The sequence below is a fragment of the Megalops cyprinoides genome, chromosome 4 (genome assembly GCF_013368585.1).
Source record: "Megalops cyprinoides isolate fMegCyp1 chromosome 4, fMegCyp1.pri, whole genome shotgun sequence".
In the NCBI taxonomy this organism is placed as follows: domain Eukaryota; kingdom Metazoa; phylum Chordata; class Actinopteri; order Elopiformes; family Megalopidae; genus Megalops; species Megalops cyprinoides.
Window position 1 is genome coordinate 37,243,224 of NC_050586.1, and position 64,203 is coordinate 37,307,426.

The following is a 64,203-nucleotide window of genomic DNA, read 5'->3' on the forward strand; positions in this document are numbered from 1 at the left end:
GCGGTACATACCTTGTTCAGCTGAATGTCAAAATGTTTCCATAGTTGAAGTTCCATTAGCAAGAATTACTGGATGCACCTTGCTTCTTACAGACATATAGCCTACATTTGTAATATATATGATTTATAATTTATTATGTGTATAAAATAGGCTATAACATGTTGTGATGACATAGCTTTAAACAGTGTCAAAGTTCGTTCGATAAACGAGGAAAAATAAAACACAAACCCTAAGATGTTGCGTTTTCTTTTTTTTCTCGCTCTGTAGAAATTCCAGCGTTTCGTAGGCTCTGACATCAACTCACAAAAAAAGACAGAAGCAATCCTCCTCCGTCAAGATGAACCCGCGCTCTTTTTCTTAAACGTGGGGTAAATTACTCCAGCGCCTCCGTATAGACTCTAACCCCGTATGGTGCTGCGACCGGTCCGAGTCTTGTCACCAGATTGCCGCAGCATAAAAGAATAGCTGAACCAAGTAACCTGGGTGAGGAGAGAGAAAGGGCCGAAACCGCTAAAGTTCTCGCTCGGACGCATCCTTTGTTGCGCTCCAAAGACACTATTCACCGCCGAACAGAAAGCGCTTTCACAAAACTTAACACTGGCATCTGCCGTAAGCGGGGTTTTTTTTCCCAAATCCTATTTGCCGTGTATAATTTTTGACTCCTTGTGTGTGTGTCCGTGGCATGTGTCAATGTATAACTTAGTAATTAGGGCATTGGAAGAGTATTGTTTGCCGCCTGCCGTATTAGTAGTTTAATCCCTTTATATCTGTTTTGTCTGAGCAAAATAAATAACATTAATTGAGTCCAAGTTGGTGAAAAAAATCAATAGAATTAAAGCTGCAAGTCAGTAACTGCGCTTAAAAACCCCATGCACCATGAGGGGTTATTCATTTCTATTACAAGAGTAAAGAAAAAAATTAACGTCAGTGTCAAACCAGTGCGGACTTTCCACTGAATTGTGCACTTAATTTCTTCAGATATCGTTTACAAAATGACCCTCTTGGCTTGACAGCAAGATCTAAACAGTAGTAAATTAGTACAAATTTATACTGATTTTACTCTAATAATCGTAATAAAGGCTTATAGATTTGGCACTAATTACATAAATGCCTAATGATCTTGAAAATTACTCTGGTTAGAAATATATTACTAGTCTAAACTTTGTTGTTGGATGGTTCCGAGAAATCGACATTAGAGATGGCTGACTTCGCTTCTGGAGTGCTAGAACAGAGTGACTGAAGTAAGCTAACCGTGGCTACACTATGGAAAAATATAAATGGTATAAAAGTTATGAGCCGTGATATTTGTAATCCATGAAGAAGTCGTATTGCTTAGCTTCTTAGTTAACTCAAGGGGATATCAAACACTCACACAATAATTATGCACCTACACACTCTTAATGTTTGTGCGAGGTCAAATTTTAGCACTGAAATTGTGTTTACCACCTTCCGTTTTATTTAAAATACATAATTTCATCTAGTAGTTTTTAATGTGGCATGTCTATGTTGAGGTTATGTAAACACAACAATAAATCAGATCCTCGTCACACGGAGGGTGTCCTAAAAGAACAATAACACTTTAAATCATGTATAATTTCGAGCAAATATTCCGGGCATACAGGGTATATTACGTTTGGTTTGCAATCATTATGAAATTAGATCAGGTCATTTTAAAAGGTATAATCTGAGGTAGAAACTAATAAATCAGATTGCAAAATGATGAGAAATAGACTTGTAAATGTAACGGGATTGTGGATGTGAGCGGCAGGCGATGGAAACTCGGGCAAGGCTGACATTTCCCAGCTTCAATTCTGATTGGCTCTTATTTGAAGAAGCTCATGGGTTCATTCAACTATTAAGCGCCTCCCCATCCCTCTAAAGGACATTATAATGCAAGGGACCTCCTTTTTAAACACAAACCGAATTTTCTTTCATTTAGGCTATATATACTTTTAAATAGTTTTAAGTCGTAGATTTTTTTGGAAAGCATTTCGCCCTGGAGCGGTGCGCAATGCTCTCGCACGCCGACCTCCTGGATGCTCGCCTCGGTGAGTTATCGCCACCAAACTCCGGTCTTCAACTCTACTGTAAGCGTGTGGAACTTCTCTCATCTAACAAAATCAAGCAATGAAATTGACAATTTGACTCGTATTTTAGCTTAATCTCATTTAAGTAAACTAATTCAGTCGAACGGCAATTATTTTATATTACACCGTAATTTGATTTCGCCGTTCTCAAATATTGATGTGATCAAACAAAATTAAGTATGTGTAAAGAAGAAATGGATTGCGCATGTAACGCTGTTGTAAAAAGTGAATAAATAAAATAGCGGTGTTTAGACGTGCATCAATTTATACCTGTCTTCGGAAATATTTTCTTTTTCCTACCTGTACGACTATTGATATTTTAAAGCGCAAACAGTACAATATGTAAGATAAAAAAAAGATGTAAACAGATAATTTACGAATGTTTTGCTGATGTTTTAACTGTTTCTTTCTTACAGACAATGCAAAACAAGAAATAAGAGAAAGATTCACGTTGGCGCATCTTATATTTGACTCATGTAACATGTCATTGCTTCCCAGGGATGAAGGATGCAGCGGCGGAGCTTCTAGGACACCGGGAGGCGTTGAAGTGCAGACTAGGAGCCGGGGTGTCTGACCCCGGGCACCCGGGCGATCTACCGCCGGGTTCCGACGCTGTTGAAGGAGCGACGCTTCTCTCTGGAGACGACATAAACAATGCTGGATCCAATGCTCCCGGTATGCAGGTCAACACGAAAGACCAGGAGAAACAGCAGCAACAGCAAAATCCCAACCAGTCAGGCGGGCAACAAAGCCAGCAGAAACAGAAGAGGCACCGGACCCGTTTTACCCCAGCCCAGCTTAACGAACTTGAGAGAAGCTTCGCAAAAACCCATTACCCAGATATCTTCATGAGAGAAGAACTGGCGCTAAGGATCGGTCTGACAGAATCACGTGTACAGGTAAGACAGTTTGCAATGACATTCGGTTCTACGTGTCTATTATCTTACCGTCTAAAACGACGCAGGCGTCAGTTATCTAGATTTGTCAGGACCTGAAGGGTACGAAAGATACGGCTTTTAAATTGTAGTGATAGAAATGTTGAGAGACCCCTTTCTGTGCCGCGGCACAATGCGCCAAAACTGTAACAACAAAGACACAACGGAATAAAAGGCGTTTACTAGTGATTCAGGCTTTGATTATCAATGGGCGCATGCATTATTACGTCTTTTCATACGCAAAGACGAAACGCTGATAGGCAGGTGTCATGGAGCAAGGTAACGTAAATGCAATGTAAAGGGTACCTTGTGCACATTGTGCACAAGGTGCAAAATACATATTTGTTTTCCAAATAGTTTATGTAACGAGGTCCAACACAATTTAATCAAACTGTACAGCTGCACCAATAAAACCTGTCACATTCATATAGTGATTGTTGCCGAAGAATGTATTTTTCCAGTTAAATTAAAATGCGCGGTCAGAACGCGTCTTTTGAAGACCCCGCCCCTCCGCTCACAAACGGAAAACATAATTGTATCATGCAGTCGAAATATGTTTGTTTGTATGTATGAATTAGTACACCTTGTCGTTGTCAAATTATCAGCGAAAGAAAACGCGCTAGCCGCTCTTCTCTCATAACCTGTGGTTTGTTGGCTGCATGTTAAATTGCTGCGCTGCCATTATATCTTCGTGCAAGGTACTTAACTTGAATTGCTGCACTAAGTATCTAGTTGTATAAATGAATAATAGACAAAGCTGAAAGGTCCGATGAAGGCATTTCCTGAGAGAATAATGGAGTGATAGTCGGGCGGCGCTGGGCATAGCCGCGACCTCTAGCCTTGGTGCTGAAATTTCCAAAACTCCTCTATGAATCCTTTAGAAAAGGTTTAATGACAAAATAACATTTTAAATAAACATTTCACTTCAAGCTTTTCCAACACAAAAACCAGTTTTCCAACAAAGCAATAGGAACACAGCGATATACGCCATAGAAAACGTCGTTGGCTATTGATACATTATTGACAATGGTATTATTACCCTCCTGTTTTTATTTCACTGCAGGGTTTTAAATATGGTGTGTGATTCTGTATTGTTTTCTTTTTTTCTTTAAATTATCACCTCATGAACCATGGCATCAAATACCATATTTTGTCAGAGTTGAGTGAAAGATTTACATGCAACTTAACGGTGCCTCGCAGTGTGATCATTTTGCTTCTTGGCTTATGTGTTCAGATCGAGGGTTCATTTTGAATTATAAATTATAAATTTGAGTGGACGTCGAATTTTGGCAATACCCCCCACATGCAATGCAGGGCCACTGGCAATTTTCCCCACTGTTAGAGGAAAAGGTTTCAGTGGATTTGTTCCAGTTTGTTTGTAAGTGGTTCATGCAAATTCTCGATAAAAATGAAAAATATCCGCTTTGAGCACTGTAGATCATATTTAATATTTATTTAGTTATTATTATAGTTATTAAACAGTTACTGGTTATGAGTTTATTTTCCCGTCTTGACATCGTAATGAATCGTTTTTTCGCTTTACTGTTGCATTAAGGCGAAAAAAATGTAAGATAGACACACACACACACACACACACACACATATATATATATTCCAATCATGTCTACTTTATGCCTATATCTATACTGATCATAAAACCATGGTCATTGCAATCAACCAATTCCAGCATTCTTTATTCTTTATAACAAGCGACGGTTTATTAACCAGTAATGTGAAAATAATGCAAATGAATTGATAATATGCAATATAATAAGCATAATCATTAGTCTATATCATGGAATGATTAACCTTTAATATTTTATTCATACAATAAAAACAAGCCACTCAATATCGGCAGAATGATCCCTGAAAAGAATATTTTATGCCGTCTTATAAAACTGGGTGTTCCTGGTGTAGCTTACTCGATTGCCGGCTCACTGTTCTCCTTTGAGAAGGTCTATCAACTACTACGTCTTAATAGAGGCCAGGCTGAGAATATATCGTACTTTTTTAATGGAATGAGAAATTGCATTTTCTTTCTCTCCATGTGTAATGAATTTGGCCGGGATTTCACGGCTGGCTGCACGGAATGAACCTTGGATTTGAGTTTTAATGCGGTGCTACAGACTTCCTACCAAATCCGCACATTAATCATTGGCCAAGCTGCAATGAGGTCTTTATAAAGCTCGTGTATCCGAGCACAGATGTAACACTCCGTATCATATACAGCAGGCTGTGCCAGGCGGTATCTGTGTGTTTGTATTTTCACAGTCATATTTGCGGAATTTGTGACTTTTTGATTTTGTTTCGTCAGGTCTACTACAGTGGCACATTTATCATAGAGCACGTTTGTCTGAGATACATAATTACTTATTTATATAAAAATTTAAAGCTTTCTTCCAACTACCACCACCAATAATAATAATAATAATAACAGTATTACGGACCTATCTCACAAACGTTGCCAACATTGATAAATATCAAGATGTAGACATATCTGAAGGCACTGAAAACGAAGGGTTTTTTTTGTAAGTGATGTTGCCTTTATGATGCGTATAATGCATTCAGCTTGAACAATCGCGTGTTGATAAAATTAAAGAATGTGTGCAAGTTGTGTTTTAATTACATGCATGTGAAATTCTCAACAGTAATGTTTTACACGATCGCGTTTTGCCCCACGTAGTGCCCGCTACAATCGCATATCTAACAGAACCTAGCGGTATAGGAATTTGATTGAGGCTATGTTCTCTAAAATATATTACAAATAAATAAATGATTTGATTCTTTCAAACTACTGACTGTTCAGATACTTCAGTTTGGTGTGTTTTGTGCAGTACTGTATACGCACCTAAGCCTACAATACATCTATTTGAACATGATATGTAGTTTTGCTTTTCTTATACGTCATTGAACTCCGTAGTCAAATTCCTCAATTATTTCCCCCCCACCAGGTTTGGTTTCAGAATAGGCGTGCCAAATGGAAGAAGCGCAAGAAGACCACCAACGTTTTCCGAGCCCCGGGCACCCTGTTGCCGACGCACGGCCTGCCACAGTTCCCCTCTGCCGCGGCCGCAGCGGCGGCTATGGGCGACAGTCTCTGCTCTTTCCATGCCAACGATACCCGCTGGGCCGCAGCCGGGATGCCTGGCGTTTCTCAGCTGCAACTCCCACCCGCCTTGGGCCGGCAGCAGGCCATGGCCCAGTCCTTGTCCCAGTGCAGCCTTGGAGCAGGGCCCCCTCCCAACTCGATGAGTTTGTCCAACAGCCTGTCCTCTAACGGCTCAGGGCTCCAGTCACACCTCTACCAGCCCACATTTCCTGGTATGGTGCCGGCGTCCCTCTCCGGTCCTACAAATGTGACCGGCTCTCCCCAGCTTTGTAGCTCTCCGGACAGTGACGTCTGGAGAGGGACGAGCATCGCCTCCCTGCGCCGCAAAGCGCTGGAGCACACAGTCTCCATGAGTTTCACCTAATGAGAACGATTGAAGTGCTCATTTTTTCCTTTTGTTTCTGAAAAAAAAAAAATCCCCGTCATCTCAATATCACCGGGAAGCCAACTCAGGATGTGATTTTTTGAGTACAAGGGAAAAAAGAACGGAGACTAGTTCTGAACAACAATCACCTTGGCACATCTGCGTGAGAAATGGGGTAACGAGAGCTGATCATATCAAATGTTAATTGCTAATTTCGAACGTCTCTGTGATTTTTTTTTTTAATTCTTTGCTTTAACTTATTTAAATATAAGACCATTTGTCAACTTGTTTAATCTGTCTTTATATAATTGTTTATTAATTGTTAATTTATTAATTAATTCATTTAAAGTAAATCAACCGTTTTATTTTCATTAGCTGTGATTGTACTGCACTAACTAGTAAATACGATTTTTGATTTATTTATGTATTTATTTATTTATTTTAGATATTTTCATTGTGTTGGGTTTAAGAGTTTTTTGGGAAAATTCTTATTATTTTCAACTGAAACTCAATTAGCTGTGAGTGCTGTTTTAAGATGTCACCGCATCCGGAAACGGGCTAAACGCACGAGTAGCAGTGCACGTGAATGGTTCAATCCCCGGATGTTAGGATAATTGGAGAAAGAATAAGCCATTTTTAAAAAATGGTAAAATTTGGAAGGAAGAAGAGGGTAAATATTCATAAGAGAATTCCTAAAGAATCAAAAGAATCATAGTTGTCTGCATGTGCTGGCCAAGTAATACAATGGAGAGGTATCGGTTTTAAGACAAGAAAATATTACCTGTTATATAGGATGTTTTGTGTAGATAAAACATTCTTGTTACCTTCTGGTCGATTTGTGATCTGTTCTAACTTATTGTCTGTGATTATTATTGAAACTGGGTTACTTAATGTTTGATCTTATACCAGCCACATAATTTTATTTCCTGGGCAGGTTTATATCGGTTTAATGTAAATGGATGAATAAAATCATTTTCAATATGTCATATTACCAATGGCGCTTTGTCTTTGCTGTTTGGGCTTCACTGCGAGCTCTCCCCCAACTACAAAATGACGGAAATTGTACACATGCCATCGCACGAGAGGTGCGTGAGAGAGAATTTCAATGAACGATTTCATAATAATTCTTCTGGTTTGGCGAAATAAATCAGAATGTGAATATTTGTATTCGAACAAATCGCGTAACATTGATTTGATACATTTGACTATATTCGCGTATTCATGCACGCCATGATTTCACAGAAGAGTTGGCGCGTTTAGTAGCTTCGGGATTAAAAGTGGTGTAGTTGGTGTGGGTGAAAGGGACAGAACCACGAGGCAATTCGGTCATGAATCTAGATTCTAAAATGACAAAACCACAAACAAAAGCCCAACAATGATGATTACATTGACTGGATTGGCAACTGTGGTGACCGAAGGTAAGGATTTATTTACCGAATGGAAAAAATGTTTATACATTTCTGTTTGACCCGCGGACCCTCCAAACCAGGGCATTTTATTTTAAGGTATTTCAATTAATTAGGCCGTGTTGTGATGAAAGGTTGTCGATTATTGATAGAATAAGCATGTATTATTACTTTTGTCAAATGCGATAGTTGTGCCATCATATACTATGACACTATTACACTAACAATTCTGCTTCGTTGGAATATATCGGTAGTTTTAATTATTTTGATGAAAAAGATCAAAATAGTTTAGCCCAGCTGGGAACATGTTGGTATAAAAATGATACATTAAGTGTAATTACTATTACTGCTATTCTGCATATTATCTGAAATAATAGTAATTAAGGTGTAATAGCAATGGGTGTGCCTATAAAGACAGACTGATCCGTTTGTTATTAAGCAGCTTCAGGAGCTCATAACGAGTTGATCATTTGAATCAGCTGTGTCGGAGCAGGGAGAGATCTAAAACATGCAGGACAAGGCGTCCTCCAGGAGAGGGTTGGGAAACGCTGGTCTAGCACAACGCCTCGCCGAGCCTTAGGCCACCATTTTCCATGAACACTATGATGCTCTGCAACAGTCAATGGAACATGCATGGCACCTGAAGCCCACTGTAATGTAGTATTTGCGTTAATATAGCCAGTATTTATTTTGATTCATAAAAGATTCCTTACAGAAGTCTTTATTGTGGAGATCAGGAGATGTAAACATTAAGGCGAATTGCGCGTAGCTCGCGTAGACTCCCAGGCAAATCTTTGCGACCACAAGCAACTTTCCAGCTTCCGTTGGAAAGCCGTAGTTCTCCGTGGCTTTTAAGGAGATGGGTAGAGAACACGTGACTCCCGACCAAACAAGATAACAGGTCAGCCTAAGCAGAAGGATAGCAGAATGAACGAAGGCTTCGAATTTAAAGCGGAGGGAGGGAGGGAGAAGAAAGCGTTGAATTTCTGTTTTAAACGTTCACCATATTACTTTCAATCAAACAAATAAAATATTGTTCTAACACCACTAACGGTTGACTCCATGACTAAGCACAATACAACCCATGTAACACTGGTCCGCTAATATCAATTAGTACATGAGTACCATAATATCATGATAAAACAGACTGTGGTAAAAATTGGTATATATATTGGTATATGCAAAAATATTGGTAACTGCAATATTATTGTGATCATTATCTTCATTAGGCGATTCGTTTATAGTATCAAGTTTTTATACGAACCAACATGCAAGTTAGTATGTTGACAAATGAATTAGTGATGTTCTATAGAAATTAATTTAATATTTAGGCACTAAAACATTACATATACTATATTTTAAATCTTTAAATTCAAAAATGCTAAAGTATTTTATGTCATGCAACAAAATAACATCTTTGAGATACACTGTAATTATTACAAATGTAAGGTGATGGCTATAACATGCATGAAATGATCCAGAAAATATTGGAATGGGGGGTTAACGCAAACAAAATGATAATAAATGATAGAAATAACAAGAAAATAGTAGAAACAGGGATAAAATAATTTGAGTATTATATTGAGACAAAGATGTGAAGAAGCCTAAATCCAGTTCTAATTGTGTGCTCTGGTATAATTATATACATTGAAACACGTAGAACACCGCTATTTAAAAACATAAACGAGGATGAGGTGGCACAAATGTAGAATAATGCTAATTACATTTCTGTGTATATTTTTGAAAGAAAGATATAATTAGTTTAGATTAGTTCAGTAATTAGATGGGTTAATGCTGTGCAAGTAAGGTCAATTAACCCATGTAACATGAGTTATTTTGGATAGTTTCACTTTGAAAATATAGGGTTAAGGAGGCAAAAGCCTTTCAATGAAAAAAGAGCACCCCAGTAAGCAAGCCAGAGGTAAAATATTCCAAGGTAAACTCCTTGCTTTCCCTGGGAGGAAGACATCTCAAACGGTACCAAGCTCATTTGGAATGGACACCTATCCAAGGCCAAATGCTGGTCCAGGTTCAGATTAAATCACTAGTAGCCCAAGGGAGACAGGCAATTTTGACCATTCCAAAATTGTGGACGGATATTGTGGGTTGTTCGTCAATTCCGTAGGTACAGGAATAATTCCATCTACTAATAAGCAATTCTGTTAGCAAGGAAGCTATAAGATTAGTTATTAGTCTTGATTTGGAAATTGTGATGTCTATTGACTGAAGTAAAGAGTTTCACAGATCTCGGTCTCAACAAATATTCACTGAGGTCTCTTGCCTGCTTTTTATTCCTTGTTCACAGAAGAATGTTGAAATTGAATTAGAAGCAGGGGATGACTGCTGATTTTAAATCTTAACGAAGACAATTGTATGTCTAGCAATATTGTAAGCAAATGACAATTTTTTGCCATAACTTGATAAAATGCACACATTCCTATTTTCTGTGGTAAAAATGTATTGTCTTTGAAAAACCAGATTAAGTCAATAGATTCCCCATTTAAATTCAGTATTATTTACCAGAACATACAATTAAGCTTATGCTCAGACATTTAGGATTTTTCTCAATGATGTAATGCTCTTTTTTGAAGACTTGTCAAACATAGTCTAAATTGATACATGGAAGTGGTCCCATCCCGTTTACCTGTAGGTCTCTTTACTATTGTAGGAGGTCCCTTACATTTAAATGCGAGGTAGAGGGGGCTTCAGTCTGTCCATCTTGAGTCCTGTAAAGTCATCTCTGCTGAATTTTGGAGAATCAATTGTTGCTTAAGTTGCATTCAAGATTTTGTGGTCTCATGCTAATAGGCTAGCACAGTAAGTGTGCATGGCATGGTGTTGTTCCATATCAGAAGAGAAATGGATGTTCTTCTCAAGACTTTGTCTTTGAGTCATGTTAAGAGGATAACTGGCCTATCTTACGTACACTTGATGAATTACAGGAATCTCCTCTGAGGGGAGTTGTGATTTTGAACCCCCTCTGAGCAACATAACAACAATGGGGCCAAACCATGCACAAACGTCAGTCCATTAAGCCATTAGTTTGAAGCTGATGGCTGCAGGTCTAGCAGTTGTGACAGCAGTTTTATAAAAGGTGGATCTGGTTTGGAATATAAACTTTAAGTGAATTATGGGATCAGTGGTAATTCAAAGACAAACACAATGCTTCAAGAAGATATCATCTAATAGTGTTCTGTAAAACACACCACCAAAAACATGTTCAACAATATGTTGATGATTTTTCCAATTGTAATGTACTATTCTGTTGACAAGAAAGGCAACTTATCTTTCACCATGCTTATCAGAAAAATATTTTCAATTAATATTAATATAATTATTAAATTATATTAATTAATTGAAAATAATTAATATAATTTATAATAATATGATAATTAATATAATTTAATAATTAAATGCACAAACCTATCGAAAATATAAAGAAAAAGTACTATTAAGAAAAAATTAAGAAAGATTAAGAAAAATCTTTTTGAGAAATACAGCATATGTGGTTGGGCACAATTGAATTTAATTACGCATGTAAGGTTGCATGTAAGCTGTAGGCTATGTGTTTGTTTTCGAAATGCCTGTGGTTTGGTTATCGTATGCGACTGTTTTGCAAAAAAGAAGAGGTAATATCACAATGAGTAAACGATTTAATAATGCAATTATACTGCCATGCAGTTGGTTCATGAACGTGCCAGTCAGAAGTAAGAAACGAGTGGGCTGGGGCCAGTATCACCTGGATTCTCGAAAACGTTTCGTTTACACGTTCTTGACAAGGCAGTCAGATGGTTACTTACGGATGACAGCGCAGCGTGGTCTGAGCGCATCTTCCACTCAAGACCATAATATGCAGTGTGCAAATGGCTATAGAATACAAAGGGGTGCATCGCTTTTAAAATAAAAACAAAGAACATGTCCTTTTATTTTTGTGAATATTTAGGCCTACCCTTGTTTTGATATATTGGGTGGCGGTAGAAACCCGTAAAACCTATACAACCCACAAAAACCTATAAGAAAAGCACCAAAGATGCAACATGAAGATAAAGATTTTCTGATTCAAGTAACAGATGTGAAATTATATTACGCAAATATAACAATTAGTTTCACTTTCCCCGGGTTAATTAGTTTGTGGAAATGTGAAACCTATTCTTCATTAGGTAATTTTTCACACACTGATGAGAGAGCCGCGGAAAATTGTGACCCACTGTTCATAAGATCGCGTCTCCCAGAATTCTGCGCATGGTGAATGTCGCGCTGGGAGCGGAGAACAAACTCTTGTTTACCTCAGATTCATCTGGCGCCAGTAGATTAATTCAGTCAATAATCAGTCAAGTGCAAAGTGTCCGCGCGCGTGCGCGTGCGCGTGCGTGTGTGTGTCCGTGTGTTTACATGTGCTCCCGCGCGTACGCGTGTGGGTTATTTTATTTATGAAGTAATTCATGCGTGGGCGTCCATAAACGTAAACATCCATTTTTTTTTCATCGAGGAAATGGCACAAAGTCCCACAGGAAGTGTCATGGCAAACAGGGTCTGGGGATTCACAGATCGAGGTATAAGGAGACATTGCCTTTACCAATGAACACTCAAAAAGGCATTGCATGAAAGAAATACCACCTGCACTGACAACTTGAGCTGGGTTTTTCTACAGCACAGGTTGAAAAGGACGGAACCAATTAGCAATTAATTATAGGCATGTTTTTCCACGGGCATCTTTTGTCTCTTCAAATTGTCATGGGGGTTGCCATTGGAGAAGCCAGACAACCAGTGGGCACCTGCGTCGGCTGTATTGTTCCGCACGGGGTTTGTTTGTTTTTGCGGAAGCTATGCTTTCGAGCACGAATTGGACAATGGAAGAACACGCGCTGCCCCAGAAACAGCAATCGGCAGCCCGATAATGTCATTCTCTCACTCAATTAAATCCAAGTTAGGGATGAAGAATGCTCTAATTAAATGCTTGGATTTAGACAGCCCGCAGAATACTGAAAATGAATTCAGCCCATTATGCGTTGTATTTGTCGCTAACACCATGTCATATCAGGACAAAAGATGGACGTTTATTAATCTCATCAGAGGCAATCAAATACTCATTCACCTCGGAAGAGCCGATTATAAGGACAATGCAATGATTTGCTGAGGCAGCAGCGGTGCGTGGTTATCTTTGGTAATTTAGTAATTTGACTAAATGGCAGGTACATATACTGCTATTCAACAAAGTACTTTGTCATTAACTCAGCAAAATAATATTTTTGTTATGTTTTGCTCAATTTCAATGGTCCCAGATATCACCACGCAACACTTAAATTCATGACTCCGAATGAAAGACAAAGCAGATTGCAAACAGATTCGTCAGAGGGGTTAAGGGGTGCTCAAATTCATGATTTGTTTTAATGAAACACAGTACTTGCACTGAATTCATAGTTAACATTGTTTTATATATATCAGCATTATGTCAATAGTTGGGGCACAGAGAACAAGCTTGATACATACAAATCATTTTAGATGCTGTAAGTGTGCAAGCTTGCAACGGAATTGATAATGAATATCTGTCGATCTGGTCTCTGGAATCTCAGTATCAGATCTAGAATACAGTTATTGTAGAATACAGTTATATAGCCCTAGTGTGTGCATCCTTCCATATATTCAGGTTTGTTGCTCCAGGTTTCCATTCATCTGAGAGAGAATCATGCCATATATAACCACACTAATTCTCTAATTAATCTACTCTGGTATTCACCTCCTGGCTCGTTTGGGAGACACAAAGAGTGATAAAATAAACCCGCAGAGTCTTCTGTGCCTGACAGATGTTTCTGTCCGCCCTTGTGCAGGTGATGTCCACCCCCGCACAGCTGTCAACAGATGTTTCTCTTTCTAATGGAGTTCAGCCTCCCAGGTAATTGATTACACACCTTCCTGGTCGCTTCCTTTCCAGGAGGCTCCTATTGGTGGGATGTGAAAATGCATTCGTAACACTGAGTCAATCGGAGGAGCCTGGGCTCACTGTTTGCTGTTTCAACCAAGGCATCAGCACGATGGGGTCCGGAGGATTTCTGCAAGAACAGCATACCTTTGAAAATATTGATTCAAGATATAAGGTCCTGTTAATAACAATAAATGTCATCAAAGCTTCTCTGGTGTAATTTTTCAGCCACCAACTTTGTAACAGTTTGTGTAGCCTTCAAACCATATTTAGGACAATTGACTACACCTGCATCAGTCATAATAATGTGAGGATACCAAGTTAGCAGTAAATGTTCATTCACAAGACGTTTGTGGCTATAAAGTATAGTGGAGATTCTAACAGGCTGTAAGATGTATGTATGACACATACCAGAAACAAGACAAAAATATTACTATTGTATCACTATTATCTTATATAACAGATTGATATGAACATCTGTGATTCACAAGAGTATAATAATTATTTGCATAATATACAGAGATGTATGTGCGTGTAAAAAAACGTACACAATCATGCCCACAGTTTGGTACACATTAGCAGAATAATTCATTTTTGCATAGGAATAAGTGAATGCAATGGCAACAATGTCAGGATGTTTCTCCAATGACTTAGCAGCAATGCAATGTGAAATGAATGATCCAAGCTGTCTCCTGAAGTACCCCTCCTTTCCCTTCATGCTTCTCCTAAGAATAAAAAAGGTTGTCCCCGCTGTATTGACACATGCGGGTGCCAAAGCCGCCTTCCTGAAGTTGAAGGGCCCCTGGTCCCTGTGTTGTCGTGTGAACACGAGGCCTGTCTGCCTGTCTGATTAATGGGCGTCACCATTGCTGGAATCTCTATTGGCAGACACATCAATCACTTGTCTTCGCTGTGACAAAAATGTGCACAGGGTAAATGGTTGTGACCAACACAGCTGTCCAACTAACACTACAAAAACACACACACATTCTTAAATATTATTACAGTTTGTTAATCCAAGAAAATGACCTCACTGTGGATCACTCAAACATTTATTGACAGGTATAATCTAATATAAGGCAATGCAGTTTGTAAGAAGGCACTGTGCAAATGTATTCTCTACTGTTTAGAAACACGCATGATTTATGCGGAAACATGCTGGGGATATTTTACAGTTTACCCAGGCAGTTACAGGCATGTAAAACAGAGTTTGCCAACCAGCAAATTATGCAGCTACATTCATCACACTACGATGGCATGGAGTCGCTGTGGTTTGGCACAGCACTAACTCTCATTGTGAAACTGTTGTAAGAAATTCTAGCTCGGTCGTAGTTAGTGTGTAAGGCTGTAAAATTATTTTATGTGCATCAGACACCCTCATCCAAGGTGAGTGACACAGATTACATATGACATAATAGCCATGTGCATAGCTTGATTGTTACCAAATAATTTTAGATGATGTATCTTGCTAAAGGGTATAACAGTACCCATTCCGGATTCATTTGTTCACGATTGCAAAGCAAGATGTGTTTATGCTAGCTACCCATGTGTTGGCATACACACAGAATAGCTCAATGCTAATATGAACATTGGTAAACTAGCATGGGCTAAGCAAGCTCTGGGTGAAGGATATGAGTGAACAATTTACAGCAGCTAGCACCTCCACAAGCTTTATCAACTCCTTGATGCAATAGATTTCAGTCATGACTACATCCCTGAAACCGCACATAACTGCCCTTTACTCAATGTGGTTCTGTAGAAAGGGGTAAAAGTGGCAGTGGGGACTGGGGAGGGTCTTGACCACCTGCCAGTAACAGCAACAGGTCCCTGGCTTTGAGTGGACACTCCCAGGAAGCTTCCAAGCCAACTTTCAGTCACCTCCACAGAAATCTTAGCCACAGTTACATTCATTCATTGCTTTGTTCCTTGTAAACTGCACTTACTCCACACACACACAAACACAAACACAAACACAAACACAAACACACACACACACACACACACACACACACACACTTGACAGTTCTCAAGTACATTTCCAGATTGCACATTATTAAATTTGAGCTTTTTTTTACAGCAGATATTAGTTGGTGATTCCAATGAGCTCCACCATCCTTCAGGGGTTAAACGTGACATTCCACTCTTTTATTCATTTCATTAAGGTAGAATCATCAGTGGAGCATTCATTGACACTGACTTCAATCTGCTCAGATGAAACTGACTGACATCTGTGTGTGCTCGTCATCAGTCATAATTTAAACCATTTACTGATTGCATTAAATGCAAATGAAGACATTCAGTTTTCATGATTATTTTACATAAAGCACAGTGAACTGAATTACAGTGGGTCAAGAGAAACTCTGCACAAGATACATAGGCAAAATGTCAATATCACCATGAAGGCTCAATTTTGCCACTACTCTGAGGTAATGTTATCACCTATTTTGTCAATACTATTGCCATTGTGCACCTTATTGCTTCGATGCACAGTGCACAAATCCTGAAAGTTTCTAACTGCAGAGATACAAGTTTGATTGGCTGCCTGAGATGTGCAAAGTTTATGTGCTACCTACAATGTCAAGGTTTAATCTATGTGGGCAGAAATATGTGCTTTAGAAAACTGCACTTTAAATCTACAATACACATGTTAAAGGGATAATGGATAATTAATTGATTTTTTGCAGTGTTCTGAAATTGGAGTAATAGATTTAAGCTTTTTTCACTCACATATATATATATTTTTTTACATTATCACAAAAAAAGTCTAGCTGAAATGCATTTTCCAAACTCAGGGCCATTAGTAGGAAGATGATATGCTCTCTTTAGCTACCTTTACAAACTACTGTTCAGCAAGTTTTGAGACCATCTGTAAATGTTGTCACTGTTGTGCTTTTAGCTGCCTTTGCTGGGCTGCCATCCCACCTACCACTATAAGGAGCAGGCAGAGTGCAGCACCCTAGTGCGCTGTTCTGACAGTCCGCTGATGACTGAAGACGCTGAGACCCAGAGCTTCTCTCTGGGTGACGGGCGCTCTGTAACCTGCCTTCCAAATATCCATCTTCATCAGGGCAAACAGCTGCCGCGAGTCCCACTCGCCCTCACACTTCCTCCAGGGGTGTGTGTGTACGGGTGTGTGCCTGTGTGAAGCAGCATGCACATGGGCCTGTGCCTCTAGCTCCACAGGACTGTTTAATACATTATCAAATATAAAATACATATGAGAATATGTTTCCTGTTGAATAATATTGTATTCATGCCTTATAGACTTATCTGTGTTTTGGATATTGACACACTTATGTTCTGTTGTGCTGGAAATCGCTCTGGATAAGAGCGTCTGCTAAAGGCATGCAATGTAATGATATTAAGACATTTGTTTAATATTGATAATCTCAATGATGCAAGCATACGTATGAAAACCAGCCACGTGTGTGTACCATATATTCTTAGCTGTCGTGGTTATTTCTGATGAAGATAAAGGATAAAAGTGTATTAGGGGTATGGGGTAAATGACTCATTTTTAATGCACTCCTGAGACTTGCATCTGATGAGGTGCATGATAATTACACAGTGATGATGGATGCAAACTGATTACCAGTGGGCCCAAGTGATGAATTGAAGTGACAAGAAACTAAATCCAGTCAACTACTGTCTATGCTTCCATCTCAGGTAAAAAAACACGTGTTCAACAGCTGTCTTTCCACTTAAGGACGGGTAGTGGCCAATAGGGTGTCTGTAAAGTGTTTAGTTTTTCTTGCTGTTGATGGTGGCCTATACTGAACATGAATATGGCACATCGGAATAGCCTCTGGCTAACATATGCATTGCACATTCAAAACTAAGTTACAAAAGGATGTTTTGGGTGTCTCTCTTTCCATATTTCTATCTAGAGTTAAGACTGATGAGACACAGTGAGCAGTTGACTCTTGTGCTTCAAATCACATTAAACATTCAAGGTCAAATTGACACCCCCCCCCCCCCCCCCCCCCCCCCAACAAAAGGGAAAAAACAACAAATATAATGAACTAAAGTATGTTTTGCTTTCATATTTGTTTATTAGTTCCATTTTGAGGTAGGATATGATGGTATTAACCGGGCAGCAATAACTCATGATCCCCTATTAACAAGTATTCTTTGATTCAATTAGATTCAAATTTGAGAGACCTTATTATGGAGACTGAGAAAAAGATGAGGGAATATTCATCAAATGAATCCAGACACTCAGTATTGGATTTTATTTTCTGAACCCACCAGCCCATCTATGTAACATTTCAATGACATTTCCAATATTTCGAGTGTCATCACTTATCATTATTGAGTGTCCTTCTGTCGTTTTCAGAATTTATTATTTGCCTTGTCAATAAACAAACTGAATTAAAAGGGGAGACAGTAGCATATTTGCAGTTGGGCTCGCTGTGGTACCCATCCAGGTAAATATTCTATTATATTTTATTCTGTTCTATTCATCAGATGATCATTAACGATGCGCTGCTCCGTTTAAAATACCTCACGGAATGCCTTTGCACATTCTCTGTTGAAAAAAAAGCAAAACTGAGTAAAAATGTGATTTATTGTCTGAATCTGTCATGTGACAGAGGGACCTACAGCAACAGAATCTCCCCAAAAGCCAAAGTCTGAATCTGTATTGAACAAGAGGCATAAGTAAAGAAAGCAGGATACAGTGGGGCCATAATCTAGAGGGACAGCAGTGTCTGCCGCTCGTAAATGAGTCTCCCTCTTCTACAAGGCCCCACAGATGGAAGTGTGGGAGACACAGTTATTGACTCATGTAGCCAACTCTCCCCCATATCATATCTTAATTCCCCTCCTATCACAATAACCATTTGTTTTCCCTCAGTGTGGCTGCACGGACGCTCTCGGCCTCCATTTTTCTCTTTCCAGGACGGACCACGTTTTCCGTGATCTAATACCGTCGGATCTTATGGTTGTGACGGGCCTTCATCGTTCATGTTTGACGCCTTGTATCAGGGCCTTCACCAGAACCGTTCCCCAAACCGATTTCTCCTCCAGCTAATCTCCCTTCATGTATGTAGGCATGAACACATAAATACAAACAAAATCAAGATCAATCTATTCATTCTTCATTTTGTGGTCGGTTAGTAAGGGATGTGTACTTATACGCATATGTGCAAATCTCCATCTGCGACTCTTAGTGACTAAAAATGACACAGCTGGTTATTTAATTTACACATTAAGTCAACTACCCTGATCATCTCCTCTGGTGGAACTGTCCTTTGTCAGGACGAAACAGCATGATGTCAACATTGCTGACTTACTTTAACATAACCAGATAAAAGTATGAAATATACCACGAGTGCCATGAAGGATCTGCTTTGTAAGCAAAGCATACAGTGCACTTCTTTCTCTGTCTCCCCCCATCCTCCTCGCTCTCCTCATCGCCGTTGTTCTCAGTCTCTTCCACTTTCCTACTCCTTTTCACTCTCTTAACTTTCCTCTCTTCCTCTCGCCTCCTCTCCATTCGTTCTCCCTCCCGGATTCCTGCCGTTGCTCGCAACGGACGCGGTAAAGTAAGCTCTCCGACACCCGCTCTAGCGGCGCGGCAGACAGTCCCGCACTCCAACCCCCCACCTCTCCACAGCTGCCCTTGAGCTATTCTATTAGCGCATGGAAAGCACCTTGGAGCCCCTGACAAGCGCGGCAGATCGACACTAAATCAAAAATCAGTGCCAGTCCGGGATCTAAGCCACCATGAAGGTCACAGCCATCAAGCGCATGCCATCTTAATCCAAAGAGAAAAGACACCGGAGACAAGCGGGGGGATTTTCCCCAGTGAGAGCGGGTTACCTGCGTGTCATGTTATGGTAATCCCCCAATATTTACTCAACGTTCAGACACACTATTATTCTGCAATTATTCATCGCATAAGTCTACTGCTCCACCACTGCTGGAAGGAGGAAACAGCTGAAGGAGAAGTCTTTCGTGGTTCTGATCATTCCTTTCTGTCTCAATAGGATGCTATGTGATCAGCTATAAAAAAAATAATAATGCATTTAATCTGGCCGATTATCACGGTTATTGGAACGTATTTTATTTATTTCAGAATAGTACTTTTCTGGATCCCAATTTTCTTTAATTCTGTGTAGTTACGTCGCTTTAACGTATTGCATAGTGTATTCCATGTGTTTGCTTCCTTTTATATTTGTCCAGCATGTGATGAAATTACAGGGTTTATAACTAGCCTTAAATTCTTTACTGCAATAATGGAAATTTGGCATGAGGCATGCTAGAGAGGAACTTGTGTAGTTGTGCACTGCCACCTAGTGGCCATGTCTCCAATTTTTCGATGGCATCTTGATGTGACATACACAAATACGGTTATGAGTTATATCTTTGTAAATGCAAGCTTGGAGCTCATAAAAGTTCATATAACAGATATCACAATACAAGTTTTCCTCATAGTATTTTTTAATATTCAGAAACGTTTGTATGGACGTGAAAATTATAAAGCCACAAAGGAATCTCAGAACAAATTAAGTCAGAAGGAATACAGTTGTTAAATGACTTGGCTGTCGCAAACACATAAATGCGATAGCGGTGGAATTACTGCTGGGTAACACCACACGTAAACAATAATCCACAATAAAACACCACACATAATCAACGGAACTGAGGTGATCAATAATCTAGTCCAATAACCCAATTTTTGCCTTCTTACATGAGGTATATCTGATATTGGAGATAGATGTTGCACACTGCGTCTCATTGAACAAAAAACAAATTCACCAATGCACCCACACATTTATTTTCATTGTTAAAGAGACAGAAAAACAGACATTTGTGAACTGATACTCGAGAAAATTCTGCTGTGCGTCATCTTACTTTTGTGAATAACGTCTATGGCTGTACTGTGCCTATCATAGGCGTCATTTACGCTGGGGACGCCGGGGACATGTCCCCACCACTTTTTGCCGTGGCCCATTTCGTCTCCACCACTTTAAAAAGGCGTGAACATGTTGAACCTGTTGTTGTCCCCAGCACTTTTCAAAACAAACTGATGCCCATGGTGCCTATGCAGACTCTTGTGGAGTGGATTTCTCTGCTTCTCTTCCACTGTGTGCATTTAAACAGGGAAGAATGAAAGGGAACAAAGTTCTCCTCTGGTGCTATTTGAGTGTGTGACCTTCACTTCCTTTTCAAATGAAACACTGAGGAGTACCAAACTGATTCATCCAGACTGACCACATGCCCGTTAACCTTGATGCCAAGTCATTTAAAGCTGGGCTCTTGGGGTCCACAAGGTCACATGACACTGGGTAATACATAAGGAAGGGGCAATGATCAAATTCTTATTGTCGGTTTGTTTTCACCGTCATGACTTTGGGGTTTTGAACTTAAAAATGATATGTATTATTTCTGCCAGTATTAGTTCAAGAAATAGCAGCCGAATTCCACTCCATTTAGCCTATTCATGTCACCTCAGATTTTAGTTACAGGTACAATCTGTGTGCAGATCCTTTATACTGTATAAACATGTATTTAAACATTTATTAAAAATCCATTGTCTGTTAATAAGGCAGAATACACATCTGAAAAAAATGACAAGAGAAAGAAATGAACTTAATGAATCACAATTTCAGTAGATAATGGAGGTCATTAGAAGCCAAATAAAAGCCCGGAACACAAAAAACAAAAACACAATGAGGTCAATTATCATGTCATATTTTATCATGCAGCAGGGAGCTCTCACACTGCATTGCAATGCAATACTGATCAGCCAACATGTATGAGTAATGTATGAGTTACCTCAAACTGGCCAACAATAACAGTGACCTCATTACCAAAACCAAAACTGGAAATGACAACATGAGTTCAGAACCATCAAATATCTCCACATGCCATCGTCAGCGGGCCTGTTGAAACACCTAGATGTGTGATGATAAATAAAACCATTGCAACAGCTCTGAATCAAAATTGAACTTAAAGGCCTCCTCCGAAGAACTTCCCTAAAACCTCATTAACAAAAAAAGTATAAAATCCATCGCTCCTCATTACGCCGGTTTAAATTAAACGTAATCAAAGCTGGGGAGAGGTGGAGAAAATCTATGGCGCCTCACAAACAATCTCTCTCTGTCTATACAATCAAAAACTGGGAGGGACAGCTAATTACAGGCCCTGGAAAGATTAATGGTCCTTTCAGCTGAGTCGACCAAAAAACTCCCCGCCGAGGAGGTTAGTCCGGGTACCACTCCAGCTCAGACTGTGGCGACCTCGCCATCACCACATGGTTAAACGTGTGAAAAGTATGCATTTTCACTGTACCAGAATGTGCGAAGTAGGCTACTTACTGTTGTAACAACAGTGTAATTACACAAGTTTAATACTTACTGTGACCAGAATGTTGAACAGAATCTTCATGGGCCACCAAGTATGCAATACGACAGCAATTTGATATCAATAGAAACAGTAAAAGTAGTAACAGATACCCTTGTAAGGACAAATGTATCTTACAAACCATCTACTTATACAGTTGAACTGGATTGTACAAAGGCATTTAAGAATCTTGCAAAGACAGTTCTGACCAAGGCAGAATGCACTATTGTTAAATATTTTTGTGAATACTTTGCCTAAAAACACCATCCTTTTATATTTGCCCTGTCTGAGAATCAAACCAGAAACCACTACTGCCCTTACTAGGTGTGTGTGTGTGTGTGTGTGTGTGTGTGTATGTGGTGTGTCTTCTCTAGAAATTTTGATAATAGTGCATATTGCCCTAGCCAGAACCGTTTTACTCCTTGTTCATTTAAAATATGTGGAATTCAGTTTGACATGACCATGTGTACAATCCAGCTCTGTCTGAAAAATAATATGAAGCATGTCAGAAAGCACATCAGTGACCTATTCTCAGGAGTCTTGCAAAGCCCATGCGACAGAGAGTCAAAGAGTTCTCTACATTCACATCTGCAGAAGAGCACAGCACTGTTCACAGGTTTACATGGGGATTTTCACACAGGCCGCGAGTGCTGAGAGGACACCGGTTCAATTTCTGGTGTAGATTGATGGCTTCAGGTATGCCGTTCCTTCCGCGTGCTCCTCGAGCTCGGAGGGCGATCCCTCCCGGCTCCGTGATTGACAGAAGAGCCCGCGCCCCGCGCCCGCTCTGCAAGCGGACTCACGGAACCGTAACATAGCGTTTAATCATTTCTGCTGGGCCAGACTGTCTGCACGCACCTCGATCAGCACAGGTACAATAAATAACACCCTCCCCCCAAAAATGAAACCTTGAGCATATCTGGAAGCGGGCGTGTGGGGTTCTGAGACACACTGTGGCGTGAGGACTTCCAGGAAATCGACAGCGGGCTGCAGTGCTGCATCTGTGTGGCCCAGGCAGCAGGAAGTATGCCTCCTTCCCAGCCTCCTGCCTTTCTGGGGCTTCAGTGAGGTTAAATCACATGACATTTTTTCTTGTTTGAAAGACTAAAATATATCCTTTTATTAGCCACCAAGACAGGTCCTTTACTTTTTTGTACCCTAATAATCCTCAGCTGTGTGATTTTGGAATAAGCTAAGCAACTGCTTGCCAGCTCCTGACAAAATACAAGTGAAGTTTAGATAACAAACAAATCTGTATAAAGGCAGGAGTCAAGACTGTGACTGTTTCAAGGCCCGGGGCGAATCCAAGCGCAGATGTGACTCAGGACACCAAAAGGCTTGGTTCCTAGAAAATAAAGTTTCTATTACTGAAGACTCAGAGGAAACAAAACAGGCTTGGTACAAGAGTTCACACACAACCAGCAAATAAGTGGACCAATGGCAGGGCTTAAATAACAGGAAACACAAGTGAAACCAATAACTACTTAACACAGGTGGAGGACAACTGGACGAAAGTTCAAGAAACAACAAATGAAACATTTTCAGCTGTAGAAACTTTTGTTGTAGCAGTGAGATGACCTCTCAGCAGGGCAAAGGATGAAGAAAGGGGGAGTGGGGCAGAAAACCCAAAATGGATCGGGTTCAGAAAGCAGATGTTTGACCCCTTGGCTGGCAGAGACCCAAGAAGGCCCGTTTGCTCACTTTATGGTGAGTTCTTATCTGACGCCATTTCTTGTTTATAGTGAGTTTTTTACCTGTTGATATTTACAAGCTCATGTGTGTTAGGCCTGTTGGAAAAATGCCATGGTTATGGCCTGTCTATACAATGTTTCTGGCACTTTTTAACATTGCATTCGTCATTATAAAATGGGTAAATAAACAGGAAAATATAAATACCCAGAAATGAATCATATGGTTGGTGGAGACTGGATAGTTTAACATAACATCACCACCAAAAAGCATGATGGAGCTTACGGAATATCAGGAATGTCAGCCGAGACAAGGACAGCAGCTAGGCTACATCAAGTGAACGCTCTATCCGCAATAGGAAATCTTACCTTAAATGTTTCTTTTAGACAGCTGCACTTTTCTATTTATTTAACTCAGAACAAGGTGGAAAAGTCTTTAGAGGTGTCCGTCACACTGACCTGTCCCTCTGGCAGGGAGAGCACAGCACTGTCTGTCCGGATTTATAACAGCTCAATGGAGGTGTGAGAGTTAAAAGAATAATGAGATCTGTACTGCAGTGATGTTTTAGGGTAACTGTGGTAATACGGCACTAGCACAAGAGAAGTCAGTGCAGGAGTGTCTGAGAACCAGTAAAAGACTTACACACTTCCATCAGTGAGCCTTAGCTGGACAGCTGTCATTGCAGACACAGACAGGTATTTAATCTAAGTGCTGTGACACTTAACTTTGAAAAATGTGTCCTTGAAGTTTTAACAAGCAATACATGTTATTTTCCCATTCTTACAAAATTTTTTAAATTAATTCCAGTCATTGATAAACTTGTAATGTTGTCGTACTGCAGGTTTGTGACTCAAAGCAAAAGGCAGCACACCACACTGGTTAGACTGAATGCCACATAACAGTCATGCAAATTTTGCACATGCACAAGGAGAATAGGTCTGGAGGACAAATTAAATCAAACAACTGGCACATTCCTTCTTTTAATTAAAAAAAAACAATATGTACACACACATTTATGCTTGCTTTAACATATAAGTGTTGTGGAGCATCTCAGTGTGGCGGTATAGCACACAGTGACAAGGGTGCTGGGACACAGCTGTTAGCAGGGAAGAGTTTAATGAAACCCTTGACCCATCCACTAATTGCACATCACAAACCTGGCACTGGCGCTTGTGGTTTTTATCCCTGGCTGAAGGGCACCTGGCAAAGACCCAGAAGGGCACTGCCCTGATCAATAGTACTATAATCTGTGATCAGCAGTGAGGGGGTCAAAGCTTTGATCCAATCTGGGCCCAAGTCCAAGGACCATGTCTTTTGCACATTCAGGAGGATCCGATATTGGCACGGATGGTTCTATAAATGCCTCATCTTAAGCCTTGTCAATGGAGTCGCCTCATCTTAACGGGTGTTTACTAACCTAACAGTAGACCTGGATTGTGATTTCATTTGTTCTTCTGATCTTATTCTTGCTTATCCCTTAAAGTTCCTAAATTCCAGCATAGGAAACAGACATTTGTGCTGATGTGCAGCATTTCAACCACAGATGTGAGTGATAGGCATACTTTTTATAAAGCAGGCAGGCAGGTATAGAAACATTCAGCTGAATTGTTCTGAATAGAATTCAGAACGTATACAGTGGGTATTTGGTTCAAATGAAGGAAGAGCATGCCCATATTTTAACTGATTAAAAGTTTTAAGATAAGCTAATAACAAATAAATATTTTGGGTTTTTTATTGTTTTTAAATTATATTATTTTAACTATGTCCAACTTTGTAATCATTATTTTGACTCAGGGCCCATTAAAGGACACGAGAACCATATGCTTTGAATAATCAATCAGAAAAAAACAAGTCATGCCAAATTGTGCCTAGTACAGGGAATGCATAGGCACTGTCTGTTTTCAGATTAAATTGAAATGTAATATGTCACAACAATGTAACGTATGCCAGCAATACAGAGTGCCACATAACAGTCTTGTGATCAATGTTTCAGGAAGTGTTGAGTTTGGCTTCCTACCTGTGGAGGACGGATTGTAAAATCTATTAGCTAATCAGATTGATTCTCTGTGCATTTTATTTTTGTCTGTAGCAGCAACACAGAATAACTTCAGGTGCCATCAGTACTGTTTTTTTTTTTATATTCAGCTGACCCAGCTCACCTTCCAGACAAAAATATCGCCCATAACTTTAAAATGTTAACATCAAGCATTTGTTTATATTACAGCACAGTGATTAAGGAGCTAGACACCCACGTGATGTAACTGCTCCTGTGTCCCTGGGCGAGGTACTTACTTCACTTAATACTCAGTTGAATAAATGGCCAATAGGCAGAGTGTAGGCAATGTATAAAGGAAATAAATAATGTAATGAAAGGGCCTGTAAATGCCCACCTTTGGCATAGGATGTTTATTGGAGCTGACCAGAAGCAGTACTATAGAGACAGAGAGAGCTGATTAGTTTAAATGATATACGCATACTATAAAGCTTTTTGCATTAAAGCCATTTGTGCTTGATGTATTGTCCTGTCACAGTAAAAAAAAACATGCAAAAGATTGCTGCTATGTTGAAACAGACTTTGTACTGTTTCTATCATGGTTTGAAGCATTGTCACAAAAACAAATCTTCTAACGATAACCCACAGCAAAGACAGCTGGGTTTAGGTCTTGTTGCCTGAGACACCCTCAGCTAATGGATTGACTAAGGACACTGCCAGGTGACAAGTGTGACTGATTTCCTATTGACATCATGTACCCTCAGTTTCACCTGTCTCACAGGCAGTAAATACACAGCACACTGTATGTAGCTGTATTGGCCTTGCTCCACGATACTGTCGAAATGTGCAATAGACAGTTACCTGATGCTCTGATGACAAATAATCTCAAGGTCACTTGCAGATTTTGTGAGGCATATGGGAAATCTTACACTGTGTCATACTTCACTAGAAGATACGCCAGTGAAATCAGGTACATAATACAGTACCATCACATTCACATTCTGCTAGATTTATTATGGACCATCACATTCACATTCTGCTAGATTTAGTGGTACAGAGATAACAGCATCACTTCAGGGAACTAAAGGCAACATGCATGAGTGCAAAGCCAATCAAATGCATTTATGTAAGAGGGGAGGCAATGCTCAGCCTTAAGGAACCGAATATTACAACCAATGGCCTCCACAGATAAGCATTTTTTATTGTAATGATTCATTAATAATGTATTATTTGTCATCCTTCTGTGTGGCAGTGGGAAAAAAATATAAGCTGAGCAAAAGTAACCCTTTGCATTGTCTCATTTACTTAAAAACAACAAATAATTATGAATGTCATTAAATACAATTTAGTGACACTCTACACTTTAATGAACATGTTATAAGATTAGTTCTTTTATTGTAAATACACATTTTGTAAAGTAATAATGATTGAAAAGAATAATACATCTATATATTTGACAAAGCCTTAAAAACAGAAATAACACTGGAGAAAGAAACAAGTAGCATAATGATCCAAGGAATGTCTGGAACATAATTTTGATCCAACATGGCAGTGATACAAAGACTTTATGTACAAGAAACAATAAATTCATATGTAAGACTTACTGCATGACGCCATTAGACTGTATCTGATATGAAAAATAGAGCTGACTCGCAATTCTTTCAGGTTGTACAGATAGCATATTATACAAAAAGGAACAGGCACTTGTCTGTACCTGCAGTATACAGTAAATCACAGTATAACATACTCTCAACCCCCTCCTCCTCAGAAGAGAATGATTGTATAGCATATCCCTCATTGTACAGTTATTGCACTCATTTCCGCCTGATAACATCTGACCAGAAGCTAACAAAGTGGAACGCAATAGAAGAATGCTGTTAACCATTCCTCAATATTAGCAGATGTAGCAGCAGATCTAAATAAACAAACCACAATGCATTTTCTTCTGAAGTTTGACACACAACAAATTATCAAGGCTTAAACAATGTCCTTCCACCTTAACTTTAGAAACAAATTTACACGATTTTATCCAAATTTTTCATTTTCTTTTGCTTACTTTGCTATGACTAAACTTATAATATTGTCTAGGAAACTGAAAAATTATAACAGTTGCATTGAGGAAAAAATGCATTGAGGTTACACTGCACAGAGGCTTTATAACCAATTTACACCAAACCGGTGGTGACCAAACCGCCTCTGCAATGTGATTGGTGTAAATGGGCCGTGAATCCTCTGTGAGATGTCAACAAATATGACCAGGTGAGGTGAAGAGGTTATGTTTCTATATATGTACAGATTTGCAATCTGTCGATCGTGCAAAAGCTCACAGTTACAGTATGTGTCATTTTCAATGTTTTTCTGATTTTGCTGCAGATGAACAATTAACTCTCAAAAGCAACCTATGCTGGTCTCTGTTCAAGAGAGAACATACTTTGCTTATGACAGATTCTGTATCTCTTTGGCTGGCCTCTGTTACGCCTACAGTATGTGTCTCTTACTTCACTCTGCATTTTACAACACGTCCCTATGTGGATTAGTTATGGATTCACTCATCAATTGATCTTATAGCAGAGACAATTGACACATCAGCCTGGGACACACTGAATGTATTATAGGGTGTTGTCTTTATTATGTATAATGGTATTTTCTATGTTGAAGAGTGTTATTTTGAGCTGTAGAGAGTGTGAAACCTGAAATGTACATTTAAGAGGAGAATATAAGCAAGCCATAAGATACATAAATGAGTATTTTGAGTACTTACTTCTGAATTCAATCATCATTTGTCCTTCACTTTTGACTTACAAATGAATGCACTTTTCCTTTTTACAATATAATCACAAATGTTCTCATTCATTTTGATGAATGCTGAACTCTCCAAACTGTTTTTGGGTGAAAAAAGCTAACTTGCTTTAACATACTGCAACCATATATTGACTATAGCCTCAAAATGTTTAAGTGTCTCCACACTCTCCCTCCTTTTCCCCGCAATTCTGACTCTTTCTCTCTGTAAAGGTGAGAGAGGTTCAGCCTTCCTCTAGTGCTGTACATAGTTCTAGCCAAAACATAGTTTTGTGGAGTCTGTCCTAACAGCATAACAGCAGTTATTATATGGTTAATTCCCATATTTGTGGACAAAAACACATAAATCTTTGCAAAACAGGCTATATTAAAATCAATCTCAATCTTTCTTGTTTTCCAGGAATGTGCTACCATGTCAGATAACCTCACAATCTATTCCAGAAATCACCATGGTCTGCAGATAAGTCTACAAAAAAGTACAAAAAGCACAAAAGCACAACTGTCTGTAGTACAGTTTACACATACCTATTTCTGCAGAGTATTTTACAAATGGTATTAGCTTCTCTACATGTCAGGTTTATAACAATTAAATAACAAAGTATGTAAAGATGTACTGTACATGACAAAGTGCTCTGTGGTGGTGTTAAGAAATCTGTTCTTTATAGTGTGCACAGTGTCAATTACAGAGCACCACAGTGAGTAAATTCAAGTCTTTAACAAAACTGAAAATCTAGTACTTAAATAACATGTAAAATGAGAGTAGGGGTTAAGACAATAGACCCTGCTTTCCATGACTGAATGAACCTGCCAAAAAGACGCACTGAGGTCACCACAGTCTCCAGCCAGTATCAGTAACGGCTTTTTTTTTGTTGTTTTCAATTTTTGCCACTAGGTGGAGACAGAGCAGCAAAATGACAAGCAAAATGAGCAAAAAAGCGTATACTAAGATGTCCCATGGAAAGGAAATGAGCGTTCCTCTTGACTGGGCAATACTAAAACTAGATTCATCACAGCATATAGCCCAGTTTGTTTCAAATTAAAATCTTTCTTTTTGTCCTTACAAATGGTTGTACTTCAGTTAATGAATATCGATTTTTAAAAACAAAATCACACCATGGTAGTAGGGAGATACTGTTATTGAAAGAGATAATTCAGCATTACTTCCTGTACACAAGCAAAATGTCAGTTACTGAACTTTGAAGTACTTTCCCTCTTAACCTTTTCCATTCAAAATAATAACTTTATAAAGTTAAACAACTTTATAATGTTATAAAGTTACCTGCACTTCTGCCAGCTACAAACTACTTCACTTTCTGACTTTCAGTAAGAAATAATTTGCAAATCAACATACAAAATAACATAACTTATAAAAAGGTTCTCTTGAGTGAATACTGAATAATAGAGCAGATACTACACTGATTGATAAGCACCAGAATCCCATAATCAATACTGTTGGTAGATTATGAAAACGCTTTCTTGAACTAAACCATATTACAGTAGAATAAGATCACAGTTGAAGGTTACAACAGTCTGCTTAACAAAAGTGCTAATGCGCTGATTTTGGCTAAAACCACAGAGCAAACTATTATTATTTAAAATGAAATATGAATTAAAAAATAAATAATTCATGCTGGTTATATACACTAAGGAGAGTGAAACAATGAACGGTGATGTTGGATTATTGGTAGTGAACTGCACACATCCTTTCCACATGCTTAGTTTCAGTTCTGGGATTGTAACACAACTTCTCCATCTGGAGACGAGCCCTGTAGGAAAGGTCACAGTGGCCTATTGTAAACTTTCAGAACGTGTGCTGCAAGGAGATACAAAATCCTCTTTAAAAAGGTTACAAACAGGAACTTGCAGCTCTTCCTCGAATAATGTGCTATTTTACTCTTCCTCCTGGGAAATAGATGAGATTGTCAGGCGAGAAAGTCAGACAGGGTTCACCTCTCCCACCTTTTCTCCAGTTCCCAGTTCGAGGCCTGCGGGTTCTGATCTCGTTTAACTGTTTGTGATATCACAGTTATCACAGTGGGCGGGGCGTTCAGGGTGCCCCCTGGCTGGAGGTGAGGGTTGGGGGGTGCTGGGCTATCAGGGAGATGGCGGAGGCCTCAAACTCTTGCACTTCATCTCATCCAGGCTCTTCCAGTACTTGTAGTTTTCAGCCAGGTGCTGCATCAATCCTGGCAGACTGGCAAAGGCTTGAAAAGGCAAAATACATTCATACAGGTAAATACATACATCTGAGTGACATTATGGAACTGTTGTTAGAGTGCTGCTGGGGGATGAAAGGGACACAGGTATAAGGAGGTGACACAAAAGGACACTGCACACAACCCTGTGTCCACTGTTGTAGTAGATTACAAGGTGTCAACTAAGCAGGGAAGAAAACTAACTCTGCCCAATTTCAACGGATAGGACAGGTAGCCATACTGTAGCACCATCCTTTCAAGTCCACACCTTGGACTAAAACATACAAGAACAACTGTATATCTTAACCCCCTTCACATGCCCACGTGGACTAAAACATAACATCAATTTTACATCTTCGCCCCTCCACTATCAAAAAATACACACAAGATGTATTACGCACAACTGTATATCTCCACCCTCCACACAATGGACTAAAACATGTGACATTAATTGAGTATCTTCTCCCCTTCCAGTCCTCATCATGGATTAACGCACATGAGAACAAATTTCAAGCATGTAAAACACAAGGCAGAGGACTGATCTAGGTATAAACGTACACCAAATGGCTCAGGAGAGTGCAGAAAACATTTACACGTACACAGTACATGCTGTCTGGCACAAACGCAGTCAGAATATTAATGCATTTTCATTTTTTTCCCCTTATTTGCCTTCAATCAACACACAAACACCAGCTTACTGATGGCCTGGAAAAAAACAAGCAATTACTTGTTGCATAAGCGTGTTCGGTAATTACAATGACTGACACAGTAATGAAATGAAAGGTTTGCTTGACTACAAAAAGACAAACCTAGTCCAAATTCAGCTCTTTGCGTTTAATGAAGGCAGGCTGCAGCAATGGCAAATTGCAACAGAGGGAATGGCAAATTTGTAACCTAATACTACAATCCTACCTCTATACACAAACTACTACATAAAAGTTTGCTTCAGCAAGATTATAACTCCAGTAGCAGCATGCCTCTTGGAAAAAAAAAAACAATTAACCTTCTGAGGGTCTCACACAGAACATGACAATAAGTCAGACGATAATAAAAACATGTGCTCCTCATCAGTCTGTTGCTTGTTGAACTCTGTCATGTGATCAGAGCAGGGCAGATGAAATTGTGCTTGCTTATCTCACTGGGCAGATCTACCATCTGCTGGAGTTACAGTACTAATTCAGGCTGGAGGTTGAAATCTCTCTCAGACGTCAGTGTCTTCATTGTTAAGGGATAACTTTGGAAATCCTGCGGCGATCAGATATTTCTGCCCACTTCCTGTTTGCGACTCTCTGAATGCGCGGCGTGAACAGGGTGGACTGCACCACAGGAAATCACGCTGGAGACACACACCCGTGGGCGGGGGAGGGGAGGGGGGGGTGCTCCTTTTTGGAGAGGTCGATAGGACAGAACTCTCTCGCGATTCTGAAGAGTCACTCAGTCCCAGAATTCTGCCTATGAACTTGTTAGGCTTTCTGAACTGTAGAGAAGGACTCACAGGAGCTCTGACTGGTCCAGAAAGAACGCACTCTTGTTCATTAGGCCGATGTTTTGCTCTAGTGTATGCGTGTGACATTGAAAAATAGCTTCTTGAAGTTCAAAAATAAGCTGTACTTTTATACTTTTTCACTGCGTGGAACTTCCTGGAATCCTCGCTGTCCTCACGAGCTGAAGGGAGGAGTTCATACTGAGAAAAAGGTGATTGATCAAACTCATCTGATCACGCGCGAGTCATTTAGCATGCCACCCCTGACGACCCAGATCACATGATCATTCCGCACGGCTGTGGCCGATGCCCGCTCTGCCCCCGTGGCACATGCACCGAAGCGAGTGCATTTAGCTTTAAGTGCTGCTGAAAGCACAGCGCAAACATGTTGATCATTACTGCTGATGCGTGACGGCTGATGTAGCCACAGCGGAGGCCCATTTTTGTATCTGCTCACAGTGCGGAGCTGTGACCTTACTGACTGCGTACTTTGCCCTTTATTTCAGGGCAGCTGACCCCGAGCGAATCCCGCCTGCCCTCCTTAGCGCTGCTTTGACCCCTCGGCGACCCCGGCAATTAGACCCCATTGTTGGCCGGTTCTGCCTCGTTTGGCCCTGACCCCCGTCCATAGAAATCTCTCACTCCTGCATTCATTCCCCACTTGTCCTCTCCACCAACTTTCCACAACATCCACTTAGCGTGGGCAATTAACCAATTTACGGCAGTACGTGTGGTAAACAGCGGAATGGCTGGCCTCTTTCTGTCACGCTTCAGCCCCCCTCAACACAGACACGCTGGCTCCGAGCCACGTTCGGCCGGCGCATCAACAAATTTCAAAACACCTACCCGTACAGAGCGAACAAAACGCGGCATCAAAGCTGCTGCCCTTTCACACAGCAGGAAACATAATGAGAATGGACCCTGCAGACCTGCCAGTCAACCCACACTTCCCATGGGAGTGACACAAACACTAAAGAGACCCTTTCTGCATGGGAAAAGCATCTGGCTGTTTCTAGCTGTGCCCTCTACCTTGTCAAAACAGCTCAGTTGTTTGGCTCACAAAAAAACATCCCTTTTGATGTTTTAGCATAGAATGGATTATTACTCTTTTTATTCCACATGTCAACTACTTACCATTAGCTATCTACACCTGTAGCATAATACAAGGTTATTGTTATTTCAATATAGTAGAACTTTAACTATAAAGTACATGTAGCTGGCTTGCTAATTACAAGAGTGGGCTACCTAGCCACAGTAATGCCGTTGCATCTAAGTATAATTACCACTCATTAGTTTGCCAGCTAGCATTTCCTGATAAATAACCTATTGTGACAATAGCCAACAGTGTAACTTTGTGTGTCACCATAGGACGGGGGCTGTCTAATATAAATTTCAACATGGCGCTAATTTAGTGTACAAGGCAAATAGACAGGATTTTACAGTATGTGCACAAAGAAAGCTCAATGCCTGATAAAGCTCAACGCCTGAAAACAATTCATGATTACCGTCCCACGCGTCGAACATGTCTGTGATGAAGTAATCGATGAAGGAAATCTGAGACTTGGGAATGCTGCAGGTGCTTCGGTCGAAGACAGGCATCACTACAGGCAGGCCTTGCCTCTTCTCCTCGTCCGTCTGCAAAACAGAGGGCTCACTAAGTCAACAAAAGCACACATACAGACTTGACTCTACCCAAAAATGTTTAGTTTAATGTCTCCCCAAATCTTTAGTATGAATACACATGAGCACGGTTTTGATTATTTTAGGTAGTGTTATGTCTCTGATCTATCTGGGTTCTCTAGAAGTCACTCTAGAACATAGTCCCCTTAAGCCGTGTTGTCAACAGTTGGGATGACATATGGGTTCTTCCTTATTAGACCCTGAGTTCAGGATAAGTCATTTGTGAGGACACAGCAAATTACAGGCCACGTGTGGGAAGGGTGGCTCTGCCCACGGGAAGCCCGTTCAGCCCGCTACCTGAGCAAAGTACTCCTCGGAGATGCGTGCGGCCCACTCTATGCACAGCTCCAGCGGGCGGCAGGGGTTGGCCACATCTGCACACTTGATCATCATGCGCTTGATGAGCAGGCGGTTCTCTGGGGAGTTCCTGAAGCTGGCGGGACTCTCATACTCACTGCCCTCACTCTGTAACATACACATACACATACACACACTCAGGGGTATTTACTCTGTAACACACAGGGTGCTATTTACTCTGTGACATACAGATACGGGAAGAAATTTACTGTGTAACATAACACACATACAGGGGCTTTTTCTTCTCTGTAACATATACAAACTGGGTGCTATTTATTCTGTAAAAGACACACAAGAGTTCTACACTCTGTAACATATGGAGGGCTGTTTAGTCTGTAACAGAAAACAGGAGTTTGTTTACTCCCTAACACCCAAACGCATGAGCTTTTTGCTTTACCATGGGCTTTTTCAAACACAAACAGGGGGCTATTTAGTCTGTAACACACTTGTTTAACATCCAAACAAAGGGTTGTTTATTCTGTAGCACCCAAAGACGGGGGCTGTTAACTGTTTACTTGTTAGTATTACTTTAAACATGATAAATATGAGTTGAAGGTCTGCATATGGGCTTCAAAAGAGAAAGGGGTTTTGTTGCTCTTATAAATGTCTCAGTCAATGGGAGACTGAAGCTTACATTTGAGCTGGACTCCTCAATAGCAGCTATGGGTTTATTGATGCTGTTGGCAAACTTGTTGACATGCTCAAAGTGTCGGGTCATCTCTGTGGCCAGCACCATGTCGATGATGGCTTGTCGCAGCGTCCGGAACTGAGTCCTATGGACAGACAAGTGCAAATGCTCAAAAGGAATAGAACTGCACCAACATCACAAAATTCTTATAAATCAATTATACATTATACATAATCTTTGCACATTTTTATACATGCTAGGATTCCTTCAATTATTCCTGAATCGATAAAGGAGTGCTTTCATGCTAAACTCCAGCTATTAAACTATTAAAAATGAAATTAAATGCAGACAAAGGCTAGAAAAGACAGAGAATTCAATGGGAAAAGATGGTAACAGTGCCACAGCTCTCTGAGCTATAGCAATGCCTAGCCAGAAAACACAGCTGAAGTAGCTTTTTAAAGAAGAGTAAGTGGGATAACCCTAAACATTAATTTAATAACCGAACTATACTCAAATAGTAGACACTTGTTCATAGACTAACTAGTGTTAATTTCTGGAAAATGAGTTCACAGAACAGTCTCATAAGGCAACATCTTGTAGACATGAAGGTATTGTTGACACTCTCTGCCTACCGCACATGTGAGATGCATAGTAGCTACATATACCAAGAGCTACATATACCATATGGCAGGTGTTACTTAAAGCATGAAGAGGAAAGCAACCTCTCCATGTTCTTGAAGATGTTGCATTTGTTGTCTCGCAGGGTCAGCTGGAAGGCCAGGGCAGCGTGGTGGCTCTCCAGGACAGCAGTGTCATTGTAGAGGATGGCCAGCTCGCTGCCTGCGTTGCACAGGAAGGAGTTCGTCCGGCCTGGGTGGTCTACATCGTGCACCGTCGCTGCAATCAGCGCTGCCACCTCATCCAGCTGGTCCAGACTGCCCTGGAACACACATAAGAGAAGATTTGTTTAATTACACTAAGACATTATTATGTACTACACAATCTCTTGCACAGCTTACCACAAGACAATTTTAGCTGAAGTTCCAGATGAAGATTCTGGAGGAGAACATTCAATCTACTTCTCACAATCCCTACGCAATTAACCAAACCTAGACAAACCAGTCCCATCAACAACTATAGAAATCCCAGTGATCACTTCCTTTCCTCATCAACTGTTCATGACATCCCTCCTTCAATCCACCTCCCCACTTTCTTTTCCCTGTTTATGACGTCCAAATGGGGGGTCAAAAACCTTAGCCAATGGCAGGTGCAATCCCTTTGTTGAACTCCAAATATAAATACTGCTGTACCCACACTAATTGCAATTTTCATTCCATATCCAATGAATGCACAGCTGGCACCAACAACACTAAAAGAAGTTCCATAAGAGTTTTAAATGTCATGAGGGGTTGTGAGTGTGTGTACCTTCACCCTCTCTTTGCAAAGGAAGTAGGAGGTGGCGTGGAGCACGTCAGCAGCATGTGTGGAATTGTGGTAGGAGTTGGAAGCGTGGTAGTTGCCCTCTATGACCTGCAGCCAGGACCGCAGGGTGGCCTCTGGGCAGTCCAGGAACTCGCACACACCAAAACGGGCGAAGACTTTCAAACCGAGGTAGGTCAGGGGTCTGGAAATCAATCAAGTAAAGTAAAGTGCTTTTGTCAGATTGAAGGGACAGACTCTAACTCTCTAGTTCTGCAAGCTTGGGACTTGACCCTTTCCAGACCAGGAGAGGTTTTAGACAGCAAATCTAGCCTAAACTTAGATGGGGTTTACCACTTATTTTCATTTAAAAAAAACTGTTACCATTGTTACAAACTTGGAAATTCTGGCTCACTTCTGGCAGACTTCTTCATAACAAAAATCATTCCAGACAATTGGCGTTGCCAAACAAGAGCAGGCCAGACTATAAAGTCTGTAACATTGTAATTATGTCACTTCCCAAGACGTTGTTCCTCTCTGCCAATGGTGGGGTTCTTCCGGCCCGTGTACCTTTTGAGGGTTGCAGCCTCCAGCTCAAAGATGTTAAACTCCCACTGTTCCTCATCGTCTAGCAGCTGGGCTATGGAGGGCGGGACGTCGCTGAGAGTAACAGGCATGGCCAGGCGGCTCAGGCTCTGAGTCATGTCTGCAAGGTGACACAGGGGTGATGGGACAGAGGGGGCTGGTCAGGGATATACTCATGTCATAAATAGCATTGGTTCCCATAGAAGTGAAATTGTTACTTTTTCATCGCAGAACAGAGAATTCAGGCATAATTTAAGACACTCTTGTCCTTTATGACCACTGTCAGTCCCATAGGTTTATCTTGTCATGACTATACATTAACACAGCCCTCCCAGGATCCAAACAAGGAAATTACACAAGTAATTGCAACTGAGATTAACTTCTTCTTAACTAATATATAGTTTTGTTATTTTTTGAAAAGCACAGCCAGCTTTCTAATGCGCTATACTCAAATCTATTGAAAGACAATTACAGTTGGGTACATTGGTAGTAGTAGCTTTTACCAGTTTGTAATAGAAAACTAAATAGAAAATAAACAGTAAATATAAACAAAATAAAAAAAAACATACTTTTTGAGAAGATGCACTCATTCCCTGATTGTCTTCGCAAACCATCCTATCGGAGGAAAAAAACTGGTATATTACTGGATATCTGTGACATCATCACTGTTAAGGAATTCTGTAGCGTAATGTAGTGAGGCTGTCCAGTCAAATACAAAGTTCCTTCACTCAAGATCTCACAGACAGTGCCTGAATTGTTGAATGTACATAGTACAAGGGTATCACTGCAATCCAATTATAATGATGTATAATTATGGTGTTGTGTATTATGCTTTCATAGTGTAACATACTGGGCACCTAAACTGAAGTGCCACTGTTCTCTTTATTCCTTGGGCCTCGGTCACTCACGCTCATGAGACCTCCCACCAAGTCGGCCGTGTGCGGGTCATCCTCTTTAGAGCCGAGCTGGGGGGAGTACAGTTCAGTGGTCCTGAGGATCTCCAGAACCCTGTCCAGGGCCTCGGCCACAGTCACCGGGCTGCTCTCCTGGGCCGCGTTGATGATGTTGATAACCTGCAATGCAGACATTGAAAGAGACTCACTTTTTATACAGCACCTGGTAAAGACACTCCCATGCAGAGAGGGAAGTATCTTTACCCAATCAGAGCCGTGACAGTCATGCATGTGACAAAAAAAAGGCTGGGAAACGAATGTCGTATGAAAAGAAAGAGAGAGAGGAGACAGAATGTCGGAGATATTCGAATGGCAGACGTCTGTTAATGCAGTGACTGACCATGATCTGGATTGAACAGTTGGTCGTATCAATGGGTCCAGTTCCCACAAAGATGTGTACCTTTGTGATTGGAGCTTCTATGGTCATGGAGTGAATCCTGGCCATAGATGAGTACCTGCGGTTGTGCAAACTGGGGGCTGGAAAACAGAAACAGGCGTGACGGGATAAAAAATGCAACAACCACTCAGAACAAAGGATCAATGGCAATGGTCACCGGCTACAGTTTGAGTTTTCTCTCAAACATGTTTCATTATCTGGCAGAGTATGAGATATTGTCACATGTAGAGTGGCATGTAACAGTCTAACCCAGCATGGGTTCATGTGTACGTTTTGATTAAAAGCTTAACTCACAGATAAAAATATGATCAAATGGACCTTAAAATCAAGGTCAACAAAGTGATGTAAAGCTGCCCATTACAAGATTCCACTTACGTGAGGTAAGAGACAGAGAAAGCCCTCTCGACCCAGACCCATACAGTATTATGGGAAGATGATGATGTCATCGCTGCCATGATTGGGAGGTGCCTGCTGAGCTATGGCAGTGATGCGTCTAAGGTTTCTAATTACTCTAAGCTGTGCTTTATGCTATGTCCTTAAATGGAGTTGCAGGAATAAGAGGACTTGTTGTTGAGAGGAGATGTCATTTACCCACACCATTTCACCATTTCTTAGGCCCTATGTCCCAGTCTGCCAGTGATCCACACTCATCTGGATACCACCTTCACCCTCGACTGGATCCACAAAAGAGTGAACACTCCTTCAGACTCCACAGCTGATCAATCCCCCCTTTAAAATTTCTGTAACTCCCATCTACACAAGCATCCTCAAATTCCACTCGCGGCTGAAGGCAAATGGTTACTGCTTTATCTAGGGTCATAAGCTATGCACTACTATGTCAATACTTACACAATGGCTGGCAATTGCTGAGGTAGACATGTTCAAGACTCTAAATGCTTTAAACTTTTGTTTAAGACTTTGCATAAATTTGCTACTCAAGGAAGCAAGGACAAAGGACAGTGGTCAGAGTGAACGGAGGCCTCCATCTCCGGCACTTCAGCTGCAGTGAGATCTCTTTCCATAGAATCAATTACTCATCAGCCACGAACGCCACACAGGTCACAGAACACTGCCGGGCGGTCCGTACCGTCGCTGCTCCGAGAGGTGACTGAGGTGACATCGGCCGACTCTTTTCTCCTGTCCTTGCGCCGCAGGGACTGGCCTTCTAATGACAGGGAACACCAGGGTAAACAATAACACACACAGACAGAGGTCATAATGTCGAAATGGAGGCTGCATCTAACTCTGTAGCCTCTGTAGTCTGCAACAAATAAAATTCCTCTCAACATATGACATGCTATTTCATCTACTTATATGAGTATAACCTGTGCTGCTTACATAAATGTTAGTTCCTTATTTTAATTTTTTGCTCAAATCTATCCCATTATGTATGCACATCCCATATTCTACAATCCACATTATAAAGTAGGGCAGGTGCTGACCTGGTTGGGAATGGTCTCCGCTGTGTTTTTCCTCTCGGCTTATCTTGGATACCTGTTAAGAAAGAGAGTATGATAGCAGCAACAAGGCTTATAACATGGAAACTGATCATCATGTGATCACAAAGCTTGTAGAAACAACATACTGATGTACTAATAAAAAAGCAAAGTATAAAATGTTTGATTGGAACTTCTGTATACTGTATATGCTAAAGAAACCACTATGAGGACTGCAAGTTTTAGAACTATGCACAGGAGTGGTCAATTAACGACAAAACACATACTTTAGTTAGTTCACAACAAATATTATTAGATAATATTTTGTTAAGTCCTATATATAAGAAAAGTAAATTAATTGCAAAAATCTGATCATTCAGTTCTTAGATTGCAATTAAGAGCTCCAACAGCCTAAACGCCTCCCTTAAAATCTATTAGAGGGGTCATGGTTTTCACCGCTACCTAGAAGTGTGTGCGAAAACAATTTTCTTGTATCTGTTTTCAGAGTGACCAGATTGAAACCTGTAGCATTCAGATGTACATGGTGTTCTTGTACAGCAGCCAGACCAAAACTGATGAATATCACACGTCCATTGAAAAGATAACATTTAGTTCCTCATCAAAAACTGGCTTGCCTGGGCGGGGCCAAGAGGTCAGGAGGAATGCAACAGAGCACCACCCTATTAGAGCGTAAACACCCAGACCTGCAACATCATTCTCGTTTACATTTACATAATCGCATTTTCACGTCTGTAACAGCTCTGCTATTCCAAAATCAGGCAGTTACTATCAGAGAGCGAGAGAGAGAGGTTTCACCTAATGTGCAAACAGAAAGATGAAGTACAGTGATGACTCAGGAGTTATTTTTGACCGAGAGATGTTCGCTCCAGGACTCTGATTGCTGTAACACCTTCACCGTCACACATGTGTGGAAAATAGCTCTGTGTACTGCCAGCCAGCACTGGGAACAGCAGGGGACTAACATCCTGTGCATAACCCCATTATGTGTCTCTTAATAATTGGCAGTGATTGCTGCCCACCAGGGAACGCATTTATGGGACTCCAAACTCACTTTTACATGGCTGATACTCTCAGGTTTTAATGTCATAGTCTAAACATCATTCCCTCTATGAGCTGGTTTCAGAAGTATGGCTTTGACCCAATCCTGGACGACGTCATCAAAAGATTTATTTTAATTGGAATCAGTGAAGACTGCACATTGTCATTCCTCATCACTTGATGTTCAATACAGAGCCATCAAAATTGGCCAACACAGACAAAAATAAGCTATAAAAGACTAGCTCACAGTTTCCTTTATAAGACGGGATTGTTTTACACATTAGCATTATGGAGCCATTTTGCAATGCTACCCTGCTTTTCTTGTCCAAAGGATCTCAAAAAACTGTGAATGGTAATCGCACATCGCACGTGGCAGGCAGCACTGGAATGGATATCATGTCACCATGATGACTATTCCCACAGGACACTAACTCTACATCCGCAGACAGCGAGTCGTAAACATTTCTGTTGATCTACCTCTATTAGATTTATCTCCCCAGTTCCTCTGATGATCTTCAGCTATTGTGTGTAACGTGGATATTTGACAACAGCCCCAATGATCCTGGCCTTCCATTAGGAATGCAATGAATTATGAATAAGACTGTCTGCTTTATACCCAGTGGAAAAATACTGTAATAATGAATGGTGTCAAAGGTTTAGCTGTGGTTTCCTTTAATAGCTCACAGAGTGATGCGGAGGCACACAGAGCTGCGTCACCTCAGGTATCAAAAGTGTCCATCACTTGCAGGTCTCACAGGGTAAACAACTTAATTCAGAGAGGAGGAAAGGCCCAGTGCTAAGAATCAGAGAAAGTTATGTTACCAATTTTACTGCAAGAATCAATAGCAGTGACGCAAATTACCCTCTGTGCAGTACAGGAAAAGAAAACTTTGCCCTACACTCCAAAAATAGTCTTGGTTTCTGCCAGCTTTATCCAAGCTTTTCCTTCCATAGTACCATGGGCACTCAGTATCTGACAGAGGCCCAAACATAACACAACAGCAACACAACTAGCTTCTGTAGTCTCTGCCTGGCTATGACACAAACAGTGGCAGTTAGCATTTTGACCTGTGGTTTGTTGCACTTCAGCAATGCCGAACAACCTGAGGTGACCAATATCAGTTAAAATCGAGTGAATACTTGGAGGTGCACCCTATATTGTGGCCACTGTTCAAATACAGGCTTCCCTATGAAAAATTCATATCTCAGCCTGCTTCATGCGCTTCAACTTAAAACAGAACCTGGGTAACCCCTGACATAGTTTTTGGTTGGCAGTGAATTTATGTCTTCAGTTTCATTTTTTCTTAAAATAAAAAATGTAGAAGAGATTGGACTTGGGTCCCTGCTAGGATCTTCATTGTCTGAGCTGCCAGTTTTAAAAAACATTAATGAAATTATATTATGCTGTATACGCACCACCTCACCTGTCTTTTGTTGTCATTATGCAGACTCTTGATGGACACAAAATGTCTGATTTTCCTGAAAGGTGATACAGCATTAAGCAGTGACAACCCACAAAAGAAACACAGTGATACCTGTGCAAAATGAAATGTTCACTTGTGCCATAAATGTCATGTCATTTGACCTAAGAGAAATAGTGTCACAGTGACAAGAAACGTGAAGAACAATTCACATTACATCATTAAATCTTAACACTGCTTAGTGCATCTTAATTACTTCCACTGTGTTTTTAACATTTAAAGATGGTCAGAATCTCATCTTTAATGCTTGGATGATGCAGCTTTTGTGAGATAAGGGGTAGGCACAACAGTATTTTTTTAGCTAGTGTATATTTTTAGCTTTTGTATAAATTGTAAAGTTATGTAAAGGTACATGGTTGTACATTGTTATACATTCATTGAAAAACCCAAACAGATCATGTTAAAAAGCTGACAGAAATGATGGCTTACCCTCCCTGGCCAATCACAGGTGTGATTTTGACATGCTGCTGTATGCTGCCTCCAGACTTCTTTCTGGCATAGTAAATTCCCTGCCATTCCTACAAGAGACACACTGTACCTTAAGTCAGGGGTGGCCAAACTGACCCAGAGCTGGAGCCAAATTTTAATTTATGGACATCACCAAAGGGCCACAGTCAAAAAAAGGCTTTCACCATTTAAAAATTCACCTTATTAAACTGAGAAGTGTCTGATGTTTTTACTCTTACTCCATCTATTCATTTGTTTATGAAATCTATTTTTTCATATGACACATGGGGGAAAAGTATTTTATGGATTTCACAGGACCTGACAACAACATTTTACATAGGGTTTTATTAGTGTTTTTTTAGCATTTTTTCATATGGATGAGTTCCCTTGACAACACGGACCCTCACCTTTCCCTCCTTCACACAGGTGCTGATGGCGTCCAACATGCCGGCTCTGTTCTTCTCGCATTTCTGCAACTCGTTCAGCTCTTTGCCGATGATCTCCCCTTTCTGATAACCCATCAGCTGCTCAAAGGCAGGGTTCACGTACTGTTACAGATGGATATATTCACAGTACACTACATTAATTACATCCCCGCCAATACAAAAGTACAGCATGCAAAATGTACTATGGGACACCACCTCATAAAATCCCTGAAAATAAAATCCTACAATACAACAATACATAAACCTGTAGTGTAGCCTATCCTTAAGTCATGTGTATAGCAGTTTGAAATGTAAGTACCAGTATTCTAGATATATAAATTATGGAAATATATATATATATATATATATATATATATATATAAATATATAAATATTAAGGTAGACATTAATAACAAGTACCCTGATAACTAATGTCAGACAGTTGAAATATTGTAGCAGGCAAAAATCTTCAGCATAAAAGTGTAACAGAACAACTATTGTATAAATGTTCTATTTTATATGAAAGTTATTTGGAGCTCTTAAATTTAGGGTTCCTCCTCTGAATCAAGCTCCTCTCTGTCAGAGTACCTGTATGATGTGATCCTCGCTGGTGATCTCCACCGCCTCCTGACAGTGCTCCAGCGCCGTGAACACTGCGTTACACGCCCTGGCATCACCACACACTGACATTACACACTGTGCGACAAACCACCATCAAACAGCATTGTGGAAGGGATAAGCAGCTTCATCATAATACTATGGAACATTTAGGAACAGTATTACAAAATGAACATCACTGAATACTGAGGTGAACTTTCAACATTTTAGAAAATGTTTTCAGTGCAAATCGACTGATATCTGAAGCTATAGAAATGCTTGGTAACAATATTATTGTCTGTCAGGGCAATGGGTCACTGAGTGTAATGGTATACTTAGATTCTCAATCAGTTCCCAATTCCCAGGACAGTGCAGTGCAGAATATAACCACAGCACTGCCCTCAATAGTGAGAGTGACAAATAAGGTTAAACAGAGGAAATGGTGGGCGCTGAAGGCCAGAGCTTGAGGTTGCGGTGTATCATTATCCAGCTCTGGACCTCTCTTCTCCTCAGCCCCTGTGAGAAAGGTTTTGTGGTGCATTGCCTATGCCAAAAGCAGACCACGTATAGCAGCAAACCCAGAGCCGAGGCATTCCTGACTGTGCAACAAAACATGGGAGCAATTTAAGTATCCGTGTGCTGGGATGTGGGAACCTTAAAGCTGAGAGTTTGGTTGGTATTTCTCCACTGTACCTCAGCTTGAACTGTGCACGCACTTCTCCGTGTTCTGCCTGGATGAGCTCATTGTAGCAGGCCGAGACACTGCCGCTCTCAACGACCCTCTGAAAGATGAGGCCAACACACAGAAACAGAGTCGTGATGCCAGCCGCCCTCTCTGAAATGTGCTGGGAGATGACAAATTCAGCGGGTCACAGGATGGTTTTGCACAAAGGCATAATTTATACCCATTGATTACACACAGCCTGACAAGCATATATTTTGTCAAAGAGTTCACTGTTTTGGGCACATGTGTCTGACCTGGCTGAAACTGGTGAAACTATGAGGTAATATATTGTAACAGGTTTCTTCCAGTTCACAATGTAAGTGTTTATACATACTAACATATGTAAACACTTCAGTTCGATGTATTTTCTACAGTGTTGTAATTGGTAATGAGATCGTACAAAAGAAAGACAGTTGGCTAACATTAAACTAGGGATGGCATCACCTACATGGAATTTTTGATGGGGCATTTGTTAACCTGAGCTAGTCTTGACACTAATTGCATCCATAAACAGTCCTGTTCCATATGCCAAGCATATGCTGCATAGGCCTCTCCTGGCACGACTCCTGAAGAATACAATCTAAAATCCTGACTGATAATGTATTTGCATGACAAGGCACGCATTCCAACCAATCCGCCATATTTACACTAGCAGCGGTGTCTGGTCAATGTGATCTGTTCTGGTCTTTCATGCATTAGGTTCGGCTTTAGAATTGAGACAATGAGATCACCTGCAATTACAGAAAAGCATGTTTTTTCCATTTAAAATGGCATGAGAGGTGAAAAGGCTGATTTTTGTTTTCTGTGGGGCTAACATTGCTGTTGTACCCATACAAATGTTTAGGCTGAAAAGTCATCACCAGTGAGCTCAGTGGAGTCTTGCAATGTATAGAAATCTATAGTTAACAACGGTGGTAGAGTGCATCTCCCACAGAACTTGTGCATGCCTACAGCCTCAAAGCAGTGTAACACTGTTTTAAAGATGACAACTTCCAAACAAACTGTATTCGTATCAACAAACATGATAATCTTTTTTTTCCCACCAGATTATTAAAAAATAAAGCACAGCCGTGTTAAGTGCCCTTTGAACGAGCATCAACAAGCTCACAGTTGCTGTGTATGGAGGTGTCTGCAAGCATCAAGAAGAGCCTGCTTGGTTGGCTATGACTGTATCTTGACTCCATACGCACTCTGTTAAATCCAGCACTGAGCAGAGGTAGGGCTGAAGGCTCCTCCTGGTCATGTGGTCTAAAGGACAAAACATGACAAAGAGCGCAAATAAAGCGTTCAGTATACACTAATAGACCGATGTGGTTTTGGTTCCAACCAGAACCCTAACATTCACATCACTGGATGAGTTACTTTGTTTAATCAGAGGAGAAATACTTAAGAATTATGAAAGATCTTGGATGGCTGCCTTATCTCAAGAAAACAGGTGGTTATATAAATAACTTCATTTATTTAAGTAAAATCTGAGATTAAATGAATACATTTAATTCTATAGCAAACTAAACATCAAAACAAAACAAAGGGAAAGATCTTACAATGCCGTGTAAGCCAAAACATGTGAGTATAGGCACACTTACGTTTGTGGTACTACGGCTAACATGACAGCATGCTCTCCAGGCTTGGTGGCACGAATTAGCCTGGAAAAGGACACAAAATGAGGGACAGCAGAGATGCGGGGTAATCCAGACAATCACACAAACACGGGCATTGCTGAATGTTCTCAAAGGGCACCAAAGCCCACTTGAACATGACTCTAGCAGTTCTGTAGAGTAGAATGCATTTCTAATAATGCCACCATTACAATTCCAGTTAACCGCTAAAAACTTAGACGCACTGGGAGTTCTTAGTCACACCCAACTGCAAACAATCCCAGTCAACAATACATGTGTCAAGAGTTAGCTGCAGACAATGTATGTCTAAAAATCAAGACACATGCAGCCTTTGCACATATCACTTTAGGTCTAAGAGGGTTGATGTTTACGACTTTTTCACCATTCGTGATACAGTGTTTGCAAACCTACGCATACACTGAGAGAGAAGAGCCACTGATGCAGCTAATAACACCAAATAAAAGCTTGTTGATGCAAACAACTAAGTAATGTCTGTAGATTATAATAAAATGTTGATAACTAAGGAATTAATTGTGTAATAAGTACAAGTAAGGAGAGAGCTAGTAGTTAGTGATACAAACAACAATGTGGATGTAAATAAAAATGACTAAACCCGAATGCCTCAACTTGTGTCAATATATGGAGACTGTCACCGGCTGGATGACTTGCTTAGACTCCTAGGCTATCTGGCAATTGCAAATAGTAGAGCCTAATAAATGACTGATTTCAGAGTATGCCTTTCACATTAGCGCCTTCCACACTTCACGATTCCACATTAACAGTGTTATCCCACCAACATTATAATCATTACCACCGTGACACCCATTAATACTAATAGAAAATGATCCGTACAATAATCCATTATGCACACCAGCATATTAGTCACCTCCCCACAGGACCTAACCCCTGCCTCCCATTAACAGTTACTAGTGCAGCATTCTTCCCATCTCACAGGCAGCACACTGAATTCTCTGAGCCAGGGGGTGTTTGCCATCACACAACCCATACGTGGCACTTCCCTGCCTGCTATTCTCTCGCATTCTCTCATTTTGACATTGAAATATTAACATGTGACTGCTTGCATCACTGATCCCGATGAATCACAAAACTCATTCCAGGAAGTACAGAAGCTACAGATTTATCCAAAGCGCTCACAGACGTTCCACCTTCTGACCTCGCCATGACGAACACGATGGGGAAAAAGGCAAGCCCGCGCCAGCTCACCTGCAGACCGCTTCAGCCTCGAAGGGGCTAGCAGGTCTGGCGTCGATGACGATGATTTCGTGGTGCTTCTCCAGGAAGACTTCAAGCACGGACTCTGGGGTGCAGGCGATGTTGGTCTTAAAGCCCGCCCGCTCGCAGGCCCACCAGAAGGCATCACTCTGGCCATCCTCCTTCCCAAAGACCAGCAGGACCTGGGGCAGAGAGAGCATTGGGTCACTGATGCTTATCTCTGTCACTCAAGGAAAATGTACTTTCAATCTAGGGGACTAGATACAAATGACAAACCATTTCATCACCCTCTGCCAAATGCTTTTTACGCTTTTAACATTTTACCTATGGGTTTATTACTGCTCTTTGTATGGGTCCCACATTTAAAAGGAATATATATGTTTCCCAACGTTAAGATGTCCAAGTCCCCTCCTCTCCAAGGAAGCATAATGTTTACAGTTTCTACATATACAATTTAAAGCTTACAACATTTTGCTTAAACAAACTGGCCTCTGAGGGACAGACTGTACATTCTGTTCTGGTATTGCGTCAATGTCCTGCCACTCTGGTTTTACATGTCTGTTTAATTTTCCCGTCACAAGCTTCCTCACGTGGTCCTTTAGTTTAGAACATCGAGAGGAACAGTTTTGTGGATCCCCCCCCCCATGAAGGCAAGCTGCTGTTGAAATCTGGTTGTACCCTTGGGCAAGGTGCTTAACCCAAACTATAACTATAGTTTAAATATTCAGCTGTATAAATGCATTATTCATAAACTTTGTAAGATGCTGTAGTTAAGAGTGTCAGCTAAGCAAAGTGTAATGATAATTGTGCTTGGTTTGTGCTAACACAAGATCACCTAATACCTTACCTGCTATGATTAGTAAAGTATTACAAGTGTCAAGTTATACTCAATTTGTTGTCTTACAATTTTCATATCAACTTATATAGGCATGAGGAATGAAATGAATAACCTGCTATACACCATTCTGTTCAACCTTGTGTTAAGGATGTTACTTATCCATGAAATGTTTTGATGTAATGGATGTAAAGAAAACCCATATGTATCTCTTCTGACACCATAAACGCTGGTGGAGATGTTGCTGGAATAATGTGATGTACATCCTTTCCTGGCTCTCACTCAGACTCTGGAGTCTCTGGAGCACTGCAGCGGAAGCGCAAATATACTGCCCGAGTCCAACAGACAGTTTCGCATTCAAAGAACCCCCCCATTCCCGTCAAGCAACACTCACAACAAACCTCACTCCTCAAGGGCCTCCAAAAATAGAAAAGTTCAAAGCTTGCAGGGGAGTGTGTCATGACAGACTGACATGGTTGGAGAACAAAACAAGACAGGAAGACAAACTGCATGATATTTGTGTGCCCCTGCAAAAGGTCAATACCTTTGATGCACCCAGGGCTGGGTAACCATGGAGCATCCCTGTGAAATACTACACTGCATCAGTGGAGCTAGTCCAGGTTCGCAGTGGCCTGAGCCCCCAGCTCCACACCATCGTGTACTGACAAACATGGCCACAAGAGGTCAGTATAGGTCTCTAAAGCAGCAACAGACTACGAAATCCAGGTAAACGCGAGGAGAGAGGAGGGTTGACGACACAAAGACAGGAAAGCGGTGAGAAGAATAGCAGCAAGGATAATTTTAAGACAGAGGATACACAGGAGGAGGTGATTAAAAAACATTCATGAGGAAAACATACTACTGAATACTACTGAAAGCAGGACTGAATAAATGGCAGGCTAGAGACAAGTGCATTGCACACTGAGGTCAAGTCAAGACAACATGTTCTAACAGACCATGTTGTTCATACATGCATCAGTGGAGGGGAAGAATACATAATTAAAAATTCAATGCATGCTGCATGCTCTTGTTTTCCAAATTTAACATTCTTGACGTCACATGCCAGGCTGAACATTCAAAGACATTTAAAGAACGTTTTTGAACTCAAGCCAGACATCTGTTTGGGTGGCATTAGACTCCTAGGCTATCTGGCAATTGCAAATAGTAGAGCCTAATAAATGACTGATTTCAGGCCAAATTAATGTTATTATGTGTCTGCATTGCGAAGTCTGTTTAAATTCTACATACAGTTCCTTGGGTCACGGAGATAAAAACATACACTATATTACATCAGTTTAAAAAAATGATATATATTACAACTTTTAACAAGCATAATCCTTGTGAATATCTGGGCCATACCGCATGTCACTGAAGAATGAATCATATTAGGTGGAATGCACCTTGATAATTAGAAACAGATACAAGTGGCATTACATTGTAGCAAGTGGGTTATAAACCACACATACATTGACATCTTGTGGTTTACTTACATGACCGAAGAGATACTCTACCAAACTTTCAAAACTGATTGAAAAGTTTTCTTGGAAACAGTTAAACTTTGTGGATTTTATGATCACTGAGTGCCAAACCATGACCATAAATGACTGGTTGTCATCACTAAAATGGGGATCTAGCCAGTTCCAGGCAGAAGTCCCCACACATATCCTTCGGGATATCCCTGAATCCTATCGAGTCCTCTTTCTTTTATGCTATAAAAATGGTCTGAATCGATGCATCTGTTCACCGTCCACTGGCAAATTACCATTTTAAATACAAGTATAGGTCTGTGTGACCTTTTCCCTGAAGATAATTGACCAAATCACTTCCACACTGGAAAAAATAGCCCTTCAAAAATAAGAAATAAAATAATTAATACAAGGTGTTTTTTGCTAGTAATAAGTGAAAAAATCTGCCAATGGAACTAGTGGAAATACACAGATATTCAATATTCCGTCTAAAAACAAGTCCTTGTAGCTCAAGGAAATTTTTCTTGGTTGGTGACTGTGTCTTATATTAAGTGTAAAGAGATATTTTGACTTGAAAAGAGACAAATATGCTTGGTGAGATTTGGATTTTTTGCAGTGCATGTATCCTTCTGTGAGCTCAAACTACAACTTCATCTGGAGCAAAGCAGCTCAATAATTCATTATTATTGTAATTATTATTATTATTATTATTATTATTATTATTATTAACAACAACAACAAAAACAACCAAAATGAGAAAAATCATTATCATTAATCATTATTACTGTTTACCTTCATTGATGTGCAAAACCACACCCAATCATGTAGATGAATTTAAATTGGCAAGTAGCTAAGTGTGTCATTTCAAGATATGTAAATTGGAGATAACACTGCTAATAAAAAGAACAGTTATTGTTCTTTGTGTTAATGGTAGTAAACATAGTAGTACCAGTAACTGTATCAGCATCATTAATGACATTGTAAGTTGAAACCCACCTCTCATTGCAATCTGTTATTATAATAATGTTATTGAAGATAGCAACTGTACACTTGTGCACTCGTAGCTGTAATTGAAGTGTCAGGATGTACAGAGCTCAGGTCATATAAACTGATGCCATATAATGTCATCCTAATGTCATATAAGCTGACACACAAAATTCCTGCAAAATAAATTTTGTCCTGTCTCATAAAATCAGTCTACCCATCACAGAGACATGAATGTCATATGCCTCTCACAGTTTCAGAGTCCACTGGTTAAGCGCATCTGAGCTGAGAGTGAAACACCACTGATTCCATAGACATAGTGATAGAAAACAGGATAATTATATCTTTTTGTATGAACGGTTTCATGTACTGGTCACTACTCCATAGTAAGAAGATGTTGTGCTAACATCCCCATTACATTGTAAAGAGTAACTAATAAGTCATTAGGTTATTGCTATGCAGAGGCCCAGACTCAGTCAAACCTTCATGTGTAAAGTACACATCCATTCATACAGATGGGTTCACTAAAGCAATATAGGTACCTTGCTCACTCAAGAAAACCAAGGCAGTGCAACGCCTGGGTTTCAAACACGAACTGTCAGATTACAAGTGCAGAGGCCTGACCACTACAGCACACTGCTGCCTATCTCTTGCAAGAACAAAGCAACTGCCTGCCAAGATGGGTTTCAGAAATGTCAGTTACATAGCGCTACATGCCCTCATTGGCATCTTACTCTAGCAATGAAAAGAAATTCACCCACACCTTTTCAAGCAGAAACAACCACTTGGCAGAACTACTGACACCTGCTTACACTGCATGTGGCTCACCTTTGCACCTGGCCTGTAGACACAGCAGCTTAGTCAGAGCCCCTCTAGTCGAAGAGATCTGAACCACTCACCCCAGAGATCGCAAATCCTGCATTCTAATCACTGCCTCGGAGTGCCACTCATAATCCCACGTCAGCTAAGTGTCAGTGTATGAAAGAGATGTGCATTTGTTTTCTTGCTTAAATGAGAGAACACTAGAACGACAATCACCCGCCGCATTAAAGCGAGACCAATCAGATGGCACACTCCACGCGAACATGTCATGCCGAGCTTGATTATCGCATTGTGCTTTGCCGGAGATGAGAACACTCGGTACTATATTTAAATCAGCCCAACAGGCTCTCATTAAGCCTCGCATATACAGAGCCACTTCATACGCCTCACTGCAAAGCATACAACTTTGAATAAATTAAACTTGTACGAAGTGCAGGATGAAGCACAGGTAGAAACAGGTCCACTGCATCAGCCCAGCCCAGTGAAAGATCACTGTATAGCAACTCCTAAACTCTGTACAGTGTACACACGTTGAATGTAATAGGTATGTCAGGAGCAGGTATTACAGAAGAAGGTAGATCATATCTCAGTGGGCTGTGTGAATAAGGTCTGAGCAAGCTTACCTACTACCCCTGTGTAACAGTATGTGCCAATGTCATTATTACACTTGACTTCAGGTGATCGGTGTCAACTCAGTCTCCATACACATACGTATGGATACTATATAAATTAAAAATGAAACTGTCAAGTCACATCATGTCCAGTCCGGTACAGCAAAACATTACTCCACAGATTTGTTAAAATGACCACATCCAGCTTTCGGCAGTGCCACATTGAACACGGAAGTGTCTCTATTATAATGTGAGGTACCGCGATTGTGACAACACTGAAAAGAGTTGACCCTCATAAATGGACAGCAGCCAAATTAATTTCGTTCTAGAAATATAATTTCATAGGAGAAATGAAGAGATGTGAATGTGATAAATGTGTTGTGATGTGAATGTGATGTGATGTTGATAAAAATACATGGAATCAATTATTGATTAATTACCTTGGGAGATACCTTTATGATCTAAACATAAGCAATATAGCCCTGATATGTAGCAATATAGCATTATAGAGCTGGATATTTATATATTAAGAAATTTGTTCACGAGTACAGCAATAGTGTCATACCTAGGAACCAAATACAGTATGTAGCCTAATGTTCAGCCTTGTTACCTATATAGCTATACCTTTATCTTACCTGAGTCGGTTCTTTAGTCAGTCGCATTGGCCCAAAACATTCCTCTGTGGGAGAGAGCTGTAATAAGAAAAAGAAAACAGAAAAATATTAGCTGAATAAAACAATTACAAAAGATTAAGAACAGCAAAGTGATAAACTGTCAGAAATTACATTCTGATTGTCATTCATTTACAGTGAAAGAAAACCCTTCCAAAAAGCATAACCACCCTGTCTCTGCCTTTAAACCTCCTTAATAACATCCTTTTGCTTCTGCACACTGAAGGTTCTTCCTTTGTAAGAGCAGACATACTCAGACGAGGTTGACTGTGTTAAACGCGGGCCTGGTTGCCAAGAAAGCTGGGTGTAAAATGTCACGTCAGTCAGCGCTCCCTCTAGGACTCCGACTGATCCCGGCGATATATCCTTACTAAAATACACCGCCTAATCTGCTCATTATCCAAAGAGTACAAACAATGAATGAGCTGTCTTCAAATGCTTATTCATGCTTGCGGTCCTATTCATGATTTTAAGTGCAATTTGTCTCTCCTCTCCACACCCTTGTCTCCACCATGCTTCTTGGCCCTGTTCAAGAGGGAAGCAGCAGTCCTGCCTCCCTTCCTTTACAAGCCAATCACTGCAAACTATACTTTTTTGGTTTCATTATAGGTGGGGATTAGGAGTGTAGTGTTAAAAACTGCAGGTAAACTCTGGGTGCCTGTGGAGAAAAGTGGTGCGACTTACTGGAATCGCAGATACAACATAAATAAAATAAAAATAAGATCAACACCACTTACTATTTCTAATGATTCAGATGAGTATTAGTTTTTTTTAATGCAACAATGTAAACCACTTTCTACTACTTCTTTAGAACTGCCAAGAGTGCCTCATTGTCTCACTGCGGAGACAATGGGTATAATCATGTGTCACTGGCTCCTCTGTGCCTGACCAGGGACCTATCATAATCTTCAGGATTCCATTTTTTCATCGGAGGCCCCATAAGATTTATAAACTACTGCTTTATAATTTATAATTCCAACTGGTAGAAAGATCCGTTTCATGATTGCTATATACAGCATTTTTAATATTACCTCTGTAGGTAGGTTCATATTTCAAAGGATGATATATATATATATATATATATGATTGCTACTGTACATTCAGCTCTTTTTAACTTTTTACCTTTAACTTTTTAGCTTTTGCTAATGGAAAACATTCCATGAGTGAGCTAGTTAAGCTTTTGCATCGAACTTATAGATAACTCATTACAAAAATTTTCATTGTCATTAAAAACTTAATTCTGTTTTCATTTTGGTTTGCTGTCTAATTTTTCAAGCAAACTGTAGGTCCATGTCAATTACACTCTTGTCCAGAGTGACTTATGAAATTGCACACAAGAAGGTTAGACTGAGAGCAGACAATTCCACTCAAAAGTGCCATAATCCAATAATAGGAGTCATTACATTACATGTCACATTCTGTTAAGTGCCACAGAAGGTGAGGATAGAGAAAATGTGGTTGAGGATATAGCATGAATGTTTAGAGTTCAGTGTTAGTTGAACCAAGATACAGTAACTTACTTACTGAGATAGCAAATAACTTTCCTGTCCTAAAACTCAAGGGATACAATACAACCAGGCTACCTAACAAAGTTTGAGGGAGTGTAGCTGTTAGCTAGCAAGTTAGGCAGTGTAGCTAATTATGATCTGATGAACGTTTACAAAAATGTCATCCTTCCATGTTCTGTGTCATGCAAAGTCACTTACAGCAGCTAGCTACAGTATAACCAAAGAGCATAGAGTAACAAGAGAAGCCTTTTCACTGTTACCATTTAAAACAAATGTCGCTCTTAGAACCAACGTACCATCTCTGCAATGACGCAGTTAACGGGCGAGAGTTCTCAGAAGAATGCTAGTGCCACAAGACTAGCCAATCAGCACACAAAAGCTGTGCCCGTCATTTGTGAACACTCTGAACAGAAAGCACGGGATTTTCTGCCAAGAATGCAATGATCAGTATTGATCAAGGGGAACAATAGGCATGTGAACGCTATGGCACCAGGAAAAAGGGTGGGTAAATGGCAATTATGTGCATTTACAGCCCACTACATCCCTGGTGGGGATCCATTAAAGGGCAGGGTCAAAATGTTTACAGAACAGTACAAGCAGTTATCTGTCGAAAGCTTTTAGACAAAAGAGTTTGGGGGAAATTATACACATGGTCAGATCCAGCTCGCGTAACCCTTAGAGGAGTACGATCACGCCTGTGTGATGGTACCGGAGTGGTCCCTGGAGAGCAGGATCGCACCAGTGTGAGTGGAATGCTGGAACAGCATGTCTAGTTATGATGGATGCAACAATAAGTGTTTGGGTCTTTTCATAGACATTTAGCACAAACTGTAAAATTGTGAAGACACAAATGTATGTCTTCAATGCCAGCAGTTTATTTTTGGATGCAGATGTTTAGACATAATCAATAGTGAATCAAAAGTCCACCCTAGTCCATCACACCACCCTATTAAAAGTATACAATTCAGAAGATACAGGGTAGTGAGCTAATGCAAGAAGTCTAATAATTGACTAAAACACCTTAAAAAAGTTGAAAGTAATCCGAAGGTGACTATCGTTTGCGTGCATAGCCATCTGTTTTTCCACATCCCACCAGCCTGACAGACATTTAATCCCAATTCCATTTCTTAATTCAGAAATATATCTCAGAAAAAAAGCCCATAGGTTTAACAGCCTGTGAAACGACTTGCCACAGTGAAAATAGGATATAGACTCACAAATAACTGTTAAAAATGATTTGAAAATAACAAGAAATGCGCAATGCCATGGTTTGAGGGAAGTCACAAGAGCCGGGAACTTTATTATTACACAACAAACCAATTCTGGAATACTAAGCACACTCTAGGGGGGCTGTTGGAGATATTTGATCAGAGTTGCCTTTGGGTGAAACTCTAGATGGGGCCAGATGAAAATTTAGGTCGACCCAGCCCATCAAGGGCCCCATGTGGAACCAGGCCTGACAATACAACTGAACTGCAGCAGAGTCAAACAGATTCCTAGAAAGCTGTATATTTAAGAAGCAGAATACAGGGCAAAGATCTGATTTCACTGACTGGTACTAGAGGCATATTCTGCACATGAAACCACCAGCAGCTCCTCAGAGACAGCTTTGATCTGAGCTGTACGGACACACAAACTCCAGAATGCAACCTCTCAGCCTGCCATTAAATGTCCTGCGTTTTCATTTGCTGCTCACCTTCACAGCACCCGAGTGAAGCACGTGATTAGCCCTCAGATGAAAGCATTCCTTTCTAAGACCAACTGGGCTCCTCACTTTCTTAATCGGCCCAATTGTACAGACAAGATCTCCCAGCTCACACCTTCATACATAAAACATGGTTTGACTTTTCTCCTCTACCAAAATCGCGAACTGTAATTCCACAACTTTCTTTTCGTTGTGGAATCTATTGTTATGGAATCTATCCTGTCAAGCCTTGGTGTGCTTGGTCCTTAATTTTGAGTAACAAATTCAAACAAGTTTTGTTTTCGATATTCATTTCATACAAAAGTCATGTTTTTGATTTCAACATCCATCAAAATCACAACCTCAAGGAAAAAAGGACAACAAGCTTTCTTAAAATTAAAGTGACGTTTAGGGCAAAGCATAAAGCAGTTAGACTGAAAAGAGGCCTGAATCATTAACTGACCCAGCCCACAGTATCTTCAACACTTCAATAAAAATCCCCTCGCTAACAACACCGTGCAATGTCAGTCATACAGTATCTGACCTGCAACAGTCCAATTAATGCCGATTTTAAACACACATCATTGGCTTTGCTGCATGTCCCCTGATTATTTCAGGGAGCAGATAATGATCTGTTCAATAATCACGATTCAGAGGGAACATCAAAAAGGCTCTTCAGTTCCGTGCGTCATCGTCCACTTCATGCGTAGTCACCCGGCAACCACTGGAACTGACCCAGGCTTCAGCTTTTCATTTCCTGGCCACTCCACAGCCCTTCAGATTTGCATACAGCTTGCATGCACGACAGCGGCAGAATTCACTGAAAGCGTCCACTACTGCATTCAGTGAATCCTATGCATGTTTGGCCATGAACACAACACATTGTAACTTTGTTGATCAGCCAGTCCTTTTTCCTCCTTCTTCTTGGATGTTACACTTTGACCTTCACACCACCACTGGTGAGATCCTAGGACATCAGCCTATGGCTGGAACTGGAACACACGTACTCAGTGCACTTAAAGCAAACCAGAACAAAACACCACAACAACCACACTCCATAGTGGCTTAACAGTGTTCTTCAAAGTGGCACCTTCAAAAGAGAACCCTAAACAACATATCAAATTTCAATGTCTGATTTTATATATGAAGTACTTGTATGCAGTGTTGAGCATTATGAGTTGCACCCTACAAGCCTAGAGGCCAATGTGTCTCTGCCAGCTGGTGAAACAAGCTGGCCTTAGCAGTAGCTATGGTGTCTTATTATAGAGAAATATAATAATAAAAAAAACACAAAAAGGATGTTTTTCTGCTGATTGCCATCAGAAAACTTAACAACAACCAGAGCTACTGAACACATTCCTCTACATGTTGCTTGGTCATTTTCAGAGAAAACAAAGAGCTGTTGACAGAAATGTGGCTTTTTTCAGGTGTGTGTTTAATTCCTTTGCTACAATAAAAAGTTCTGGGTGGCTGTAGGGCCAGCTTGCACCAACAACTAATGGATGAGGGTCAAGCTATAGATTTCCAGGATGCATTTTGAAAGCACATTCATTCATGTAAATACTTATTTGTTTTGTATATTGATATTTCATCAATAATATGCACAAACTAGCCAAGTGCTTATCTGCAGAAGTGAAAAGAGTTAGGGTAGGATTATATTCCATATTTTCAAAACAATTGAATATGATCCTATTGATTTCTCGAGCAACCCAAGGATAGTACGTTACCACAATGCAAAATATTGGTCCCGTCTATAGTATATGATGCACAGAACGTGCCACGCAGCATGTGGTGTTCTAACATAAACACTGTTTAAAGTACAACAGCCTACACCAGTGTCACCTTCAGATTCTTCTTTCAGTGCCCCCATTGAAACATTGAACTGTCGAAAGAAAATGCAGTAAATTTTATACAATAACATTCAGGTTAACTATTTGTGTACAACAGAATATCTTGCATTCAGGTAGCATTCAAACTGCGCTAATCTTCAAGTTGGGTGCAATCACATACATAAACAGGATAAGAATTGGATCAAGCCATAGCATGTCGTTGCGTTTATTTGCACGGCTGAGTGGCATACACCGTACCGTATGTGATTCTCCCCACAGCTGCACATACCTTGAAGCTCGTGTGGCTCGTTTGCGTCTCGGCCTCAATGCAGCTGTTCAGTCCGCTATTTTCTCGGCGGTCGCGGTGCGAATTGGTCCGGGTATGTTTGGTCTGGTAGGCGACCACAGAAGGGATGGAGTCTGCCGCGTCGGTCTTAATGAAAAGGCCGTGGAGAGTGGTCGCAGTCGCCTGGGAGATAGTTGTGGTCTGGTGAGGGGAGTTGGACTCGTCCGAGTCCCTGCAATAGATCACCCCGCTCTGAGAGACGTGAATGCTGGGAGCGCAGCCCATACCTCCCAACGCTCACTGCGCAAATCCAGATCTGAGATGACAAATCCAAGCGCTGCCGTTTGGACGTGAGACTGCTTATGCGCTTTTCTCAGTACATCTGCACCGCAACTCACCCACGTCGTCAATCCACTTGAAAATATAAAGAAAAAAGACATGAATTTTAATGTTTGCGCTCTCTCACCTCTCACCTATCCAGTTATTTCTTCCCGTTCTGTCATCTCGAGACATTTCCTGCGAGCTGTAGCCTACCTTACTGTATTCACTATCATTCCACTGTCAACTGAAAAACATCTTTGTTACGTAAAAAATCTTTATGAGTTGCATCATTACTCGGTTCAACAATCCGCGTTGAACATCGAATTGAATGCACAATTCACTGTATTTACAAATATGGTTTGCCCTGTTTAGAATGATGTAAACTACCATCGCAGCTGCTCGTTAGATTTTTTAATAAAAACTCACTGATGTCTGTCACTGTAGCCTAGCTGACCAGTTCTTTCAACGGATTCACTTTTTTCACTTATGGCTACGTTCTCTTGTCAGAGAGCTCGTCATCGTCAACAATTATGTCCACTTCAGTCGGACTCATCGTGCGAAATCTGTCCTGGAGAGCCATGATCAGGTAGCTGTCTCGCGAGTGAGTAACCCAGTTATTGCTAGTATCCTGGTTCGACCTCATCCTCCGCGTCCTACCGCATCCAGAGCGTTTCTATGGTTTCATATTTTTACACCCCCAACGTTAATTACAGTCTAGCGTCGATATATTTTAGCTTGAAACAGAATTTTCAAACTCGTATCGCTACACGTAAATATGTATGCGATTTGAGTTGTTTTAATGTTTTTTTTTTTGAAAATAAAATAAATAAATAAAGACACGAAAATGCGCGCTAAGTCCCTGTGGAGTATGTTGATGTCAAAGGGTGACAAAACTATGTGGTCATTAATGCAGTATTATTAAGCTGCGAACCGACACTGTTCAGAAGAGGCAGTAGGGAAACTGTAGCAAGCTGCGGAGAAAGCTCTATGAGTACACTTAATTGCCATCACACCTAATGTAATACATTTGTCAAAGTTACATCCAAAATGTACAATCGTTCCTGGTCACATCAGCAGCTATGGGTGCAGTCAAGCAATAGACTGACCCAATCCACTAACTGTCTTTAATTGTTCTGAATATAGAAATGAAGATATTTTCCAGCACCAATACAAGCCACCAATTCTGTCCTAGGCTGGGTCAAACCTTTTTAAACAACATTCCAGTAACTATGGTACTGCATGTTTGGGTTTTACACAAGTTAGAACAAGCTGTTATCAAATTTCATTCACAAAACTAGATTTCATTTTGACTAGCCTAACTTTAACTATACTTTCAGTGTTTTGTTTGAATCCCGCCATTTCAGGAATGAGAAGGGGCAGCTTTGTTCCCTGAGCCACAGTCCATTATCAAATTAATTCAATTCAATTCAATTCAATTCATTTTTATTTGTATAGCGCTTTTTACAACACAAGTTGTCACAAAGCAGCTTTACATTGTTCCCAGGCCTGAGACCCCCTGAGAGCAAGCCAACAAGGCAACAGTGGCAAGGAAAAACTCCCTATCAGGAAGAAACCTTGAGCAGAACCGGGCTCATGGGGGGGCCCATCTTCTTCTGGCCGGCACTGGGCAGATAGAGTTAGACACAAAATTATGCAATGTACATTTGTTATTGACAAACAATAGCAGTTAACAGTAGAGTGATTATAAGAATATCTCCTAGGATGTCCGGGTCTTGGAATGCAGTTGGCTTTGATGGGCAGGGCAGCGAGGTAGCAGGACTGGAAAACGAGATGAGACGCTTGGGCTACAAGCGATTAAAAGAAGTGATTAAAAGAAGTTAATCACCTACAGAGTTCATTATTTCATTACTGTTCAATATCTCATGTGTCCTCCAATTACAACTAGTCAAGCTCTCGCCTAAGAGGGTTTACCTCTCAATTGGAAATCGTACTCTAATCAGTAGGAAGTGAATTACCAGGACCCAGATAATGCATATGCTAATCCCAAGGATTCCTGATGGTCTGTCATGGGTTCACATCAGGTGAACAGTGTGGCAGGACCGTCACACACACGTACACTATTCCATGTCAGCAGTGACTGACAGGTATGTGCAATGCACAGGTACGCATTGTGTAAAGAGAATTACTTACAATGTAAGGTGCAGCATCTGGGGTGATTACATTGTCTCTGTACCATTGCAGAGCCAATTTATCAATACACACAGTTATCTCAATATTGTTTTCCAGCCCGTGATAACACACCAAACTGCTCCACTTCCCACAATGCAACATGAATGGTACCCTGCGTCCCTGCATCTGTGGTGCACTCTCTGCCCACAACAGACTGAACAACGACTTGTCACTGAACTCTTTGTTTGGTCAATTTCTTCTGGGATGTCCAGCACAATAGTTTCCCCTATGCTAGTTGCATGGGACCAAGCCAACATGTGTAGAGAAGGCTCTGATGACTTCATCCTGGAGCTATTGTCTTATTATACAAGAGCTGATGTTGCCATGGTGAGCTTTAGTATCTGCAGCAGTACGGGATACTGAAAGAAGATGGCCAACCTGTAGTGATCCTGCACAGGGGTGCTGACCATTTGTCTGTTGTGGCTATTTTCAGCCATAAATTGAACTCATCTGGACGGATTAGACTGAAAATGTGATATTGTTGATCAGCCAACACCAAAGTGTCTTGCTATCTTAGACATTGACATTTCTGCCTTCGTCCCAATGGTCTTTCCCCCTCTACATTGTGGCAATTGGTTCAGCCTTAATTACTGCAAATTTACCCCATCTTATTTGTGGAAATTATTTTTATGGCTTAATTTGAGCTATTTTGTTACCACACCTATTTATCTATGTAATATAATGTTGGGTTCATTTTTGTAGTAACTACTGGAATGCTGAGACTCTCCCTTTATAAATGAAATATGAAAAAATTAAATTGCTATTAAATTGATTAAGAAATATCTATGTTGGTGTACAAACCAATTCCAGAGTTTACAGGGGTCACGTGTAATACAGGCCATAACGTCTGTCATGCCCCTGTATGTTTTTGCCGCTACCCTACTAACCAACTCAAACATTTGCTTATTGTGCCTGTAGATGCATTTGTAATGGCACACACGTATCCCATTTGAAGTGGAACAAACATATCCGCAAACGCCTGAAAACCCAACAATGGAGCAGTTTTATCATTTGGTGCCATATTGATGCTGGACGTCTCTTGCATTCAAGCCATTGAAATCTGTGCGGCAGGACCCGACGAAGGATTTTAAGATTGCACAGAAACCTCATGAACCCTTTGACCTGAATCTTATGGAAGCTTCAATGTTAGAGCTTAAATACGAAAGAATCTGCATGTGAAGTGATGTAAAATGAAATAATATGACGCTGAGAGGCGAATGAACACATCGAACACTGTTTCTCATAATTAAATAAATTAATGCAGACCCTGTATTTAAGGTACTTAAGTAGTTATTTTGCATTGTGTACATACGTACCTCGTACGAAATCGTGTCAATATTCTTATTCTATATAAACTGCCTATGATCATTAAAATCCGGTAACTCCTCAAGTACTGCTAAAACAAACTACGCGACTGAACATTGTCGTCTATTTCATTTGTTAGGCGCTGTATTTGAAGTAAGATCTGATTGGTCCATTTATTCCTTTAAAGTAACGGTGCAGCATTACCAGTTACGCACGGACCGTAATTACCTTACCTCTCTCCGCGGTCCATGGGGAAATCCTTCCTTTACGTCTCATTTGGACTTAATGAAACGCAGGCGTGGTAGGAAAAGATTGCCAGCCACCTCTTATCGAAAACAATGCTTTAATAATTAGTTTTATTCATAATGTGCTGATACAACCTGGCTATCGATCTCATTTCCTTCAAACGTTTGTATAATACGCTTCTTATCAAAACTTTCAGGTATTAGCCTGATGCTGACACAGAACTTTCTCCTCCCCAGCAGCGCGCGAGTCAAGACGCGTGAAGGTCCTAGCGCTGCAACGTTCATGTCCGCTTTGGTACTGAATTGTATCGTGTAAATAAGAAGAACACTAAACAGTTATCAGAATGCATTGATTTTTAAAATGTAAAAGATGTTCCTTGAATTGTTTATGGGGGCATTTACCCTGTAGTAAAAACAACATAAAATTGAGCTTAGTTCAAAGTAATCTCAAAAACCTTCAACAATTAGGTTACACATTTTCTCCAATGTAACCAGTCAAGAAATTGATTGCATCTCCATACAGCACACAGATGTGCCAAGCACTCTTATAACATATATACCATAAAATAAATACAATTCGTTGCAGAGGTGCAACAACCAGACCAGACAGCATTTTGTGCTCCACTGTCTGTCAATTTCATCAGACCCCTCCATGACTGACAATGCGTTCCTGTGCAAGACTCCAATTCAAACTACATACAGCTTACCCAGGTTGCCTGGAGACCCCTACTGGGGGTGACAACGCATTCCTTTCTCTGCTACCCAGTCAAATAAATCACCCTGGGCTCTTTGGCTGATTTGCCCAATGGTTTTTTCCTTTAAATTCTGTTTTAATGTATGGTGTGTTCTTTGAGGTGAAATACCAGTTTAAAAGCTATATTGCGTCATGTTCATGTTAGTACATGTTAAGATTCTTCATTGCATGTGGTGAATCATAGAGATATCTTCAGAGATCATAGACAGGAGGTGCAGAAGGCCATTTATGTAAAAGGCCCTGTTCAAAGCAAACATGCAAGATTATTCTTCAGACACTGTTAATCAGGTATCAATCCAGTGAGCGTATTTCCTTTATCAGCAAGCACCACTAATATTTCAGATTTCCCTCACTATGTGTTATAGTGCTGAAGGTGGTGCTTATGCCACTAGTGCATAATGCATATTTGGCATGAATCACCTGATAAAGCTAATCAGTGTGCTGTTAGCTTCAACTGTTTTATTACCATATCACCTTCTGAGCGCTGAGGAACAATGTTAACTAATGTGAAGGATTATCGGACACTGAAAGATACTGTCAGATAGAGACTATCTGATACTATTATTTCTTCTAAGGGGAAAATTTGCTTTCATGTCAAATTTCTTTTTAAACAGCTTTAGTTCTTCAGTTTCATTGAGCGTGCTTCCTTTGGATGTTTGATTCAGTTCTCTTTCCTTAACATTAACCAAGCTAACAGGGTCAAAGTAATTAAAGGCACAGACACCTCTTGAAGAACACTATGTAAGAATGGATTATCGTCTTTTAAATAGTTGTCGCAATGATGAAAAATGAAAGCTCTCGGTTGCAATTAGCTGATGAACAGATAAACTAATGCGCTATGCAATGTGAGACATAAAGTGTGCTCATGTTCCACATTAACATTAAGGTCAGTGGGCTCATTTTAGTTGTGAAAACTAATTTAATGTAAACAGCCAATCAAGTACAACAGGAAACGCTCTTGGGGATATTATGGTTCTTGTTGGAGGAGTGGTTTGTGGGTGATGCAGACTGTTCACTTCCTCTCTGCTGCTCTCAGGTGGAAGTTTTTCTGGTTAGTTCTGCAGCTGCCGCACATTTCATTCCCTGAGTGGATGTGGTAAGGCTCAATTGTTCACCCAGTTCCCTTTTTGCCATGAATGCGCCAGTATGTGGTTTCACATGCTTTAGGCCAGCGTTGTCCAACCCTCTCCTGGAGGGCCACTTTTCCTGCATGATTTAGATCTCTCCCTGCTCCAACACAGCTGATTCAAATGATCAGTTTGTTATTAGGCAGCTTCGGGAGTTCATAACGAGTTGATCATTTGAATCAGCTGTGCTGGAGCA

At 40.5% G+C, this 64,203-nt stretch overlaps 2 protein-coding genes across 2 annotated transcripts; one reads left to right on the forward strand and one right to left on the reverse strand.

Moving 5' to 3' along the window:
• Positions 1–2,011: 2,011 nt before the first annotated feature.
• On the forward strand, positions 2,012–6,495 carry LOC118775928 (homeobox protein orthopedia B). Its single transcript, XM_036525894.1, has 3 exons — positions 2,012–2,048; positions 2,586–2,986; positions 5,974–6,495. The coding sequence occupies exons 1-3, from the start codon at positions 2,012–2,014 to the stop codon at positions 6,493–6,495; spliced, it is 960 nt and encodes a 319-aa protein (XP_036381787.1).
• A 24,147-nt stretch (positions 6,496–30,642) lies between these two features.
• Positions 30,643–58,550, reverse strand: LOC118776271 (high affinity cAMP-specific and IBMX-insensitive 3',5'-cyclic phosphodiesterase 8B-like). Its single transcript, XM_036526475.1, has 22 exons — positions 58,069–58,550; positions 52,723–52,779; positions 47,361–47,551; positions 46,104–46,163; positions 45,708–45,765; positions 44,487–44,575; positions 43,785–43,863; positions 43,179–43,319; positions 42,754–42,842; positions 42,268–42,322; positions 39,791–39,842; positions 39,436–39,513; positions 38,352–38,428; positions 37,907–38,071; positions 37,568–37,613; positions 36,984–37,119; positions 36,420–36,618; positions 35,717–35,934; positions 35,001–35,139; positions 34,307–34,474; positions 33,835–33,964; positions 30,643–30,855 (listed from the first exon to the last, which is right to left on the reverse strand). The coding sequence occupies exons 1-22, from the start codon at positions 58,348–58,350 to the stop codon at positions 30,746–30,748; spliced, it is 2,619 nt and encodes an 872-aa protein (XP_036382368.1). The 5' UTR covers positions 58,351–58,550; the 3' UTR covers positions 30,643–30,745.
• Between the last annotated feature and the right edge of the window lie 5,653 nt (positions 58,551–64,203).

Excerpts from the sequence above, each read along its gene's own strand:
- LOC118775928 (XM_036525894.1), top strand. The coding sequence starts at position 2,012 with ATGCTCTCGCACGCCGACCTCCTGGATGCTCGCCTCG. Across the intron at positions 2,049-2,585 it reads CCTCCTGGATGCTCGCCTCG|GGATGAAGGATGCAGCGGCG; the intron begins GTGAGTTATCGC and ends ATTGCTTCCCAG. Across the intron at positions 2,987-5,973 it reads TGACAGAATCACGTGTACAG|GTTTGGTTTCAGAATAGGCG; the intron begins GTAAGACAGTTT and ends CCCCCCCACCAG.
- LOC118776271 (XM_036526475.1), bottom strand. The coding sequence starts at position 58,350 with ATGGGCTGCGCTCCCAGCATTCACGTCTCTCAGAGCGGGGTGATCTAT. Across the intron at positions 39,843-42,267 it reads ATAATGACAACAAAAGACAG|GTATCCAAGATAAGCCGAGA; the intron begins GTGAGGTGGTGC and ends CTTTCTTAACAG. Across the intron at positions 34,475-35,000 it reads TTGAGGAGTCCAGCTCAAAT|AGTGAGGGCAGTGAGTATGA; the intron begins GTAAGCTTCAGT and ends TGTATGTTACAG.